Source organism: Aegilops tauschii, chromosome 5 (assembly GCF_002575655.3).
Source record: "Aegilops tauschii subsp. strangulata cultivar AL8/78 chromosome 5, Aet v6.0, whole genome shotgun sequence".
Lineage (NCBI taxonomy): Eukaryota > Viridiplantae > Streptophyta > Magnoliopsida > Poales > Poaceae > Aegilops > Aegilops tauschii.
In genome coordinates, this window is record NC_053039.3 from 153,565,101 (window position 1) to 153,637,189 (window position 72,089).

Here is a 72,089-nt window from a genome sequence, read left to right on the forward strand (position 1 = left end):
AAGCAAGCTTATAGAGCTAGTTCAACTCTAGTGTAAAATTATTTGAACTAGCTTATAGAGCTAGTTCAACTCTAGTGTAAAATTATTTGAACTAGCTTATACAGTGAGTTTTACTCTAGTGTGAAATTATTTTTACAAGTTTATAGAGCTAGTTCAACTCTAGTTTAAAATTATTTGTACTAGGCTATAGCGCTAGTTCAACTCTAGTGTAAAATTATTTGTACTAGGCTGTAGAGCTAGTTCAACTCTAGTGTAAAATTATTTTAACTAGCTTATAGAGCTAGTTCAACTCTAGTGTGAAAATATTTGTACCAGGCTATAGAGCTAGTTCAACTCTAGTGTAAAATTATTATTTGTACTAGGCTATAGACCTAGTTCAACTTTAGTGTAAAATTATTTGAACTAGCTTATAAAGCTAGTTCAACTCTAGTGTAAAATTATTTGTACTAGGCTATAGAACTCGTTCAACTCTAGTCTAAAATTATTTGAACTAGATTATAGAGCTAGTTCAACTCTACTGTAAAATTATTTGAACTAGCTTATAGAGCTAGTTCAACTCTAGTGTAAAATTATTTGTACTAGCCTGTAGAGCAAGTTCAACTCTAGTGTAAAATTATTTGTACAAGTTTATAGAGCTAGTTCAACTATAGTGTAAAATTATTTTAACTAGCTTATAGAGCTAGGTCAACTCTAGTGTAAAATTATTTGAAGTAGCTTATAGAGCTAGTTCAACTCTAGTGTAAAATAATTTGTACAAGCTTATAGAGCTAGTTCAACTCTAGTGTAAAATTATTTGTACTAGCCTATAGAGCTAGTTCAACTCTAGTGTAAAATTATTTGTAAAAGCTTATCGAGCTAGTTCAACTCTAGTGTAAAATTATTTGTACTAGGCTATAGAGCTAGTTCAACTCTAGTGTAAAATTAATTGAACTAGATTATAGAGCTAGTTCAACTCTAGTGTTAAATTATTTGAACTAGCTTATAGAGCTAGTTCAACTCTAGTGTAAAATTATTTGTACTAGCCTATAGAGCAAGGTCAACTCTAGTGTAAAATTATTTGTACTAGACTATAGAGCTAGCTCAACTCTACTGTAAAATTATTTGTACAAACTTATAAAGCTAGTTCAACTCTAGTGTAAAATTATTTGTACTAGCTTATAGAGCTAGTTCAACTCTAGTGTAAAATTATTTGAAGTAGCTTATAGAGCTAGTTCAAGTCTAGTGTAAAATTATTTGTACTAGATTATAGAGCTAGTTCAACTCTACTGTAAAATTATTTGTACAAGCTTATAGTGCTAGTTCAACTCTAGTGTAAAATTATTTGTACTAGGCTATAGAGCTAGTTCAACTCTAGTGTAAAATTATTTGTACAAGCTTATAGAGCTAGTTCAACTCTAGTGTAAAATTATTTGTACTAGATTATAGAGCTAGTTCAACTCTAGTGTAAAATAATTTGTACAAGCTTATAGAGCTAGTTCAACTCTAGTGTAAAATTATTTGTACTAGCCTATAGAGCTAGTTCAACTCTAGTGTAAAATTATTTGTACAAGCTTATAGAGCTAGTTCAACTCTAGTGTAAAATTATTTGTACTAGGCTATAGAGCTAGTTCAACTCTAGTGTAAAATTATTTTAACTAGATTATAGAGCTAGTTCAACTCTAGTGTTAAATTATTTAAACTAGCTTATAGAGCTAGTTCAACTCTAGTGTAAAATTATTTGTACTAGCCTATAGAGCAAGGTCAACTCTAGTGTAAAATTATTTGTACTAGACTATAGAGCTAGCTCAACTCTACTGTAAAATTATTTGTACAAACTTATAAAGCTAGTTCAACTCTAGTGTAAAATTATTTGAACTAGCTTATAGAGCTAGTTCAACTCTAGTGTAAAATTATTTGAAGTAGCTTATAGAGCTACTTCAAGTCTAGTGTAAAATTATTTGTACTAGATTATAGAGCTAGTTCAACTCTAGTGTAGAATTATTAGTACAAGCTTATAGAGCTAGTTCAACTCTAGTGTAAAATTATTTGTACTAGGCTATAGAGCTAGTTCAACTCTAGTGTAAAATTATTTGTACAAGCTTATAGAGCTAGTTCAACTCTAGTGTAAAATTATTTGTACTAGATTATAGAGCTAGTTCAACTCTAGTGTAAAATTATTTGAACTTGTTTATAGAGCTAGTTCAACTCTAGTGTAAAATTATTTGTACTAGCCTATAGAGCAAGGTCAACTCTAGTGTAAAAATTTTTGTACAAACTTATAGAGCTAGTTCAACTCTAGTGTGAAATTATTTGAACTTGCTTATAGAGCTAGTTCAACTCTAGTGTAAAATTATTTGAAGTAGCTTACACAGATAGTTCAACTCTAGTGTAAAATTATTTGTACTAGACTATAGAGCTAGTTCAACTCTAGTGTAAAATTATTTGTACAAGCTTATAGAGCTACTTCAACTCTAGTGTAAAATTATTTGAAGTAGCTTATAGAGCTAGTTCAACTCTAGTGTGGAATTATTTGTACTAGATTATAGAGCTAGTTCAACTCTAATGTAAAATTATTTGTACAAGCTTATAGAGCTAGTTCAACTCTAGTGTAAAATTATTTGTACTAGGCTATAGAGCTAGTTCAACTCTAGTGTAAAATTATTTGAACTAGCTTATAGAGCGAGTTTTACTCTAGTGTGAAATTATTTTTACAAATTTATGGAGCTAGTTCAACTCAAGTGTAAAATTATTTGTACTAGGCTATAGTGCTAGTTCAACCCTAGTGTAAAATTATTTGTACTAGGCTATAGAGCTAGTTCAACTCTAGTGTAAAATTATTTGTACAAGCTTATAGAGCTAGTTCAACTCTAGTGTAAAATTATTTGTACTAGATTATAGAGCTAGTTCAACTCTAGTGTAAAATTATTTGAACTTGTTTATAGAGCTAGTTCAACTCTAGTGTAAAATTATTTGTACTAGCCTATAGAGCAAGGTCAACTCTAGTGTAAAAATTTTTGTACAAACTTATAGAGCTAGTTCAACTCTAGTGTGAAATTATTTGAACTTGCTTATAGAGCTAGTTCAACTCTAGTGTAAAATTATTTGAAGTAGCTTACACAGATAGTTCAACTCTAGTGTAAAATTATTTGTACTAGACTATAGAGCTAGTTCAACTCTAGTGTAAAATTATTTGTACAAGCTTATAGAGCTACTTCAACTCTAGTGTAAAATTATTTGAAGTAGCTTATAGAGCTAGTTCAACTCTAGTGTGGAATTATTTGTACTAGATTATAGAGCTAGTTCAACTCTAATGTAAAATTATTTGTACAAGCTTATAGAGCTAGTTCAACTCTAGTGTAAAATTATTTGTACTAGGCTATAGAGCTAGTTCAACTCTAGTGTAAAATTATTTGAACTAGCTTATAGAGCGAGTTTTACTCTAGTGTGAAATTATTTTTACAAATTTATGGAGCTAGTTCAACTCAAGTGTAAAATTATTTGTACTAGGCTATAGTGCTAGTTCAACCCTAGTGTAAAATTATTTGTACTAGGCTATAGAGCTAGTTCAACTCTAGTGTAAAATCATTTTAACTAGCTTATAGAGCTAGTTCAACTCTAGTGTAAAAATATTTGTACTAGGCTATAGAGCTAGTTCAACTCTAGTGTAAAATTATTATTTGTACTAGGCTATAGAGCTAGTTCAACTCTAGTGTAAAATTATTTGAACTAGCTTATAGAGCTAGTTCAACTCTAGTGTAAAATTATTTGAACTAGCTTATAAAGATAGTTCAACTCTCGTGTAAAATTATTTGCACTAGCTTATATAGATAGTTCAACTCTAGTGTAAAATTATTTGAACTAGCTTATAGAGCTAGTTCAACTCTAGTGTAAAATTATTTTAAGTAGCTTACAGAGCTAGTTCAACTCTAGTGTAAAATTATTTTTACTAGGCTATAGAGCTAGTTCAACTCTAGTGTAAAATTATTTGAACTAGATTATGGAGCTAGTTCAACTCTAGTGTAAAATTATTTGAACTAGCTTATAGAGCTAGTTCAACTCTAGTGTAAAAATATTTGTACTAGCCTATCGAGCAAGTTCAACTCTAGTGTAAACTTATTTGAAGCAAGCATATAGAGCTAGTTCATCTCTAGTGTAAAATTATTTGAACTAGCTTATAGAGCAAGTTCAACTCTAGTGTAAAATTATTTGAAGTATCTTATAGAGCTAGTTCAACTCTAGTGTAAAATTATTTGAAGTAGCTTATAGAGCTAGTTCAACTCTAGTGTAAAATTATTTGTACTAGATTATAGAGCTAGTTCAACTCTAGTGTAAAATTATTTGTACAAGCTTATAGAGCTAGTTCAACTCTAGTGTAAAATTACTTGTACTAGGCTATAGAGCTAGTTCAACTCTAGTGTAAAATTATTTGAACTAGCTTACAGAGCGAGTTTTACTCTAGTGTGAAATTATTTTTACAAGTTTATGGAGCTAGTTCAACTCTAGTGTGAAATTATTTGTACTAGGCTATACAGCTAGTTCAACTCTAGTGTAAAATTATTTGTACTAGTCTATAGAGCTAGTTCAACTCTAGTGTAAGATTATTTGAACTAGCTATAGAGTTAGTTGAACCCTAGTGTAAAATTATTTGTACTAGGCTATAGAGCTAGTTCAACTCTAGTGTAAAATTATTTGTACAAGCTTATCGAGCTAGTTCAACTCTAGTGTAAAATTATTTGTACTAGGCTATAGAGCTAGTTCAACTCTAGTGTAAAATTATTTGAACTAGATTATAGAGCTAGTTCAACTCTAGTGTTAAATTATTTGAACTAGCTTATAGAGCTAGTTCAACTCTAGTGTAAAATTATTTGTACTAGCCTATAGAGCAAGGTCAACTCTAGTGTAAAATTATTTGTACTAGACTATAGAGCTAGCTCAACTCTACTGTAAAATTATTTGTACAAACTTATAAAGCTAGTTCATCTCTAGTGTAAAATTATTTGTACTAGCTTATAGAGCTAGTTCAACTCTAGTGTAAAATTATTTGAAGTAGCTTATAGAGCTAGTTCAAGTCTAGTGTAAAATTATTTGTACTAGATTATAGAGCTAGTTCAACTCTACTGTAAAATTATTTGTACAAGCTTATAGTGCTAGTTCAACTCTAGTGTAAAATTATTTGTACTAGGCTATAGAGCTAGTTCAACTCTAGTGTAAAATTATTTGTACAAGCTTATAGAGCTAGTTCAACTCTAGTGTAAAATTATTTGTACTAGATTATAGAGCTAGTTCAACTCTAGTGTAAAATTATTTGAACTTGATTATAGAGCTAGTTCAACTCTAGTGTAAAATTATTTGTACTAGCCTATAGAGCTAGTTCAACTCTAGTGTAAAATTATTTTGACAAGCTTATAGAGCTAGTTCAACTCTAGTGTAAAATTATTTGTACTAGGCTATAGAGCTAGTTCAACTCTAGTGTAAAATTATTTTAACTAGATTATAGAGCTAGTTCAACTCTAGTGTTAAATTATTTAAACTAGCTTATAGAGCTAGTTCAACTCTAGTGTAAAATTATTTGTACTAGCCTATAGAGCAAGGTCAACTCTAGTGTAAAATTATTTGTACTAGACTATAGAGCTAGCTCAACTCTACTGTAAAATTATTTGTACAAACTTATAAAGCTAGTTCAACTCTAGTGTAAAATTATTTGAACTAGCTTATAGAGCTAGTTCAACTCTAGTGTAAAATTATTTGAAGTAGCTTATAGAGCTACTTCAAGTCTAGTGTAAAATTATTTGTACTAGATTATAGAGCTAGTTCAACTCTAGTGTAAAATTATTTGTACAAGCTTATAGAGCTAGTTAAACTCTAGTGTAAAATTATTTGTACTAGGCTATAGAGCTAGTTCAACTCTAGTGTAAAATCATTTTAACTAGCTTATAGAGCTAGTTCAACTCTAGTGTAAAAATATTTGTACTAGGCTATAGAGCTAGTTCAACTCTAGTGTAAAATTATTATTTGTACTAGGCTATAGAGCTAGTTCAACTCTAGTGTAAAATTATTTGAACTAGCTTATAGAGCTAGTTCAACTCTAGTGTAAAATTATTTGAACTAGCTTATAAAGATAGTTCAACTCTCGTGTAAAATTATTTGAACTAGCTTATATAGATAGTTCAACTCTAGTGTAAAATTATTTGAACTAGCTTATAGAGCTAGTTCAACTCTAGTGCAAAATTATTTTAAGTAGCTTACAGAGCTAGTTCAACTCTATTGTAAAATTATTTTTACTAGGCTATAGAGCTAGTTCAACTCTAGTGTAAAATTATTTGAACTAGATTATGGAGCTAGTTCAACTCTAGTGTAAAATTATTTGAACTAGCTTATAGAGCTAGTTCAACTCTAGTGTAAAAATATTTGTACTAGCCTATCGAGCAAGTTCAACTCTAGTGTAAACTTATTTGAAGCAAGCTTATAGAGCTAGTTCATCTCTAGTGTAAAATTATTTGAACTAGCTTATAGAGCAAGTTCAACTCTAGTGTAAAATTATTTGAAGTAGCTTATAGAGCTAGTTCAACTCTAGTGTAAAATTATTTGAAGTAGCTTATAGAGCTAGTTCAACTCTAGTGTAAAATTATTTGTACTAGATTATAGAGCTAGTTCAACTCTAGTGTAAAATTATTTGTACAAGCTTATAGAGCTAGTTCAACTCTAGTGTAAAATTACTTGTACTAGGCTATAGAGCTAGTTCAACTCTAGTGTAAAATTATTTGAACTAGCTTACAGAGCGAGTTTTACTCTAGTGTGAAATTATTTTTACAAGTTTATGGAGCTAGTTCAACTCTAGTGTGAAATTATTTGTACTAGGCTATACAGCTAGTTCAACTCTAGTGTAAAATTATTTGTACTAGGCTATAGAGCTAGTTCAACTCTAGTGTAAGATTATTTGAACTAGCTATAGAGTTAGTTGAACCCTAGTGTAAAATTATTTGTACTAGGCTATAGAGCTAGTTCAACTCTAGTGTAAAATTATTTGTACAAGCTTATCGAGCTAGTTCAACTCTAGTGTAAAATTATTTGTACTAGGCTATAGAGCTAGTTCAACTCTAGTGTAAAATTATTTGAACTAGATTATAGAGCTAGTTCAACTCTAGTGTTAAATTATTTGAACTAGCTTATAGAGCTAGTTCAACTCTAGTGTAAAATTATTTGTACTAGCCTATAGAGCAAGGTCAACTCTAGTGTAAAATTATTTGTACTAGACTATAGAGCTAGCTCAACTCTACTGTAAAATTGTTTGTACAAACTTATAAAGCTAGTTCAACTCTAGTGTAAAATTATTTGTACTAGCTTATAGAGCTAGTTCAACTCTAGTGTAAAATTATTTGAAGTAGCTTATAGAGCTAGTTCAAGTCTAGTGTAAAATTATTTGTACTAGATTATAGAGCTAGTTCAACTCTACTGTAAAATTATTTGTACAAGCTTATAGTGCTAGTTCAACTCTAGTGTAAAATTATTTGTACTAGGCTATAGAGCTAGTTCAACTCTAGTGTAAAATTATTTGTACAAGCTTATAGAGCTAGTTCAACTCTAGTGTAAAATTATTTGTACTAGATTATAGAGCTAGTTCAACTCTAGTGTAAAATTATTTGAACTTGACTATAGAGCTAGTTCAACTCTAGTGTAAAATAATTTGTACTAGCCTATAGAGCTAGTTCAACTCTAGTGTAAAATTATTTGTACAAGCTTATAGAGCTAGTTCAACTCTAGTGTAAAATTATTTGTACTAGGCTATAGAGCTAGTTCAACTCTAGTGTAAAATTATTTTAACTAGATTATAGAGCTAGTTCAACTCTAGTGTTAAATTATTTAAACTAGCTTATAGAGCTAGTTCAACTCTAGTGTAAAATTATTTGTACTAGCCTATAGAGCAAGGTCAACTCTAGTGTAAAATTATTTGTACTAGACTATAGAGCTAGCTCAACTCTACTGTAAAATTATTTGTACAAACTTATAAAGCTAGTTCAACTCTAGTGTAAAATTATTTGAACTAGCTTATAGAGCTAGTTCAACTCTAGTGTAAAATTATTTGAAGTAGCTTATAGAGCTACTTCAAGTCTAGTGTAAAATTATTTGTACTAGATTATAGAGCTAGTTCAACTCTAGTGTAAAATTATTTGTACAAGCTTATAGAGCTAGTTCAACTCTAGTGTAAAATTATTTGTACTAGGCTATAGAGCTAGTTCAACTCTAGTGTAAAATTATTTGTACAAACTTATAGAGCTAGTTCAACTCTAGTGTAAAATTATTTGTACTAGATTATAGAGCTAGTTCAACTCTAGTGTAAAATTATTTGAACTTGTTTATAGAGCTAGTTCAACTTTAGTGTAAAATTATTTGTACTAGCCTATAGAGCAAGGTCAACTCTAGTGTAAAAAATTTTGTACAAACTTATAGAGCTAGTTCAACTCTAGTGTGAAATTATTTGAACTTGCTTATAGAGCTAGTTCAACTCTAGTGTAAAATTATTTGAAGTAGCTTACACAGATAGTTCAACTCTAGTGTAAAATTATTTGTACTAGACTATAGAGCTAGTTCAACTCTAGTGTAAAATTATTTGTACAAGCTTATAGAGCTACTTCAACTCTAGTGTAAAATTATTTGAAGTAGCTTATAGAGCTAGTTCAACTCTAGTGTGGAATTATTTGTACTAGATTATAGAGCTAGTTCAACTCTAATGTAAAATTATTTGTACAAGCTTATAGAGCTAGTTCAACTCTAGTGTAAAATTATTTGTACTAGGCTATAGAGCTAGTTCAACTCTAGTGTAAAATTATTTGAACTAGCTTATAGAGCGAGTTTTACTCTAGTGTGAAATTATTTTTACAAATTTATGGAGCTAGTTCAACTCAAGTGTAAAATTATTTTTACTAGGCTATAGTGCTAGTTCAACTCTAGTATAAAATTATTTGTACTAGGCTATAGAGCTAGTTCAACTCTAGTGTAAAATCATTTTAACTAGCTTATAGAGCTAGTTCAACTCTAGTGTAAAAATATTTGTACTAGGCTATAGAGCTAGTTCAACTCTAGTGTAAAATTATTATTTGTACTAGGCTATAGAGCTAGTTCAACTCTACTGTAAAATTATTTGAACTAGCTTATAGAGCTAGTTCAACTCTAGTGTAAAATTATTTGAACTAGCTTATAAAGATAGTTCAACTCTCGTGTAAAATTATTTGAACTAGCTTATATAGATAGTTCAACTCTAGTGTAAAATTATTTGAACTAGCTTATAGAGCTAGTTCAACTCTAGTGTAAAATTATTTTAAGTAGCTTACAGAGCTAGTTCAACTCTAGTGTAAAGTTATTTTTACTAGGCTATAGAGCTAGTTCAACTCTAGTGTAAAATTATTTGAACTAGATTATGGAGCTAGTTCAACTCTAGTGTAAAATTATTTGAACTAGCTTATAGAGCTAGTTCAACTCTAGTGTAAAAATATTTGTACTAGCCTATCGAGCAAGTTCAACTCTAGTGTAAACTTATTTGAAGCAAGCTTATAGAGCTAGTTCATCTCTAGTGTAAAATTATTTGAACTAGCTTATAGAGCAAGTTCAACTCTAGTGTAAAATTATTTGAAGTAGCTTATAGAGCAAGTTCAACTCTAGTGTAAAATTATTTGAAGTAGCTTATAGAGCTAGTTCAACTCTAGTGTAAAATTATTTGTACTAGATTATAGAGCTAGTTCAACTCTAGTGTAAAATTATTTGTACAAGCTTATAGAGCTAGTTCAACTCTAGTGTAAAATTACTTGTACTAGGCTATAGAGCTAGTTCAACTCTAGTGTAAAATTATTTGAACTAGCTTACAGAGCGAGTTCAACTCTAGTGTAAAATTATTTGAACTAGCTTACAGAGCGAGTTTTACTCTAGTGTGAAATTATTTTTACAAGTTTATGGAGCTAGTTCAACTCTAGTGTGAAATTATTTGTACTAGACTATAGAGCTAGCTCAACTCTACTGTAAAATTATTTGTACAAACTTATAAAGCTAGTTCAACTCTAGTGTAAAATTATTTGAACTAGCTTATAGAGCTAGTTCAACTCTAGTGTAAAATTATTTGTACTAGGCTATAGAGCTAGTTCAACTCTAGTGTAAAATTATTTGTACAAGCTTATAGAGCTAGTTCAACTCTAGTGTAAAATTACTTGTACTAGGCTATAGAGCTAGTTCAACTCTAGTGTAAGATTATTTGAACTAGCTATAGAGTTAGTTGAACCCTAGTGTAAAATTATTTGTACTAGGCTATAGAGCTAGTTCAACTCTAGTGTAAAATTATTTGAACTAGCTTATAGAGCTAGTTCAACTCTAGTGTAAAATTATTTGTACTAGGCTATAGAGATAGTTCAACTCTAGTGTAAAATTATTTGTACTAGGCTATAGAGCTAGTTCAACTCTAGTGTAAACTCATTTTAACTAGCTTATAGAGCTAGTTCAACTCTAGTGTAAAAATATTTGTACTAGGCTATAGAGCTAGTTCGACTCTAGTGTAAAATTATTATTTGTAATAGGCTATAGAGCTAGTTCAACTCTAGTGTAAAATTATTTGAACTAGCATATAGAGCTAGTTCAACTCTAGTGTAAACTTATTTGAAGCAAGCTTATAGAGCTAGTTCAACTCTAGTGTAAACTCATTTTAGCTAGCTTATAGAGCTAGTTCAACTCTAGTGTAAAAATATTTGTACTAGGCTATAGAGCTAGTTCAACTCTAGTGTAAAATTATTATTTGTAATAGGCTATAGTGCTAGTTCAACTCTAGTGTAAAATTATTTGTACTAGGCTATAGAGCTAGTTCAACTCTAGTGTAAAATTATTTGTACAAGCTTATAGAGCTAGTTCAACTCTAGTGTAAAATTATTTGTACTAGATTATAGAGCTAGTTCAACTCTAGTGTAAAAATATTTGTACTAGCCTATCGAGCAAGTTCAACTCTAGTGTAAACTTATTTGAAGCAAGCTTATAGAGCTAGTTCATCTCTAGTGTAAAATTATTTGAACTAGCTTATAGAGCAAGTTCAACTCTAGTGTAAAATTATTTGAAGTAGCTTATAGAGCTAGTTCAACTCTAGTGTAAAATTATTTGAAGTAGCTTATAGAGCTAGTTCAACTCTAGTGTAAAATTATTTGTACTAGATTATAGAGCTAGTTCAACTCTAGTGTAAAATTATTTGTACAAGCTTATAGAGCTAGTTCAACTCTAGTGTAAAATTACTTGTACTAGGCTATAGAGCTAGTTCAACTCTAGTGTAAAATTATTTGAACTAGCTTACAGAGCGAGTTTTACTCTAGTGTGAAATTATTTTTACAAGTTTATGGAGCTAGTTCAACTCTAGTGTGAAATTATTTGTACTAGGCTATACAGCTAGTTCAACTCTAGTGTAAAATTATTTGTACTAGGCTATAGAGCTAGTTCAACTCTAGTGTAAGATTATTTGAACTAGCTATAGAGTTAGTTGAACCCTAGTGTAAAATTATTTGTACTAGGCTATAGAGCTAGTTCAACTCTAGTGTAAAATTATTTGTACAAGCTTATCGAGCTAGTTCAACTCTAGTGTAAAATTATTTGTACTAGGCTATAGAGCTAGTTCAACTCTAGTGTAAAATTATTTGAACTAGATTATAGAGCTAGTTCAACTCTAGTGTTAAATTATTTGAACTAGCTTATAGAGCTAGTTCAACTCTAGTGTAAAATTATTTGTACTAGCCTATAGAGCAAGGTCAACTCTAGTGTAAAATTATTTGTACTAGACTATAGAGCTAGCTCAACTCTACTGTAAAATTATTTGTACAAACTTATAAAGCTAGTTCAACTCTAGTGTAAAATTATTTGTACTAGCTTATAGAGCTAGTTCAACTCTAGTGTAAAATTATTTGAAGTAGCTTATAGAGCTAGTTCAAGTCTAGTGTAAAATTATTTGTACTAGATTATAGAGCTAGTTCAACTCTACTGTAAAATTATTTGTACAAGCTTATAGTGCTAGTTCAACTCTAGTGTAAAATTATTTGTACTAGGCTATAGAGCTAGTTCAACTCTAGTGTAAAATTATTTGTACAAGCTTATAGAGCTAGTTCAACTCTAGTGTAAAATTATTTGTACTAGATTATAGAGCTAGTTCAACTCTAGTGTAAAATTATTTGAACTTGATTATAGAGCTAGTTCAACTCTAGTGTAAAATTATTTGTACTAGCCTATAGAGCTAGTTCAACTCTAGTGTAAAATTATTTGTACAAGCTTATAGAGCTAGTTCAACTCTAGTGTAAAATTATTTGTACTAGGCTATAGAGCTAGTTCAACTCTAGTGTAAAATTATTTTAACTAGATTATAGAGCTAGTTCAACTCTAGTGTTAAATTATTTAAACTAGCTTATAGAGCTAGTTCAACTCTAGTGTAAAATTATTTGTACTAGCCTATAGAGCAAGGTCAACTCTAGTGTAAAATTATTTGTACTAGACTATAGAGCTAGCTCAACTCTACTGTAAAATTATTTGTACAAACTTATAAAGCTAGTTCAACTCTAGTGTAAAATTATTTGAACTAGCTTATAGAGCTAGTTCAACTCTAGTGTAAAATTATTTGAAGTAGCTTATAGAGCTACTTCAAGTCTAGTGTAAAATTATTTGTACTAGATTATAGAGCTAGTTCAACTCTAGTGTAAAATTATTTGTACAAGCTTATAGAGCTAGTTCAACTCTAGTGTAAAATTATTTGTACTAGGCTATAGAGCTAGTTCAACTCTAGTGTAAAATTATTTGTACAAGCTTATAGAGCTAGTTCAACTCTAGTGTAAAATTATTTGTACTAGATTATAGAGCTAGTTCAACTCTAGTGTAAAATTATTTGAACTTGTTTATAGAGCTAGTTCAACTCTAGTGTAAAATTATTTGTACTAGCCTATAGAGCAAGGTCAACTCTAGTGTAAAAAAATTTGTACAAACTTATAGAGCTAGTTCAACTCTAGTGTGAAATTATTTGAACTTGCTTATAGAGCTAGTTCAACTCTAGTGTAAAATTATTTGAAGTAGCTTACACAGATAGTTCAACTCTAGTGTAAAATTATTTGTACTAGACTATAGAGCTAGTTCAACTCTAGTGTAAAATTATTTGTACAAGCTTATAGAGCTACTTCAACTCTAGTGTAAAATTATTTGAAGTAGCTTATAGAGCTAGTTCAACTCTAGTGTGGAATTATTTGTACTAGATTATAGAGCTAGTTCAACTCTAATGTAAAATTATTTGTACAAGCTTATAGAGCTAGTTCAACTCTAGTGTAAAATTATTTGTACTAGGCTATAGAGCTAGTTCAACTCTAGTGTAAAATTATTTGAACTAGCTTATAGAGCGAGTTTTACTCTAGTGTGAAATTATTTTTACAAATTTATGGAGCTAGTTCAACTCAAGTGTAAAATTATTTGTACTAGGCTATAGTGCTAGTTCAACTCTAGTGTAAAATTATTTGTACTAGGCTATAGAGCTAGTTCAACTCTAGTGTAAAATCATTTTAACTAGCTTATAGAGCTAGTTCAACTCTAGTGTAAAAATATTTGTACTAGGCTATAGAGCTAGTTCAACTCTAGTGTAAAATTATTATTTGTACTAGGCTATAGAGCTAGTTCAACTCTAGTGTAAAATTATTTGAACTAGCTTATAGAGCTAGTTCAACTCTAGTGTAAAATTATTTGAACTAGCTTATAAAGATAGTTCAACTCTCGTGTAAAATTATTTGAACTAGCTTATATAGATAGTTCAACTCTAGTGTAAAATTATTTGAACTAGCTTATAGAGCTAGTTCAACTCTAGTGTAAAATCATTTTAAGTAGCTTACAGAGCTAGTTCAACTCTAGTGTAAAATTATTTTTACTAGGCTATAGAGCTAGTTCAACTCTAGTGTAAAATTATTTGAACTAGATTATGGAGCTAGTTCAACTGTAGTGTAAAATTATTTGAACTAGCTTATAGAGCTAGTTCAACTCTAGTGTAAAAATATTTGTACTAGCCTATCGAGCAAGTTTAACTCTAGTGTAAACTTATTTGAAGCAAGCTTATAGAGCTAGTTCATCTCTAGTGTAAAATTATTTGAACTAGCTTATAGAGCAAGTTCAACTCTAGTGTAAAATTATTTGAAGTAGCTTATAGAGCTAGTTCAACTCTAGTGTAAAATTATTTGAAGTAGCTTATAGAGCTAGTTCAACTCTAGTGTAAAATTATTTGTACTAGATTATAGAGCTAGTTCAACTCTAGTGTAAAATTATTTGTACAAGCTTATAGAGCTAGTTCAACTCTAGTGTAAAATTACTTGTACTAGGCTATAGAGCTAGTTCAACTCTAGTGTAAAATTATTTGAACTAGCTTACAGAGCGAGTTTTACTCTAGTGTGAAATTATTTTTACAAGTTTATGGAGCTAGTTCAACTCTAGTGTGAAATTATTTGTACTAGACTATAGAGCTAGCTCAACTCTACTGTAAAATTATTTGTACAAACTTATAAAGCTAGTTCAACTCTAGTGTAAAATTATTTGAACTAGCTTATAGAGCTAGTTCAACTCTAGTGTAAAATTATTTGAAGTAACTTATAGAGCTAGTTCAACTCTAGTGTAAAATTATTTGTACAAGCTTATAGAGCTAGTTCAACTCTAGTGTAAAATTACTTGTACTAGGCTATAGAGCTAGTTCAACTCTAGTGTAAGATTATTTGAACTAGCTATAGAGTTAGTTGAACCCTAGTGTAAAATTGTTTGTACTAGGCTATAGAGCTAGTTCAACTCTAGTGTAAAATTATTTGAACTAGCTTATAGAGCTAGTTCAACTCTAGTGTAAAATTATTTGTACTAGGCTATAGAGATAGTTCAACTCTAGTGTAAAATTATTTGTACTAGGCTATAGAGCTAGTTCAACTCTAGTGTAAGATTATTTGAACTAGCTATAGAGTTAGTTGAACCCTAGTGTAAAATTATTTGTACTAGGCTATAGAGCTAGTTCAACTCTAGTGTAAAATTATTTGTACAAGCTTATCGAGCTAGTTCAACTCTAGTGTAAAATTATTTGTACTAGGCTATAGAGCTAGTTCAACTCTAGTGTAAAATTATTTGAACTAGATTATAGAGCTAGTTCAACTCTAGTGTTAAATTATTTGAACTAGCTTATAGAGCTAGTTCAACTCTAGTGTAAAATTATTTGTACTAGCCTATAGAGCAAGGTCAACTCTAGTGTAAAATTATTTGTACTAGACTATAGAGCTAGCTCAACTCTACTGTAAAATTATTTGTACAAACTTATAAAGCTAGTTCAACTCTAGTGTAAAATTATTTGTACTAGCTTATAGAGCTAGTTCAACTCTAGTGTAAAATTATTTGAAGTAGCTTATAGAGCTAGTTCAAGTCTAGTGTAAAATTATTTGTACTAGATTATAGAGCTAGTTCAACTCTACTGTAAAATTATTTGTACAAGCTTATAGTGCTAGTTCAACTCTAGTGTAAAATTATTTGTACTAGGCTATAGAGCTAGTTCAACTCTAGTGTAAAATTATTTGTACAAGCTTATAGAGCTAGTTCAACTCTAGTGTAAAATTATTTGTACTAGATTATAGAGCTAGTTCAACTCTAGTGTAAAATTATTTGAACTTGATTATAGAGCTAGTTCAACTCTAGTGTAAAATTATTTGTACTAGCTTATAGAGCTAGTTCAACTCTAGTGTAAAATTATTTGTACAAGCTTATAGAGCTAGTTCAACTCTAGTGTAAAATTATTTGTACTAGGCTATAGAGCTAGTTCAACTCTAGTGTAAAATTATTTTAACTAGATTATAGAGCTAGTTCAACTCTAGTGTTAAATTATTTAAACTAGCTTATAGAGCTAGTTCAACTCTAGTGTAAAATTATTTGTACTAGCCTATAGAGCAAGGTCAACTCTAGTGTAAAATTATTTGTACTAGACTATAGAGCTAGCTCAACTCTACTGTAAAATTATTTGTACAAACTTATAAAGCTAGTTCAACTCTAGTGTAAAATTATTTGAACTAGCTTATAGAGCTAGTTCAACTCTAGTGTAAAATTATTTGAAGTAGCTTATAGAGCTACTTCAAGTCTAGTGTAAAATTATTTGTACTAGATTATAGAGCTAGTTCAACTCTAGTGTAAAATTATTTGTACAAGCTTATAGAGCTAGTTCAACTCTAGTGTAAAATTATTTGTACTAGGCTATAGAGCTAGTTCAACTCTAGTGTAAAATTATTTGTACAAGCTTATAGAGCTAGTTCAACTCTAGTGTAAAATTATTTGTACTAGATTATAGAGCTAGTTCAACTCTAGTGTAAAATTATTTGAACTTGTTTATAGAGCTAGTTCAACTCTAGTGTAAAATTATTTGTACTAGCCTATAGAGCAAGGTCAACTCTAGTGTAAAAAATTTTGTACAAACTTATAGAGCTAGTTCAACTCTAGTGTGAAATTATTTGAACTTGCTTATAGAGCTAGTTCAACTCTAGTGTAAAATTATTTGAAGTAGCTTACACAGATAGTTCAACTCTAGTGTAAAATTATTTGTACTAGACTATAGAGCTAGTTCAACTCTAGTGTAAAATTATTTGTACAAGCTTATAGAGCTACTTCAACTCTAGTGTAAAATTATTTGAAGTAGCTTATAGAGCTAGTTCAACTCTAGTGTGGAATTATTTGTACTAGATTATAGAGCTAGTTCAACTCTAATGTAAAATTATTTGTACAAGCTTATAGAGCTAGTTCAACTCTAGTGTAAAATTATTTGTACTAGGCTATAGAGCTAGTTCAACTCTAGTGTAAAATTATTTGAACTAGCTTATAGAGCGAGTTTTACTCTAGTGTGAAATTATTTTTACAAATTTATGGAGCTAGTTCAACTCAAGTGTAAAATTATTTGTACTAGGCTATAGTGCTAGTTCAACTCTAGTGTAAAATTATTTGTACTAGGCTATAGAGCTAGTTCAACTCTAGTGTAAAATCATTTTAACTAGCTTATAGAGCTAGTTCAACTCTAGTGTAAAAATATTTGTACTAGGCTATAGAGCTAGTTCAACTCTAGTGTAAAATTATTATTTGTACTAGGCTATAGAGCTAGTTCAACTCTAGTGTAAAATTATTTGAACTAGCTTATAGAGCTAGTTCAACTCTAGTGTAAAATTATTTGAACTAGCTTATAAAGATAGTTCAACTCTCGTGTAAAATTATTTGAACTAGCTTATATAGATAGTTCAACTCTAGTGTAAAATTATTTGAACTAGCTTATAGAGCTAGTTCAACTCTAGTGTAAAATCATTTTAAGTAGCTTACAGAGCTAGTTCAACTCTAGTGTAAAATTATTTTTACTAGGCTATAGAGCTAGTTCAACTCTAGTGTAAAATTATTTGAACTAGATTATGGAGCTAGTTCAACTGTAGTGTAAAATTATTTGAACTAGCTTATAGAGCTAGTTCAACTCTAGTGTAAAAATATTTGTACTAGCCTATCGAGCAAGTTCAACTCTAGTGTAAACTTATTTGAAGCAAGCTTATAGAGCTAGTTCATCTCTAGTGTAAAATTATTTGAACTAGCTTATAGAGCAAGTTCAACTCTAGTGTAAAATTATTTGAAGTAGCTTATAGAGCTAGTTCAACTCTAGTGTAAAATTATTTGAAGTAGCTTATAGAGCTAGTTCAACTCTAGTGTAAAATTATTTGTACTAGATTATAGAGCTAGTTCAACTCTAGTGTAAAATTATTTGTACAAGCTTATAGAGCTAGTTCAACTCTAGTGTAAAATTACTTGTACTAGGCTATAGAGCTAGTTCAACTCTAGTGTAAAATTATTTGAACTAGCTTACAGAGCGAGTTTTACTCTAGTGTGAAATTATTTTTACAAGTTTATGGAGCTAGTTCAACTCTAGTGTGAAATTATTTGTACTAGACTATAGAGCTAGCTCAACTCTACTGTAAAATTATTTGTACAAACTTATAAAGCTAGTTCAACTCTAGTGTAAAATTATTTGAACTAGCTTATAGAGCTAGTTCAACTCTAGTGTAAAATTATTTGAAGTAACTTATAGAGCTAGTTCAACTCTAGTGTAAAATTATGTGTACAAGCTTATAGAGCTAGTTCAACTCTAGTGTAAAATTACTTGTACTAGGCTATAGAGCTAGTTCAACTCTAGTGTAAGATTATTTGAACTAGCTATAGAGTTAGTTGAACCCTAGTGTAAAATTGTTTGTACTAGGCTATAGAGCTAGTTCAACTCTAGTGTAAAATTATTTGAACTAGCTTATAGAGCTAGTTCAACTCTAGTGTAAAATTATTTGTACTAGGCTATAGAGATAGTTCAACTCTAGTGTAAAATTATTTGTACTAGGCTATAGAGCTAGTTCAACTCTAGTGTAAACTCATTTTAACTAGCTTATAGAGCTAGTTCAACTCTAGTGTAAAAATATTTGTACTAGGCTATAGAGCTAGTTCAACTCTAGTGTAAAATTATTATTTGTAATAGGCTATAGAGCTAGTTCAACTCTAGTGTAAAATTATTTGAACTAGCATATAGAGCTAGTTCAACTCTAGTGTAAACTTATTTGAAGCAAGCTTATAGAGCTAGTTCAACTCTAGTGTAAACTCATTTTAACTAGCTTATAGAGCTAGTTCAACTCTAGTGTAAAAATATTTGTACTAGGCTATAGAGCTAGTTCAACTCTAGTCTAAAATTATTATTTGTAATAGGCTATAGTGCTAGTTCAACTCTAGTGTAAAATTATTTGTACTAGGCTATAGAGCTAGTTCAACTCTAGTGTAAAATTATTTGTACAAGCTTATAGAGCTAGTTCAACTCTAGTGTAAAATTATTTGTACTAGATTATAGAGCTAGTTCAACTCTAGTGTAAAATTATTTGAACTTGATTATAGAGCTAGTTCACCTCTAGTGTAAAATTATTTGTACTAGCCTATAGAGCTAGTTCAACTCTAGTGTAAAATTATTTGTACAAGCTTATAGAGCTAGTTCAACTCTAGTGTAAAATAATTTGTACTAGGCTATAGAGCTAGTTCAACTCTAGTGTAAAATTATTTTAACTAGATTATAGAGCTAGTTCAACTCTAGTGTTAAATTATTTGAACTAGCTTATAGAGCTAGTTCAACTCTAGTGTAAAATTATTTGTACTAGCCTATAGAGCAAGGTCAACTCTAGTGTAAAATTATTTGTAATAGACTATAGAGCTAGCTCAACTCTACTGTAAAATTATTTGTACAAACTTATAAAGCTAGTTCAACTCTAGTGTAAAATTATTTGAACTAGCTTATAGAGCTAGTTCAACTCTAGTGTAAAATTATTTGAAGTAGCTTATAGAGCTACTTCAAGTCTAGTGTAAAATTATTTGTACTAGATTATAGAGCTAGTTCAACTCTAGTGTAAAATTATTTGTACAAGCTTATAGAGCTAGTTCAACTCTAGTGTAAAATTATTTGTACTAGGCTATAGAGCTAGTTCAACTCTAGTGTAAAATTATTTGTACAAGTTTATAGAGCTAGTTCAACTCTACTGTAAAATTATTTGTACTAGATTATAGAGCTAGTTCAACTCTAGTGTAAAATTATTTGAACTTGTTTATAGAGCTAGTTCAACTCTAGTGTAAAATAATTTGTACTAGCCTATAGAGCAAGGTCAACTCTAGTGTAAAAATTTTTGTACAAACTTATAGAGCTAGCTCAACTCTAGTGTGAAATTATTTGAACTTGCTTATAGAGCTAGATCAACTCTAGTGTAAAGTTATTTGAAGTAGCTTACACAGATAGTTCAACTCTAGTGTAAAATTATTTGTACTAGACTATAGAGCTAGTTCAACTCTAGTGTAAAATTATTTGTACAAGCTTATAGAGCTAATTCAACTCTAGTGTAAAATTATTTGAAGTAGCTTATAGAGCTAGTTCAACTCTAGTGTAAAATTATTTGTACTAGATTATAGAGCTAGTTCAACTCTAATGTAAAATTATTTGTACAAGCTTATAGAGCTAGTTCAACTCTAGTGTAAAATTATTTGTACTAGGCTATAGAGCTAGTTCAACTCTAGTGTAAAATTATTTGAACTAGCTTATAGAGCGAGTTTTACTCTATTGTGAAATTATTTTTACAAGTTTATGGAGCTAGTTCAACTCAAGTGTAAAATTATTTGTACTAGGCTATAGAGCTAGTTCAACTCTAGTGTAAAATTATTTGTACTAGGCTATAGAGCTACTTCAACTCTAGTATAAAATCATTTTAACTAGCTTATAGAGCTAGTTCAACTCTAGTGTAAAAATATTTGTACTAGGCTATAGAGCTAGTTCAACTCTAGTGTAAAATTATTATTTGTACTAGGCTATAAAGCTAGTTCAACTCTAGTGTAAAATTATTAGAACTAGCTTATATAGCTAGTTCAAGTCTAGTGTAAAATTATTTGACCTAGCTTATAAAGATAGTTCAAATCTCGTGTAAAATTATTTGAACTAGCTTATATAGATAGTTCAACTCTAGTGTAAAATTATTTGTACTAGGCTATAGAGCTAGTTCAACTCTAATGTAAAATTATTTGTACAAGCTTATAGAGCTAGTTCAACTCTAGTGTAAAATTATTTGTACTAGGCTATAGAGCTAGTTCAACTCTAGTGTAAAATTATTTGAACTAGCTTATAGAGCGAGTTTTACTCTATTGTGAAATTATTTTTACAAGTTTATGGAGCTAGTTCAACTCAAGTGTAAAATTATTTGTACTAGGCTATAGAGCTAGTTCAACTCTAGTGTAAAATTATTTGTACTAGGCTATAGAGCTACTTCAACTCTAGTGTAAAATCATTTTAACTAGCTTATAGAGCTAGTTCAACTCTAGTGTAAAAATATTTGTACTAGGCTATAGAGCTAGTTCAACTCTAGTGTAAAATTATTATTTGTACTAGGCTATAAAGCTAGTTCAACTCTAGTGTAAAATTATTAGAACTAGCTTATATAGCTAGTTCAAGTCTAGTGTAAAATTATTTGACCTAGCTTATAAAGATAGTTCAAATCTCGTGTAAAATTATTTGAACTAGCTTATATAGATAGTTCAACTCTAGTGTAAAATTATTTGAACTAGCTTATACAGCTAGTTCAACTCTAGTGTAAAATTATTTGTACTAGATTATAGAGCTAGTTCAACTCTAATGTAAAATTATTTGTACAAGCTTATAGAGCTAGTTCAACTCTAGTGTAAAATTATTTGTACTAGGCTATAGAGCTAGTTCAACTCTAGTGTAAAATTATTTGAACTAGCTTATAGAGCGAGTTTTACTCTATTGTGAAATTATTTTTACAAGTTTATGGAGCTAGTTCAACTCAAGTGTAAAATTATTTGTACTAGGCTATAGAGCTAGTTCAACTCTAGTGTAAAATTATTTGTACTAGATTATAGAGCTAGTTCAACTCTAATGTAAAATTATTTGTACAAGCTTATAGAGCTAGTTCAACTCTAGTGTAAAATTATTTGTACTAGGCTATAGAGCTAGTTCAACTCTAGTGTAAAATTATTTGAACTAGCTTATAGAGCGAGTTTTACTCTATTGTGAAATTATTTTTACAAGTTTATGGAGCTAGTTCAACTCAAGTGTAAAATTATTTGTACTAGGCTATAGAGCTAGTTCAACTCTAGTGTAAAATTATTTGTACTAGGCTATAGAGCTACTTCAACTCTAGTGTAAAATCATTTTAACTCGCTTATAGAGCTAGTTCAACTCTAGTGTAAAAATATTTGTACTAGGCTATAGAGCTAGTTCAACTCTAGTGTAAAATTATTATTTGTACTAGGCTATAAAGCTAGTTCAACTCTAGTGTAAAATTATTAGAACTAGCTTATATAGCTAGTTCAAGTCTAGTGTAAAATTATTTGACCTAGCTTATAAAGATAGTTCAAATCTCGTGTAAAATTATTTGAACTAGCTTATATAGATAGTTCAACTCTAGTGTAAAATTATTTGAACTAGCTTATACAGCTAGTTCAACTCTAGTGTAAAATTATTTTAAGTAGCTTACAGAGCTAGTTCAACTCTAGTGTAAAATTATTTTTACTAGGCTATAGAGCTAGTTCAACTCTAGTGTAAAATTATTTGAACTAGATTATAGAGCTAGTTCATCTCTAGTGTAAAATTATTTGAACTAGCTTATAGAGCAAGTTCAACTCTAGTGTAAAATTATTTGAAGTAGCTTATAGAGCTAGTTCAACTCTAGTGTAAAATTATTTGTACTAGATTATAGAGCTAGTTCAACTCTAGTGTAAAATTATTTGTACTAGCCAATAGAGCAAGGTCAACTCTAGTGTAAAATTCTTTGTGCAAGCTTATAGAGCTAGTTCAACTCTGCTGTAAAATTATTTGAACTAGCTTATAGAGCTAGTTCAACTCTAGTGTAAAATTATTTGTACTAGACTATAGAGCTAGTTCAATTCTAGTGTAAAATTATTTGTACAAAGTTATAAAGCTAGTTCAACTCTAGTGTAAAATTATTTGAACTAGATTATAGAGCTAGTTCAACTCTAGTGTAAAATTATTTGTACTAGCCAATAGAGCAAGGTCAACTCTAGTGTAAAATTCTTTGTGCAAGCTTATAGAGCTAGTTTAACTCTAGTGTAAAATTATTTGTACTAGACTATAGAGCTAGTTCAATTCTAGTGTAAAATTATTTGTACAAACTTATAAAGCTAGTTCAACTCTAGTGTAAAATTATTTGAACTAGATTATAGAGCTAGTTCTACTCTAGTGTAAAATTATTTGAACTAGCATATAGAGCTAGTTCAACTCTAGTGTAAAAATATTTGTACTAGCCTATAGAGCAAGTTCAACTCTAGTGTAAAATTATTTGAACAAGCTCATAGAGCTAGTTCAACTCTAGTGTAAAATTATTTGAACTAGCTTATAGAGCTAGTTCAAATCTAGTGTAAAATTATTTGAAGTAACTTATAAAGCTAGTTCAACTCTAGTGTAAAATTATTTGTACTAGATTATAGAGCTAGTTCAACTCTAGTGTAAAATTATTTGTACTAGCCTATAGAGCAAGGTCAACTCTAGTGTAAAATTATTTGTACAAGCTTATAGAGCTAGTTCAACTCTAGTGTGAAATTAGTTGTACTAGCCTATAGAGCAAGGTCAACTCTAGTGTAAAAAATTTTGTACAAGATTATAGAGCTAGTTCAATTCTAGTGTAAAATATTTGAACTAGCTTATAGAGCTAGTTCAACTCTAGTGTAAAATTATTTGAAGTAGCTTACAGAGCTAGTTCAACTCTAGTGTAAAATTATTTGTACTAGATTATAGAGCTAGCTCTACTCTAGTGTAAAATTATTTGTACTAGCCTATAGAGCTAGTTCAACTCTAGTGTAAAATTATTTGTACAAGCTTATAGAGCTAGTTCAACTCTAGTGTAAAATTATTTGTACTAGATTATAGAGCTAGTTCCACTCTAGTGTAAAATTATTTGAACTTGATTATAGAGCTAGTTCACCTCTAGTGTAAAATTATTTGTACTAGCCTATAGAGCTAGTTCAACTCTAGTGTAAAATTATTTGTACAAGCTTATAGAGCTAGTTCAACTCTAGTGTAAAATTATTTGTACTAGGCTATATAGCTAGTTCAACTCTAGTGTAAAATTATTTTAACTAGATTATAGAGCTAGTTCAACTCTAGTGTTAAATTATTTGAACTAGCTTATAGAGCTAGTTCAACTCTAGTGTAAAATTATTTGTACTAGCCTATAGAGCAAGGTCAACTCTAGTGTAAAATTATTTGTACTAGACTATAGAGCTAGTTCAACTCTAGTGTAAAATTATTTTAACTAGATTATAGAGCTAGTTCAACTCTAGTGTTAAATTATTTGAACTAACTTATAGAGCTAGTTCAACTCTAGTGTAAAATTATTTGTACTAGCCTATAGAGCAAGGTCAACTCTAGTGTAAAATTATTTGAAGTAGCTTACAGAGCTAGTTCAACTCTAGTGTAAAATTATTTGAACTAGCTTATAGAGCTAGTTCAACTCTAGTGTAAAATTATTTGTACTAGACTATAGAGCTAGTTCAATTCTAGTGTAAAATTATTTGTACAAACTTATAAAGCTAGTTCAACTCTAGTGTAAAATTATTTGAACTAGATTATAGAGCTAGTTCTACTCTAGTGTAAAATTATTTGAACTAGCATATAGAGCTAGTTCAACTCTAGTGTAAAAATATTTGTACTAGCCTATAGAGCAAGTTCAACTCTATTGTAAAATTATTTGAACAAGCTTATAGAGCTAGTTCAACTCTAGTGTAAAATTATTTGAACTAGCCTATAGAGCTAGTTCAACTCTAGTGTAAAATTATTATTTGTAATAGGCTATAGTGCTAGTTCAACTCTAGTGTAAAATTATTTGTACTAGGCTATAGAGCTAGTTCAACTCTAGTGTAAAATTATTTGTACAAGCTTATAGAGCTAGTTCAACTCTAGTGTAAAATTATTTGTACTAGATTATAGAGCTAGTTCAACTCTAGTGTAAAATTATTTGAACTTGATTATAGAGCTAGTTCACCTCTAGTGTAAAATTATTTGTACTAGCCTATAGAGCTAGTTCAACTCTAGTGTAAAATTATTTGTACAAGCTTATAGAGCTAGTTCAACTCTAGTGTAAAATTATTTGTACGAGGCTATAGAGCTAGTTCAACTCTAGTGTAAAATTATTTTAACTAGATTATAGAGCTAGTTCAACTCTAGTGTTAAATTATTTGAACTAGCTTATAGAGCTAGTTCAACTCTAGTGTAAAATTATTTGTACTAGCCTATAGAGCAAGGTCAACTCTAGTGTAAAATTATTTGTACTAGACTATAGAGCTAGTTCAACTCTAGTGTAAAATTATTTTAACTAGATTATAGAGCTAGTTCAACTCTAGTGTTAAATTATTTGAACTAGCTTATAGAGCTAGTTCAACTCTAGTGTAAAATTATTTGTACTAGCCTATAGAGCAAGTTCAACTCTAGTGTAAAATTATTTGAAGTAGCTTACAGAGCTAGTTCAACTCTAGTGTAAAATTATTTGTACAAGCTTATAGAGCTAGTTCAACTCTAGTGTAAAATTATTTGTACTAGGCTATAGAGCTAGTTCAACTCTAGTGTAAAATTATTTTAACTAGATTATAGAGCTAGTTCAACTCTAGTGTTAAATTATTTGAACTAGCTTATAGAGCTAGTTCAACTCTAGTGTAAAATTATTTGTACTAGCCTATAGAGCAAGGTCAACTCTAGTGTAAAATTATTTGAACTAGATTATAGAGCTAGTTCAACTCTACTGTAAAATTATTTGTACTAGATTATAGAGCTAGTTCAACTCTAGTGTACAATTATTTGAACTTGTTTATAGAGCTAGTTCAACACTAGTGTAAAATTATTTGTACTAGCCTATAGAGCAAGGTCAACTCTAGTGTAAAATTTTTTGTACAAACTTATAGAGCTAGCTCAACTCTAGTGTGAAATTATTTGAACTTGCTTATAGAGCTAGTTCAACTCTAGTGTAAAATTATTTGAAGTAGCTTACACAGATAATTCAACTCTAGTGTAAAATTATTTGTACTAGACTATAGAGCTAGTTCAACTCTAGTGTAAAATTATTTGTACAAGCTTATAGAGCTAGTTCAACTCTAGTGTAAAATTATTTGTACTAGGCTATAGAGCTAGTTCAACTCTAGTGTAAAATTATTTGAACTAGCTTATAGAGCGAGTTTTACTCTAGTGTGAAATTATTTTTACAAATTTATGGAGCTAGTTCAACTCAAGTGTAAAATTATTTGTACTACGCTATAGAGCTAGTTCAACTCTAGTGTAAAATTATTTGTACTAGGCTATAGAGCTAGTTCAACTCTAGTGTAAAATCATTTTAACTAGCTTATAGAGCTGGTTCAACTCTAGTGTAAAAATATTTGTACTAGGCTATAGAGCTAGTTCAACTCTAGTGTAAAATTATTATTTGTACTAGGCTATAGAGCTAGTTCAACTCTAGTGTAAAATTATTTGAACTAGCTTATAGAGCTAGTTCAACTCTAGTGTAAAATTATTTGAACTAGCTTATAAAGATAGTTCAACTCTCGTGTAAAATTATTTGAACTAGCTTATATAGATAGTTCAACTCTAGTGTAAAATTATTTGAACTAGCTTATAGAGCTAGTTCATCTCTAGTGTAAAATTATTTTAAGTAGCTTACAGAGCTAGTTCAACTCTAGTGTAAAATTATTTTTACTAGGCTATAGAGCTAGTTCAACTCTAGTGTAAAATTATTTGAACTAGATTATAGAGCTAGTTCATCTCTAGTGTAAAATTATTTGAACTAGCTTATAGAGCAAGTTCAACTCTAGTGTAAAATTATTTGAAGTAGCTTATAGAGCTAGTTCAATTCTAGTGTAAAATTATTTGTACTAGATTATAGAGCTAGTTCAACTCTAGTGTAAAATTATTTGTACTAGCCAATAGAGCAAGGTCAACTCTAGTGTAAAATTCTTTGTGCAAGCTTATAGAGCTAGTTCAACTCTGCTGTAAAATTATTTGAACTAGCTTATAGAGCTAGTTCAATTCTAGTGTAAAATTATTTGTACTAGACTATAGAGCTAGTTCAATTCTAGTGTAAAATTAATTGTACAAACTTATAAAGCTAGTTCAACTCTAGTGTAAAATTATTTGAACTAGATTATAGAGCTAGTTCTACTCTAGTGTAAAATTATTTGAACTAGCATATAGAGCTAGTTCAACTCTAGTGTAAAAATATTTTTACTAGCCTATAGAGCAAGTTCAACTCTATTGTAAAATTATTTGAACAAGCTTATAGAGCTAGTTCAACTCTAGTGTAAAATTATTTGTACTAGGCTATAGAGCTAGTTCAAATCTAGTGTAAAATTATTTGAAGTAACTTATAAAGCTAGTTCAACTCTAGTGTAAAATTATTTGTACTAGATTATAGAGCTAGTTCAACTCTAGTCTAAAATTATTTGTACTAGCCTATACAGCAAGGTCAACTCTAGTGTAAAATTCTTTGTGCAAGCTTATAGAGCTAGTTCAACTCTGCTGTAAAATTATTTGAACTAGCTTATAGAGCTAGTTCAACTCTAGTGTAAAATTATTTGTACTAGACTATAGAGCTAGTTCAATTCTAGTGTAAAATTATTTGTACAAACTTATAAAGCTAGTTCAACTCTAGTGTAAAATTATTTGAACTAGATTATAGAGCTAGTTCTACTCTAGTGTAAAATTATTTGAACTAGCATATAGAGCTAGTTCAACTCTAGTGTAAAAATATTTGTACTAGCCTATAGAGCAAGTTCAACTCTATTGTAAAATTATTTGAACAAGCTTATAGAGCTAGTTCAACTCTAGTGTAAAATTATTTGAACTAGCCTATAGAGCTAGTTCAAATCTAGTGTAAAATTATTTGAAGTAACTTATAAAGCTAGTTCAACTCTAGTGTAAAATTATTTATACTAGATTATAGAGCTAGTTCAACTCTAGTGTAAAATTATTTGTACTAGCCTATACAGCAAGGTCAACTCTAGTGTAAAATTATTTGTACAAGCTTATAGAGCTAGTTCAACTCTAGTGTGAAATTAGTTGTACTAGCCTATAGAGCAAGGTCAACTCTAGTGTAAAAAATTTTGTACAAGCTTATAGAGCTAGTTCAACTCTAATGTAAAATATTTGAACTAGCTTATAGAGCTAGTTCAACTCTAGTGTAAAATTATTGGAAGTAGCTTACAGAGCTAGTTCAACTCTAGTGTAAAATTATTTGTACTAGATTATAGAGCTAGCTCTACTCTAGTGTAAAATTATTTGTACTAGCCTATAGAGCAAGGTCAACTCTAGTGTAAAATTATTTGTACAAGCTTATAGAGCTAGTTCAACTCTATTGTAAAATTATTTGTACTAGTTTATAGAGCTAGTTCAACTCTAGTGTAAAATGTTTTGTACTAGGCTATAGAGCTAGTTCAACTCTAGTGTAAAATTATTTGTAGAAGCTTATAGAGCTACTTCAAATCTAGTGTAAAAATATTTGAACTAGCTTATAGAGCGAGTTCAACTATAGTGTAAAATTATTTGAACAAGCTTATAGAGCTAGTTCAACTCTAGTGTAGAAATATTTGTACTAGCCTATAGAGCAAGTTCAACTCTAGTGTAAAATTATTTGTACTAGGCTATAGAGCTAGTTCAACTCTAGTGTAAAATTATTTGTACTAGGCTATAGAGCTAGTTCAACTCTAGTGTAAAATTATTTGTACAAGCTTATAGAGCTAGTTCAACTCTACTGTAAAATTATTTGTACTAGATTATAGAGCTAGTTCAACTCTAGTGTACAATTATTTGAACTTGTTTATAGAGCTAGTTCAACACTAGTGTAAAATTATTTGTACTAGCCTATAGAGCAAGGTCAACTCTAGTGTAAAAATTTTTGTACAAACTTATAGAGCTAGCTCAACTCTAGTGTGAAATTATTTGAACTTGCTTATAGAGCTAGTTCAACTCTAGTGTAAAATTATTTGAAGTAGCTTACACATATAATTCAACTCTAGTGTAAAATTATTTGTACTAGACTATAGAGCTAGTTCAACTCTAGTGTAAAATTATTTGTACAAGCTTATAGAGCTACTTCAACTCTAGTGTAAAATTATTTGAAGTAGCTTATAGAGCTAGTTCAACTCTAGTGTAAAATTATTTGTACTAGATTATAGAGCTAGTTCAACTCTAATGTAAAATTATTTGTACAAGCTTATAGAGCTAGTTCAACTCTAGTGTAAAATTATTTGTACTAGGCTATAGAGCTAGTTCAACTCTAGTGTAAAATTATTTGAACTAGCTTATAGAGCGAGTTTTACTCTAGTGTGAAATTATTTTTACAAATTTATGGAGCTAGTTCAACTCAAGTGTAAAATTATTTGTACTACGCTATAGAGCTAGTTCAACTCTAGTGTAAAATTATTTGTACTAGGCTATAGAGCTAGTTCAACTCTATTGTAAAATCATTTTAACTAGCTTATAGAGCTGGTTCAACTCTAGTGTAAAAATATTTGTACTAGGCTATAGAGCTAGTTCAACTCTAGTGTAAAATTATTTGTAGAAGCTTATAGAGCTACTTCAAATCTAGTGTAAAAATATTTGAACTAGCTTATAGAGCGAGTTCAACTATAGTGTAAAATTATTTGAACAAGCTTATAGAGCTAGTTCAACTCTAGTGTAGAAATATTTGTACTAGCCTATAGAGCAAGTTCAACTCTAGTGTAAAATTATTTGTACTAGGCTATAGAGCTAGTTCAACTCTAGTGTAAAATTATTTGTACTAGGCTATAGAGCTAGTTCAACTCTAGTGTAAAATTATTTGTACAAGCTTATAGAGCTAGTTCAACTCTACTGTAAAATTATTTGTACTAGATTATAGAGCTAGTTCAACTCTAGTGTACAATTATTTGAACTTGTTTATAGAGCTAGTTCAACACTAGTGTAAAATTATTTGTACTAGCCTATAGAGCAAGGTCAACTCTAGTGTAAAATTTTTTGTACAAACTTATAGAGCTAGCTCAACTCTAGTGTGAAATTATTTGAACTTGCTTATAGAGCTAGTTCAACTCTAGTGTAAAATTATTTGAAGTAGCTTACACAGATAATTCAACTCTAGTGTAAAATTATTTGTACTAGACTATAGAGCTAGTTCAACTCTAGTGTAAAATTATTTGTACAAGCTTATAGAGCTACTTCAACTCTAGTGTAAAATTATTTGAAGTAGCTTATAGAGCTAGTTCAACTCTAGTGTAAAATTATTTGTACTAGATTATAGAGCTAGTTCAACTCTAATGTAAAATTATTTGTACAAGCTTATAGAGCTAGTTCAACTCTAGTGTAAAATTATTTGTACTAGGCTATAGAGCTAGTTCAACTCTAGTGTAAAATTATTTGAACTAGCTTATAGAGCGAGTTTTACTCTAGTGTGAAATTATTTTTACAAATTTATGGAGCTAGTTCAACTCAAGTGTAAAATTATTTGTACTACGCTATAGAGCTAGTTCAACTCTAGTGTAAAATTATTTGTACTAGGCTATAGAGCTAGTTCAACTCTAGTGTAAAATCATTTTAACTAGCTTATAGAGCTGGTTCAACTCTAGTGTAAAAATATTTGTACTAGGCTATAGAGCTAGTTCAACTCTAGTGTAAAATTATTATTTGTACTAGGCTATAGAGCTAGTTCAACTCTAGTGTAAAATTATTTGAACTAGCTTATAGAGCTAGTTCAACTCTAGTGTAAAATTATTTGAACTAGCTTATAAAGATAGTTCAACTCTCGTGTAAAATTATTTGAACTAGCTTATATAGATAGTTCAACTCTAGTGTAAAATTATTTGAACTAGCTTATAGAGCTAGTTCATCTCTAGTGTAAAATTATTTTAAGTAGCTTACAGAGCTAGTTCAACTCTAGTGTAAAATTATTTTTACTAGGCTATAGAGCTAGTTCAACTCTAGTGTAAAATTATTTGAACTAGATTATAGAGCTAGTTCATCTCTAGTGTAAAATTATTTGAACTAGCTTATAGAGCAAGTTCAACTCTAGTGTAAAATTATTTGAAGTAGCTTATAGAGCTAGTTCAACTCTAGTGTAAAATTATTTGTACTAGCCAATAGAGCAAGGTCAACTCTAGTGTAAAATTCTTTGTGCAAGCTTATAGAGCTAGTTCAACTCTGCTGTAAAATTATTTGAACTAGCTTATAGAGCTAGTTCAACTCTAGTGTAAAATTATTTGTACTAGACTATAGAGCTAGTTCAATTCTAGTGTAAAATTAATTGTACAAACTTATAAAGCTAGTTCAACTCTAGTGTAAAATTATTTGAACTAGATTATAGAGCTAGTTCTACTCTAGTGTAAAATTATTTGAACTAGCATATAGAGCTAGTTCAACTATAGTGTAAAAATATTTGTACTAGCCTATAGAGCAAGTTCAACTCTATTGTAAAATTATTTGAACAAGCTTATAGAGCTAGTTCAACTCTAGTGTAAAATTATTTGAACTAGCCTATGGAGCTAGTTCAAATCTAGTGTAAAATTATTTGAAGTAACTTATAAAGCTAGTTCAACTCTAGTGTAAAATTATTTATACTAGATTATAGAGCTAGTTCAACTCTAGTGTAAAATTATTTGTACTAGCCTATACAGCAAGGTCAACTCTAGTGTAAAATTATTTGTACAAGCTTATAGAGCTAGTTCAACTCTAGTGTGAAATTAGTTGTACTAGCCTATAGAGCAAGGTCAACTCTAGTGTAAAAAATTTTGTACAAGCTCATAGAGCTAGTTCAACTCTAATGTAAAATATTTGAACTAGCTTATAGAGCTAGTTCAACTCTAGTGTAAAATTATTGGAAGTAGCTTACAGAGCTAGTTCAACTCTAGTGTAAAATTATTTGTACTAGATTATAGAGCTAGCTCTACTCTAGTGTAAAATTATTTGTACTAGCCTATAGAGCAAGGTCAACTCTAGTGTAAAATTATTTGTACAAGCTTATAGAGCTAGTTCAACTCTATTGTAAAATTATTTGTACTAGTTTATAGAGCTAGTTCAACTCTAGTGTAAAATGTTTTGTACTAGGCTATAGAGCTAGTTCAACTCTAGTGTAAAATTATTTGTAGAAGCTTATAGAGCTACTTCAAATCTAGTGTAAAAATATTTGAACTAGCTTATAGAGCGAGTTCAACTATAGTGTAAAATTATTTGAACAAGCTTATAGAGCTAGTTCAACTCTAGTGTAGAAATATTTGTACTAGCCTATAGAGCAAGTTCAACTCTAGTGTAAAATTATTTGAACAAGCTTATAGAGCTAGTTCAACTCTAGTGTAAAATTATTTGAACTAGCTTATAGAGCTAGTTCAACTCTAGTGTAAAATTATTTGAAGTAACTTATAGAGCTAGTTCAACTCTAGTGTAAAATTATTTGTACTAGATTATAGAGCTAGTTCAACTCTAGTGTAAATTTTTTTGTACTAGCCTATAGAGCAAGGTCAACTCTAGTGTAGAATTATTTGTACAAGCATATAGAGCTAGTTCAACTCTAGTGTGAAATTATTTCTACTAGCCTATAGAGCAAGGTCAACTCTAGTGTAAAAAAATTTGTACAAGCTTATAGAGCTAGTTCAACTCTAGTGATAAATTATTTGTACAAACTTATAGATCTAGTTCAACTCTAGTGTAAAATTATTTGAACCAGCTTATAGAGCGAGTTTTACTCTAGTGTGAAATTATTTTTACAAGTTTATAGAGCTAGTTCAACTCTAGTGTAAAATTATTTGTACTAGGCTATAGAGCTAGTTCAACTCTAGTGTAAAATTATTTGAAGTAACTTATAGAGCTAGTTCAAATCTAGTGTAAAATTATTTGAAGTAACTTATAAAGCTAGTTCAACTCTAGTGTAAAATTATTTGTACTAGATTATAGAGCTAGTTCAACCCTAGTGTAAAAATATTTGTACTAGCCTATAGAGCAAGGTCAACTCTAGTGTAAAATTATTTGTACAAGCTTATAGAGCTAGTTCAATTCTAGTGTGAAATTATTTGTACTAGCCTATAGAGCAAGGTTAACTCTAGTGTAAATTTTTTTGTACAAGCTTATAGAGCTAGTTCAGCTCTAGTGTAAAATTATTTAAACTAGCTTATAGAGCTAGTTCAACTCTAGTGTAAAATTATTTTAAGTAGCTTACAGAACTAGTTCAACTCTAGTGTAAAATTATTTGTACTAGGCTATAGAGCTAGTTCAACTCTAGTGTAAAATTATTATTTGTAATAGGCTATAGTGCTAGTTCAACTCTAGTGTAAAATTATTTGTACTAGGCTATAGAGCTAGTTCAACTCTAGTGTAAAATTATTTGTACAAGCTTATAGAGCTAGTTCAACTCTAGTGTAAAATTATTTGTACTAGATTATAGAGCTAGTTCAACTCTAGTGTAAAATTATTTGAACTTGATTATAAAGCTAGATCACCTCTAGTGTAAAATTATTTGTACTAGCCTATAGAGCTAGTTCAACTCTAGTGTAAAATTATTTGTACAAGCTTATAGAGCTAGTTCAACTCTAGTGTAAAATTATTTGTACTAGGCTATAGAGCTAGTTCAACTCTAGTGTAAAATTATTTTAACTAGATTATAGAGCTAGTTCAACTCTAGTGTTAAATTATTTGAACTAGCTTATAGAGCTAGTTCAACTCCAGTGTAAAATTATTTGTACTAGCCTATAGAGCAAGGTCAACTCTAGTGTAAAATTATTTGTACTAGACTATAGAGCTAGCTCAACTCTACTGTAAAATTATTTGTACAAACTTATAAAGCTAGTTCAACTCTAGTGTAAAATTATTTGAACTAGCTTATAGAGCTAGTTCAACTCTAGTGTAAAATTATTTGAAGTAGCTTATAGAGCTAGTTCAAGTCTAGTGTAAAATTATTTGTACTAGATTATAGAGCTAGTTCAACTCTAGTGTAAAATTATTTGTACAAGCTTATAGAGCTAGTTCAACTCTAGTGTAAAATTATTTGTACTAGGCTATAGAGCTAGTTCAACTCTAGTGTAAAATTATTTGTACAAGCTTATAGAGCTAGTTCAACTCTACTGTAAAATTATTTGTACTAGATTATAGAGCTAGTTCTACTCTAGTGTAAAATTATTTGAACTTGTTTATAGAGTTAGTTCAACTCTAGTGTAAAATTATTTGTACTAGCCTATAGAGCAAGGTCAACTCTAGTGTAAAAATTTTTGTACAAACTTATAGAGCTAGCTCAACTCTAGTGTGAAATTATTTGAACTTGCTTATAGAGCTAGTTCAACTCTAGTGTAAAATTATTTGAAGTAGCTTACACAGATAGTTCAACTCTAGTGTAAAATTATTTGTACTAGACTATAGAGCTAGTTCAACTCTAGTGTAAAATTATTTGTACAAGCTTATAGAGCTACTTCAACTCTAGTGTAAAATTATTTGAAGTAGCTTATAGAGCTAGTTCAACTCTAGTGTAAAATTATTTGTACTAGATTATAGAGCTAGTTCAACTCTAATGTAAAATTATTTGTACAAGCTTATAGAGCTAGTTCAACTCTAGTGTAAAATTATTTGTACTAGGCTATAGAGCTAGTTCAACTCCAGTGTAAAATTATTTGAACTAGCTTATAGAGCGAGTTTTACTCTAGTGTGAAATTATTTTTACAAGTTTATGGAGCTAGTTCAACTCAAGTGTAAAATTATTTGTACTAGGCTATAGAGCTAGTTCAACTCTAGTGTAAAATTATTTGTACTAGGCTATAGAGCTAGTTCAACTCTAGTGTAAAATCATTTTAACTAGCTTATAGAGCTAGTTCAACTCTAGTGTAAAATTATTTGAAGTAGCTTATAGAGCTAGTTCAACTCTAGTGTAAAATTATTTGTACTCGATTATAGAGCTAGTTCAACTCTAGTGTAAAATAATTTGTACAAGCTTATAGAGCTAGTTCAACTCTAGTGTAAAATTATTTGTACTAGCCTATAGAGCTAGTTCAACTCAAGTGTAAAATTATTTGTACAAGCTTATAGAGCTAGTTCAACTCTAGTGTAAAAATATTTGTACTAGGCTATAGAGCTAGTTCAACTCTAGTGTAAAATTATTATTTGTACTAGGCTATAGAGCTAGTTCAACTCTAGTGTAAAATTATTTGTACTAGCTTATATAGATAGTTCAACTCTAGTGTAAAATTATTTGAACTAGCTTATAGAGCTAGTTCAACTCTAGTGTAAAACTATTTTAAGTAGCTTACAGAGCTAGTTAAACTCTAGTGTAAAATTATTTTTACTAGGCTATAGAGCTAGTTCAACTCTAGTGTAAAATTATTTGAACTAGATTATAGAGCTAGTTCATCTCTAGTGTAAAATTATTTGAACTAGCTTATAGAGCAAGTTCAACTCTAGTGTAAAATTATTTGAAGTAGCTTATAGAGCAACTTTTACTCTAGTGTGAAATTATTTTTACAAGTTTATGGAGCTAGTTCAACTCAAGTGTAAAATTATTTGTACTAGGCTATAGAGCTAGTTCAACTCTAGTGTAAAATTATTTGTACTAGGCTATAGAGCTAGTTTAACTCTAGTGTAAAATCATTTTAACTAGCTTATAGAGCTAGTTCAACTCTAGTGTAAAAATATTTGTACTAGGCTATAGAGCTAGTTCAACTCTAGTGTAAAATTATTATTTGTACTAGGCTATAGAGCTAGTTCAACTCTAGTGTAAAATTATTTGTACTAGCTTATATAGATAGTTCAACTCTAGTGTAAAATTATTTGAACTAGCTTATAGAGCTAGTTCAACTCTAGTGTAAAACTATTTTAAGTAGCTTACAGAGCTAGTTAAACTCTAGTGTAAAATTATTTTTACTAGGCTATAGAGCTAGTTCAACTCTAGTGTAAAATTATTTGAACTAGATTATAGAGCTAGTTCATCTCTAGTGTAAAATTATTTGAACTAGCTTATAGAGCAAGTTCAACTCTAGTGTAAAATTATTTGAAGTAGCTTATAGAGCTAGTTCAACTCTAGTGTAAAATTATTTGTACTAGATTATAGAGCTAGTTCAACTCTAGTGTAAAATTATTTGTACTAGCCAATAGAGCAAGGTCAACTCTAGTGTAAAATTCTTTGTGCAAGCTTATAGAGCTAGTTCAACTCTGCTGTAAAATTATTTGAACTAGCTTATAGAGCTAGTTCAACTCTACTGTAAAATTATTTGTACTAGACTATAGAGCTAGTTCAATTCTAGTGTAAAATTATTTGTACTAGGCTATAGAGCTAGTTCAACTCTAGTGTAAAATCATTTTAACTAGCTTATAGAGCTAGTTCAACTCTAGTGTAAAAATATTTGTACTAGGCTATAGAGCTAGTTCAACTCTAGTGTAAAATTATTATTTGTACTAGGCTATAGAGCTAGTTCAACTCTAGTGTAAAATTATTTGAACTAGCTTATAGAGCTAGTTCAACTCTAGTGTAAAATTATTTGAACTAGCTTATAAAGATAGTTCAACTCTCGTGTAAAATTATTTGAACTAGCTTATATAGATAGTTCAACTCTAGTGTAAAATTATTTGAACTAGCTTATAGAGCTAGTTCAACTCTAGTGTAAAATTATTTTAAGTAGCTTACAGAGCTAGTTCAACTCTAGTGTAAAATTATTTTTACTAGGCTATAGAGCTAGTTCAACTCTAGTGTAAAATTATTTGAACTAGATTATAGAGCTAGTTCATCTCTAGTGTAAAATTATTTGAACTAGCTTATAGAGCAAGTTCAACTCTAGTGTAAAATTATTTGAAGTAGCTTATAGAGCTAGTTCAACTCTAGTGTAAAATTATTTGTACTAGATTATAGAGCTAGTTCAACTCTAGTGTAAAATTATTTGTACTAGCCAATAGAGCAAGGTCAACTCTAGTGTAAAATTCTTTGTGCAAGCTTATAGAGCTAGTTCAACTCTGCTGTAAAATTATTTGAACTAGCTTATAGAGCTAGTTCAACTCTAGTGTAAAATTATTTGTACTAGACTATAGAGCTAGTTCAATTCTAGTGTAAAATTATTTGTACAAACTTATAAAGCTAGTTCAACTCTAGTGTAAAATTATTTGAACTAGATTATAGAGCTAGTTCTACTCTAGTGTAAAATTATTTGAACTAGCATATAGAGCTAGTTCAACTCTAGTGTAAAAATATTTGTACTAGCCTATAGAGCAATTTCAACTCTAGTGTAAAATTATTTGAACAAGCTTATAGAGCTAGTTCAACTCTAGTGTAAAATTATTTGAACTAGCTTATAGAGCTAGTTCAAATCTAGTGTAAAATTATTTGAAGTAACTTATAAAGCTAGTTCAACTGTAGTGTAAAATTATTTGTACTAGATTATAGAGCTAGTTCAACTCTAGTGTAAAGTTATTTGTACTAGGCTATAGAGCTAGTTCAACTCCAGTGTAAAATTATTTGAACTAGCTTATAGAGCGAGTTTTACTCTAGTGTGAAATTATTTTTACAAGTTTATGGAGCTAGTTCAACTCAAGTGTAAAATTATTTGTACTAGGCTATAGAGCTAGTTCAACTCTAGTGTAAAATTATTTGTACTAGGCTATAGAGCTAGTTCAACTCTAGTGTAAAATCATTTTAACTAGCTTATAGAGCTAGTTCAACTCTAGTGTAAAATTATTTGAAGTAGCTTATAGAGCTAGTTCAACTCTAGTGTAAAATTATTTGTACTCGATTATAGAGCTAGTTCAACTCTAGTGTAAAATTATTTGTACTCGATTATAGAGCTAGTTCAACTCTAGTGTAAAATTATTTGTACAAGCGTATAGAGCTAATTCAACTCTAGTGTGAAATTAGTTGTACTAGCCTATAGAGCAAGGTCAACTCTAGTGTAAAAATTTTTGTACAAGCTTATAGAGCTAGTTCAACTCTAGTGTAAAATATTTGAACTAGCTTATAGAGCTAGTTCAACTCTAGTGTAAAATTATTTGAAGTAGCTTACAGAGCTAGTTCAACTCTAGTGTAAAATTATTTGTACTAGATTATAGAGCTAGCTCTACTCTAGTGTAAAATTATTTGTACTAGCCTATAGAGCAAGGTCAACTCTAGTGTAAAATTATTTGTACAAGCTTATAGAGCTAGTTCAACTCTATTGTAAAATTATTTGCACTAGTTTATAGAGCTAGTTCAACTCTAGTGTAAAATGTTTTGTACTAGGCTATAGAGCTAGTTCAACTCTAGTGTAAAATTATTTGTAGAAGCTTATAGAGCTACTTCAAATCTAGTGTAAAATTATTTGAACTAGCTTATAGAGCGAGTTCAACTATAGTGTCAAATTATTTGAACAAGCTTATAGAGCTAGTTCAACTCTAGTGTAGAAATATTTGTACTAGCCTATAGAGCAAGTTCAACTCTAGTGTAAAATTATTTGAACAAGCTTATAGAGCTAGTTCAACTCTAGTGTAAAATTATTTGAACTAGCTTATAGAGCTAGTTCAACTCTAGTGTAAAATTATTTGAAGTAACTTATAGAGCTAGTTCAACTCTAGTGTAAAATTATTTGTACTAGATTATAGAGCTAGTTCAACTCTAGTGTAAATTTTTTTGTACTAGCCTATAGAGCAAGGTCAACTCTAGTGTAGAATTATTTGTACAAGCATATAGAGCTAGTTCAACTCTAGTGTGAAATTATTTCTACTAGCCTATAGAGCAAGGTCATCTCTAGTGTAAAAAAATTTGTACAAGCTTATAGAGCTAGTTCAACTCTAGTGATAAATTATTTGTACAAACTTATAGAGCTAGTTCAACTCTAGTGTAAAATTATTTGAACCAGCTTATAGAGCGAGTTTTACTCTAGTGTGAAATTATTTTTACAAGTTTATAGAGCTAGTTCAACTCTAGTGTAAAATTATTTGTACTAGGCTATAGAGCTAGTTCAACTCTAGTGTAAAATTATTTGTACTAGGCTATAGAGCTAGTTCAACTCTAGTGTAAAATTATTTTAACTAGCTTATAGAGCTAGTTCAACCCTAGTGTAAAAATATTTGTACTAGCCTATAGAGCAAGGTCAACTCTAGTGTAAAATTATTTGTACAAGCATATAGAGCTAGTTCAACTGTAGTGTGAAATTATTTGTACTAGCCTATAGAGCAAGGTCAACTCTAGTGTAAATTTTTTTGTACAAGCTTATAGAGCTAGTTCAGCTCTAGTGTAAAATTATTTAAACTAGCTTATAGAGCTAGTTCAACTCTAGTGTAAAATTATTTGAAGTAGCTTACAGAGCTAGTTCAACTCTAGTGTAAAATTATTTGTACTAGATTATAGAGCTAGCTCAACTCTAGTGTAAAATTATTTGTACTAGCCTATAGAGCAAGGTCAACTCTAGTGTAAAATTATTTGTACAAGCTTATAGAGCTAGTTCAACTCTATTGTAAAATTATTTGTACTAGTTTATAGAGCTAGTTCAACTCTAGTGTAAAATGTTTTGTACTAGGCTATAGAGCTAGTTCAACTCTAGTGTAAAATTATTCGTAGAAGCTTATAGAGCTAGTTCAACTATAGTGTAAAATTATTTGAACAAGCTTATAGAGCTAGTTCAACTCTAGTGTAAAAATATTTGTACTAGCCTATAGAGCAAGTTCAACTGTAGTGTAAAATTATATGAACAAGCTTATAGAGCTAGTTCAACTCTAGTGTAAAATTATTTGAACTAGCTTATAGAGCTAGTTCAACTCTAGTGTAAAATTATTTGAAGTAACTTATAGAGCTAGTTGAACTCTAGTGTACAATTATTTGTACTAGATTATAGAGCTAGTTCAACTCTAGTGTAAATTTTTTTGTACTAGCCTATAGAGCAAGGTCAACTCTAGTGTAAAATTGTTTGTACAAGCATATAGAGCTAGTTCAACTCTAGTGTGAAATTATTTGTACTAGCCTATACAGCAAGGTCAACTCTAGTGTAAAAAAATTTGTACAAGCTTATAGAGCTAGTTCAACTCTAGTGATAACTTATTTGTACAAACTTATAGAGCTAGTTCAACTCTAGTGTAAAATTATTTGAACCAGCTTATAGAGCGAGTTTTACTCTAGTGTGAAATTATTTTTACAAGTTTATAGAGCTAGTTCAACTCTAGTGTAAAATTATTTGTACTAGGCTATAGAGCTAGTTCAACTCTAGTGTAAAATTATTTGTACTAGGCTATAGAGCTAGTTCAACTCTAGTGTAAAATTTATTTAACTAGCTTATAGAGCTAGTTCAACCCTAGTGTAAAAATATTTGTACTAGCCTATAGAGCAAGTTCAACTCTAGTGTAAAATTATTTGAACAAGCTTATAGAGCTAGTCCAACTCTAGTGTAAAATTATTCCAACTAGCTGATGGAGCTAGTTCAACTCTAGTGTAAAATTATTTGAACTAGATTATAGAGCTAGTTCAACTCTAGTGTAAAATTACTTGAACTAGCTTATGGAGCTAGTTCAACTCCAGTGTAAAAATATTTGTACTAGCCTATAGAACAAGTTCAACTCTAGTGTAAAATTATTTGAACAAGCTTATAGAGCTAGTTCAACTCTAGTGTAAAATTATTTGAACTAGATTATAGAGCTAGTTCAACTCTAGTGTAAAATTATTTGAACTAGCTTATAGAGCTAGTTCAACTCCAGTGTAAAAATATTTGTACTAGCCTATAGAACAAGTTCAACTCTAGTGTAAAATTATTTGAACAAGCTTATAGAGCTAGTTCAACTCTAGTGTAAAATTACTTGAACTAGCTAATAGAGCTAGTTCAACTCTAGTGTAAAATTATTTGAAGTAACTTATAGAGCTAGTTCAACTCTAGTGTAAAATTATTTGTACTAGATTATAGAGCTAGTTCAACTCTAGTGTAAAATTATTTGTACTAGCCTATAGAGCAAGGCCAACTCTAGTGTAAAATTATTTGTGCAACCTTATAGAGCTAGTTCAACTCTACTGTAAAATTATTTGAACTAGCTTATAGAGCTAGTTCAACTCTAGTGTAAAATTATTTGTAATAGACTATAGAGCTAGTTCAATTCTAGTGTAAAATTATTTGTACAAACTTATAAAGCTAGTTCAACCATAGTGTAAAATTATTTGGACTAGATTATAGAGCTAGTTCAACTCTAGTGTAAAATTATTTGAACTAGCTAATAGAGCTAGTTCAACTCTAGTGTAAAAATATTTGTACAAGCCTATAGAGCAAGTTCAACTCTAGTGTAAAATTATTTGAAGTAGCTTACAGAGCTAGTTCAACTCTAGTGTAAAATTATTTGTACTAGATTATAGAGCTAGCTCAACTCTAGTGTAAAATTATTTGTACTAGCCTATAGAGCAAGGTCAACTCTAGTGTAAAATTATTTGTACAAGCTTATAGAGCTAGTTCAACTCTATTGTAAAATTATTTGTACTAGTTTATAGAGCTAGTTCAACTCTAGTGTAAAATGTTTTGTACTAGGCTATAGAGCTAGTTCAACTCTAGTGTAAAATTATTTGTAGAAGCTTATAGAGCTAGTTCAACTATAGTGTAAAATTATTCGAACTAGCTGATGGAGCTAGTTCAACTCTAGTGTAAAATTATTTGAACTAGATTATAGAGCTAGTTCAACTCTAGTGTAAAATTACTTGAACTAGCTTATGGAGCTAGTTCAACTCCAGTGTAAAAATATTTGTACTAGCCTATAGAACAAGTTCAACTCTAGTGTAAAATTATTTGAACAAGCTTATAGAGCTAGTTCAACTCTAGTGTAAAATTATTTGAACTAGCTTATAGAGCTAGTTCAACTCTAGTGTAAAATTATTTGAACTAGCTTATAGAGCTAGTTCAACTCCAGTGTAAAATTATTCGAACTAGCTGATGGAGCTAGTTCAACTCTAGTGTAAAATTATTTGAACTAGATTATAGAGCTAGTTCAACTCTAGTGTAAAATTATTTGAACTAGCTTATAGATCTAGTTCAACTCCAGTGTAAAAATATTTGTACTAGCCTATAGAACAAGTTCAACTCTAGTGTAAAATTATTTGAACAAGCTTATAGAGCTAGTTCAACTCTAGTGTAAAATTATTTGAACTAGCTTATAGAGCTAGTTCAAATCTAGTGTAAAATTATTTGAAGTAACTTATAGAGCTAGTTCAACTCTAGTGTAAAATTATTTGAACTAGATTATAGAGCTAGTTCAACTCTAGTGTAAAGTTACTTGAACTAGCTTATGGAGCTAGTTCAACTCCAGTGTAAAAATATTTGTACTAGCCTATAGAACAAGTTCAACTCTAGTGTAAAATTATTTGAACAAGCTTATAGAGCTAGTTCAACTCTAGTGTAAAATTATTTGAACTAGCTTATAGAGCTAGTTCAACTCTAGTGTAAAATTATTTGAACTAGCTTATAGAGCTAGTTCAACTCCAGTGTAAAATTATTCGAACTAGCTGATGGAGCTAGTTCAACTCTAGTGTAAAATTATTTGAACTAGATTATAGAGCTAGTTCAACTCTAGTGTAAAATTATTTGAACTAGCTTATAGATCTAGTTCAACTCCAGTGTAAAAATATTTGTACTAGCCTATAGAACAAGTTCAACTCTAGTGTAAAATTATTTGAACAAGCTTATAGAGCTAGTTCAACTCTAGTGTAAAATTATTTGAACTAGCTTATAGAGCTAGTTCAAATCTAGTGTAAAATTATTTGAAGTAACTTATAGAGCTAGTTCAACTCTAGTGTAAAATTATTTGTACTAGATTATAGAGCTAGTTCAACTCTAGTGTAAAATTATTTGTACTAGCCTATAGAGCAAGGCCAACTCTAGTGTAAAATTATTGGTGCAACCTTATAGAGCTAGTTCAACTCTACTGTAAAATTATTTGAACTAGCTTATAGAGCAAGTTCAACTCTAGTGTAAAAATATTTGTACAAGCCTATAGAGCAAGTTCAACTGTAGTGTAAAATTATTTGAACAAGCTTATAGAGCTAGTTCAACTCTAGTGTAAAATTATTTGAACTAGCTTATAAAGCTAGTTCAACCCTAGTGTAAAAATATTTGTACTAGCCTATAGAGCAAGTTCAACTCTAGTGTAAAATTATTTGAACAAGCTTATAGAGCTAGTCCAACTCTAGTGTAAAATTATTCGAACTAGGTGATGGAGCTAGTTCAACTCTAGTGTAAAATTATTTGAACTAGATTATAGAGCTAGTTCAACTCTAGTGTAAAATTATTTGAACTAGCTTATAGAGCTAGTTCAACTCCAGTGTAAAAATATTTGTACTAGCCTATAGAACAAGTTCAACTCTAGTGTAAAATTATTTGAACAAGCTTATAGAGCTAGTTCAACTCTAGTGTAAAATTATTTGAAATAGATTATAAAGCTAGTTCAACTCTAGTGTAAAATTATTTGAACTAGCTTATAGAGCTAGTTCAACTCCAGTGTAAAAATATTTGTACTAGCCTATAGAACAAGTTCAACTCTAGTGTAAAATTATTTGAACAAGCTTATAGAGCTAGTTCAACTCTAGTGTAAAATTATTTGAACTAGTTTATAGAGCTAGTTCAACTCTAGTGTAAAATTATTTGAAGTAACTTATAGAGCTAGTTCAACTCTAGTGTAAAATTATTTGTACTAGATTATAGAGCTAGTTCAACTCTAGTGTAAAATTATTTGTACTAGCCTATAGAGCAAGGCCAACTCTAGTGTAAAATTATGTGTGCAATCTTATAGAGCTAGTTCAACTCTACTGTAAAATTATTTGAACTAGCTTATAGAGCTAGTTCAACTCTAGTGTAAAATTATTTGTAATAGACTATAGAGCTAGTTCAATTCTAGTGTAAAATTATTTGTACAAACTTATAAAGCTAGTTCAACCATAGTGTAAAATTATTTGAACTAGATTATAGAGCTAGTTCAACTCTAGTGTAAAATTATTTGAACTAGCTAATAGAGCTAGTTCAACTCTAGTGTCAAAATATTTGTACTAGCCTATAGAGCAAGTTCAACTCTAGTGTAAAATTATTTGAACAAGCTTATAGAGCTAGTTCAACTCTAGTAAAATTATTTGAACTAGCTTATAGAGCTAGTTCAAATCTAGTGTAAAATTATTTGAAGTAGCTTATAGAGCTAGTTCAACTCTAGTGTAAAATTATTTGTACAAGCATATAGAGCTAGTTCAACTCTAGTGTGAAATTATTTGTACTAGCCTATAGAGCAAGGTCAACTCTAGTGTAAAAAAATTTGTACAAGCTTATAGAGCTAGTTCAACTCTAGTGATAACTTATTTGTACAAACTTATAGAGCTAGTTCAACTCTAGTGTAAAATTATTTGAACCAGCTTATATAGCGAGTTTTACTCTAGTGTGAAATTATTTTTACAAGTTTATAGAGCTAGTTCAACTCTAGTGTAAAATTATTTGTACTAGGCTATAGAGCTAGTTCAACTCTAGTGTAAAATTATTTGTACTAGGCTATAGAGCTAGTTCAACTCTAGTGTAAAATTATTTTAACTAGCTTATAGAGCTAGTTCAACCCTAGTGTAAAAATATTTGTACTAGCCTATAGAGCAAGTTCAACTCTAGTGTAAAATTATTTGAACAAGCTTATAGAGCTAGTCCAACTCTAGTGTAAAATTATTCGAACTAGCTGATGGAGCTAGTTCAACTCTAGTGTAAAATTATTTGAACTAGATTATAGAGCTAGTTCAACTCTAGTGTAAAATTATTTGAACTAGCTTATAGATCTAGTTCAACTCCAGTGTAAAAATATTTGTACTAGCCTATAGAACAAGTTCAACTCTAGTGTAAAATTATTTGAACAAGCTTATAGAGCTAGTTCAACTCTAGTGTAAAACTATTTGAACTAGCTTATAGAGCTAGTTCAAATCTAGTGTAAAATTATTTGAAGTAACTTATAGAGCTAGTTCAACTCTAGTGTAAAATTATTTGTACTAGATTATAGAGCTAGTTCAACTCTAGTGTAAAATTATTTGTACTAGCCTATAGAGCAAGGCCAACTCTAGTGCAAAATTATTTGTGCAAGCTTATAGAGCTAGTTCAACTCTACTGTAAAATTATTTGTACTAGTTTATAGAGCTAGTTCAACTCTAGTGTAAAATGTTTTGTACTAGGCTATAGAGCTAGTTCAACTCTAGTGTAAAATTATTTGTACAAGCTTATAGCGCTACTTCAAATCTAGTGTAAAATTATTTGAACTAGCTTATAGAGCGAGTTCAACTATAGTGTAAAATTATTTGAACAAGCTTATAGAGCTAGTTCAACTCTAGTGTAAAAATATTTGTACTAGCCTATAGAGCAAGTTCAACTCTAGTGTAAAATTGTTTGAACAAGCTTATAGAGCTAGTTCAACTCTAGTGTAAAATTATTTGAACTAGCTTATAGAGCTAGTTCAACTCTAGTGTAAAATTATTTGAAGTAACTTATTGAGCTAGTTCAACTCTAGTGTGAAATTATTTGTACTAGATTATAGAGCTAGTTCAACTCTAGTGTAAATTTTTTTGTACTAGCCTATAGAGCAAGGTCAACTCTAGTGTAAAATTATTTGTACAAGCTTATAGAGCTAGTTCAACTCTAGTGTGAAATTATTTGTACTAGCCTATTGAGCAAGGTCAACTCTAGTGTAAATTTTTTTGTACAAGCTTATAAAGCTAGTTCAACTCTAGTGTAAAATTATTTAAACTAGCTTATAGAGCTAGGTCAACTCTAGTGTAAAATTATTTGAAGTAGCTTACAGAGCTAGTTCAACTCTAGTGTAAAATTATTTGTACTAGATTATAGAGCTAGCTCTACTCTAGTGTAAAATTACTAGCCTATAGAGCAACGTCAACTCTAGTGTAAAATTATTTGTACAAGCTTATAGAGCTAGTTCAACTCTATTGTAAAATTATTTGTACTAGTTTATAGAGCTAGTTCAACTCTAGTGTAAAATGTTTTGAACTAGGCTATAGAGCTAGTTTAACTCTAGTGTAAAATTATTTGTACAAGCTTATAGAGCTACTTCAAATCTAGTGTAAAATTCTTTGAACTAGCTTATAGAGCGAGTTCAACCATAGTGTAAAATTATTTGAACAAGCTTATAGAGCTAGTTCAACTCTAGTGTAAAATATTTGTACTAGCCTATAGAGCAAGTTCAACTCTAGTGTAAAATTATTTGAACAAGCTTATAGAGCTAGTTCAACTCTAGTGTAAAATTATTTGAACTAGCTTATAGAGCTAGTTCAACTCTAGTGTAAAATTATTTGAAGTAACTTATAGATCTAGTTCAACTCTAGTGTAAAATTATTTGTACTAGATTATAGAGCTAGTTCAACTCTAGTGTAAATTTTTTTGTACTAGCCTATAGAGCAAGGTCAACTCTAGTGTAAAATTATTTGTACAAGCTTATAGAGCTAGTTCAACTCTACTGTGAAATTATTTGTACTAGCCTATAGAGCAAGGTCAAATCTAGTGTAAAATTTTTTGTACAAGCTTATAGAGCTAGTTCAACTCTAGTGTAAAATTATTTGAACTAGCTTATAGAGCTAGTTCAACTCCAGTGTAAAAATATTTGTACTAGCCTATAGAACAAGTTCAACTCTAGTGTAAAATTATTTGAACAAGCTTATAGAGCTAGTTCAACTCTAGTGTAAAATTATTTGAACTAGCTTATAGAGCTAGTTCAACTCTAGTGTAAAATTATTTGAAGTAACTTATAGAGCTAGTTCAACTCTAGTGTAAAATTATTTGTACTAGATTATAGAGCTAGTTCAACTCTAGTGTAAAATTATTTGTACTAGCCTATAGAGCAAGGCCAACTCTAGTGTAAAATTATTTGTGCAATCTTATAGAGCTAGTTCAACTCTACTGTAAAATTATTTGAACTAGCTTATAGAGCTAGTTCAACTCTAGTGTAAAATTATTTGTAATAGACTATAGAGCTAGTTCAATTCTAGTGTAAAATTATTTGTACAAACTTATAAAGCTAGTTCAACCATAGTGTAAAATTATTTGAACTAGATTATAGAGCTAGTTCAACTCTAGTGTAAAATTATTTGAACTAGCTAATAGAGCTAGTTCAACTCTAGTGTCAAAATATTTGTACTAGCCTATAGAGCAAGTTCAACTCTAGTGTAAAATTATTTGAACAAGCTTATAGAGCTAGTTCAACTCTAGTAAAATTATTTGAACTAGCTTATAGAGCTAGTTCAAATCTAGTGTAAAATTATTTGAAGTAGCTTATAGAGCTAGTTCAACTCTAGTGTAAAATTATTTGTACAAGCATATAGAGCTAGTTCAACTCTAGTGTGAAATTATTTGTACTAGCCTATAGAGCAAGGTCAACTCTAGTGTAAAAAAATTTGTACAAGCTTATAGAGCTAGTTCAACTCTAGTGATAACTTATTTGTACAAACTTATAGAGCTAGTTCAACTCTAGTGTAAAATTATTTGAGCCAGCTTATAGAGCGAGTTTTACTCTAGTGTGAAATTATTTTTACAAGTTTATAGAGCTAGTTCAACTCTAGTGTAAAATTATTTGTACTAGGCTATAGAGCTAGTTCAACTCTAGTGTAAAATTATTTTAACTAGCTTATAGAGCTAGTTCAACCCTAGTGTAAAAATATTTGTACTAGCCTATAGAGCAAGTTCAACTCTAGTGTAAAATTATTTGAACAAGCTTATAGAGCTAGTCCAACTCTAGTGTAAAATTATTCGAACTAGCTGATGGAGCTAGTTCAACTCTAGTGTAAAATTATTTGAACTAGATTATAGAGCTAGTTCAACTCTAGTGTAAAATTATTTGAACTAGCTTATAGATCTAGTTCAACTCCAGTGTAAAAATATTTGTACTAGCCTATAGAACTAGTTCAACTCTAGTGTAAAATTATTTGAACAAGCTTATAGAGCTAGTTCAACTCTAGTGTAAAAATATTTGAACTAGCTTATAGAGCTAGTTCAAATCTAGTGTAACATTATTTGAAGTAACTTATAGAGCTAGTTCAACTCTAGTGTAAAATTATTTGTACTAGATTATAGAGCTAGTTCAACTCTAGTGTAAAATTATTTGTACTAGCCTATAGAGCAAGGCCAACTCTAGTGCAAAATTATTTGTGCAAGCTTATAGAGCTAGTTCAACTCTACTGTATAATTATTTGTACTAGTTTATAGAGCTAGTTCAACTCTAGTGTAAAACGTTTTGTACTAGGCTATAGAGCTAGTTCAACTCTAGTGTAAAATTATTTGTACAAGCTTATAGAGCTACTTCAAATCTAGTGTAAAATTATTTGAACTAGCTTATAAAGCGAGTTCAACTATAGTGTAAAATTATTTGAACAAGCTTATAGAGCTAGTTCAACTCTAGTGTAAAAATATTTGTACTAGCCTATAGAGCAAGTTCAACTCTAGTGTAAAATTGTTTGAACAAGCTTATAGAGCTAGTTCAACTCTAGTGTAAAATTATTTGAACTAGCTTATAGAGCTAGTTCAACTCTAGTGTAAAATTATTTGAAGTAACTTATTGAGCTAGTTCAACTCTAGTGTGAAATTATTTGTACTAGATTATAGAGCTAGTTCAACTCTAGTGTAATTTTTTTTGTACTAGCCTATAGAGCAAGGTCAACTCTAGTGTAAAATTATTTGTACAAGCTTATAGAGCTAGTTCAACTCTAGTGTGAAATTATTTGTACTAGCCTATAGAGCAAGGTCAACTCTAGTGTAAAATTATTTGTACAAGCTTATAAAGCTAGTTCAACTCTACTGTAAAATTATTTAAACTAGCTTATAGAGCTAGTTCAACTCTAGTGTAAAATTATTTGAAGTAGCTTACAGAGATAGTTCAACTCTAGTGTAAAATTACTAGCCTATAGAGCAAGGTCAACTCTAGTGTAAAATTATTTGTACAAGCTTATAGAGCTAGTTCAACTCTATTGTAAAATTATTTGTACTAGTTTATAGAGCTAGTTCAACTCTAGTGTAAAATGTTTTTTACTAGGCTATAGAGCTAGTTTAACTCTAGTGTAAAATTATTTGTACAAGCTTATAGAGCTACTTCAAATCTAGTGTAAAATTCTTTGAACTAGCTTATAGAGCGAGTTCAACCATAGTGTAAAATTATTTGAACAAGCTTATAGAGCTAGTTCAACTCTAGTGTAAAATATTTGTACTAGCCTATAGAGCAAGTTCAACTCTAGTGTAAAATTATTTGAACAAGCTTATAGAGCTAGTTCAACTCTAGTGTAAAATTATTTGAACTAGCTTATAGAGCTAGTTCAACTCTAGTGTAAAATTATTTGAAGTAACTTATAGAGCTAGTTCAACTCTAGTGTAAAATTATTTGTACTAGATTACAGAGCTAGTTCAACTCTAGTGTAAATTTTTTTGTACTAGCCTATAGAGCAAGGTCAACTCTACTGTAAAATTATTTGTACAAGCTTATAGAGCTAGTTCAACTCTACTGTGAAATTATTTGTACTAGCCTATAGAGCAAGGTCAAATCTAGTGTAAAATTTTTTGTACAAGCTTATAGAGCTAGTTCAACTCTAATGATAAATTATTTGTACAAACTTATAGAGCTAGTTCAACTCTAGTGTAAAATTATTTGAACCAGCTTATAGAGCGAGTTTTACTCTAGTGTGAAATTATTTTTACAAGTTTATAGAGCTAGTTCAACTCTAGTGTGAAATTATTTGAACTTGTTTATAGAGCTAGTTCAACTCTAGTGTAAAATTATTTGAACTTGTTTATAGAGCTAGTTCAACTCTAGTGTAAAATTATTTGTACTAGCCTATAGAGCAAGGTCAACTCTAGTGTAAAAAAATTTGTACAAGCTTATAGAGCTAGTTCAACTCTAGTGATAACTTATTTGTACAAACTTATAGAGCTAGTTCAACTCTAGTGTAAAATTATTTGAGCCAGCTTATAGAGCGAGTTTTACTCTAGTGTGAAATTATTTTTACAAGTTTATAGAGCTAGTTCAACTCTAGTGTAAAATTATTTGTACTAGGCTATAGAGCTAGTTCAACTCTAGTGTAAAATTATTTTAACTAGCTTATAGAGCTAGTTCAACCCTAGTGTAAAAATATTTGTACTAGCCTATAGAGCAAGTTCAACTCTAGTGTAAAATTATTTGAACAAGCTTATAGAGCTAGTCCAACTCTAGTGTAAAATTATTCGAACTAGCTGATGGAGCTAGTTCAACTCTAGTGTAAAATTATTTGAACTAGATTATAGAGCTAGTTCAACTCTAGTGTAAAATTATTTGAACTAGCTTATAGATCTAGTTCAACTCCAGTGTAAAAATATTTGTACTAGCCTATAGAACTAGTTCAACTCTAGTGTAAAATTATTTGAACAAGCTTATAGAGCTAGTTCAACTCTAGTGTAAAAATATTTGAACTAGCTTATAGAGCTAGTTCAAATCTAGTGTAACATTATTTGAAGTAACTTATAGAGCTAGTTCAACTCTAGTGTAAAATTATTTGTACTAGATTATAGAGCTAGTTCAACTCTAGTGTAAAATTATTTGTACTAGCCTATAGAGCAAGGCCAACTCTAGTGCAAAATTATTTGTGCAAGCTTATAGAGCTAGTTCAACTCTACTGTATAATTATTTGTACTAGTTTATAGAGCTAGTTCAACTCTAGTGTAAAACGTTTTGTACTAGGCTATAGAGCTAGTTCAACTCTAGTGTAAAATTATTTGTACAAGCTTATAGAGCTACTTCAAATCTAGTGTAAAATTATTTGAACTAGCTTATAAAGCGAGTTCAACTATAGTGTAAAATTATTTGAACAAGCTTATAGAGCTAGTTCAACTCTAGTGTAAAAATATTTGTACTAGCCTATAGAGCAAGTTCAACTCTAGTGTAAAATTGTTTGAACAAGCTTATAGAGCTAGTTCAACTCTAGTGTAAAATTATTTGAACTAGCTTATAGAGCTAGTTCAACTCTAGTGTAAAATTATTTGAAGTAACTTATTGAGCTAGTTCAACTCTAGTGTGAAATTATTTGTACTAGATTATAGAGCTAGTTCAACTCTAGTGTAATTTTTTTTGTACTAGCCTATAGAGCAAGGTCAACTCTAGTGTAAAATTATTTGTACAAGCTTATAGAGCTAGTTCAACTCTAGTGTGAAATTATTTGTACTAGCCTATAGAGCAAGGTCAACTCTAGTGTAAAATTATTTGTACAAGCTTATAAAGCTAGTTCAACTCTACTGTAAAATTATTTAAACTAGCTTATAGAGCTAGTTCAACTCTAGTGTAAAATTATTTGAAGTAGCTTACAGAGATAGTTCAACTCTAGTGTAAAATTACTAGCCTATAGAGCAAGGTCAACTCTAGTGTAAAATTATTTGTACAAGCTTATAGAGCTAGTTCAACTCTATTGTAAAATTATTTGTACTAGTTTATAGAGCTAGTTCAACTCTAGTGTAAAATGTTTTTTACTAGGCTATAGAGCTAGTTTAACTCTAGTGTAAAATTATTTGTACAAGCTTATAGAGCTACTTCAAATCTAGTGTAAAATTCTTTGAACTAGCTTATAGAGCGAGTTCAACCATAGTGTAAAATTATTTGAACAAGCTTATAGAGCTAGTTCAACTCTAGTGTAAAATATTTGTACTAGCCTATAGAGCAAGTTCAACTCTAGTGTAAAATTATTTGAACAAGCTTATAGAGCTAGTTCAACTCTAGTGTAAAATTATTTGAACTAGCTTATAGAGCTAGTTCAACTCTAGTGTAAAATTATTTGAAGTAACTTATAGAGCTAGTTCAACTCTAGTGTAAAATTATTTGTACTAGATTACAGAGCTAGTTCAACTCTAGTGTAAATTTTTTTGTACTAGCCTATAGAGCAAGGTCAACTCTACTGTAAAATTATTTGTACAAGCTTATAGAGCTAGTTCAACTCTACTGTGAAATTATTTGTACTAGCCTATAGAGCAAGGTCAAATCTAGTGTAAAATTTTTTGTACAAGCTTATAGAGCTAGTTCAACTCTAATGATAAATTATTTGTACAAACTTATAGAGCTAGTTCAACTCTAGTGTAAAATTATTTGAACCAGCTTATAGAGCGAGTTTTACTCTAGTGTGAAATTATTTTTACAAGTTTATAGAGCTAGTTCAACTCTAGTGTGAAATTATTTGAACTTGTTTATAGAGCTAGTTCAACTCTAGTGTAAAATTATTTGAACTTGTTTATAGAGCTAGTTCAACTCTAGTGTAAAATTATTTGTACTAGCCTATAGAGCAAGGTCAACTCTAGTGTAAAATTTTTTGTACAAACTTATAGAGCTAGTTCAACTCTAGTGTGAAATTATTTGAACTTGCTTATAGAGCTAGTTCAACTCTAGTGTAAAATTATTTGAAGTAGCTTACAGAGATAGTTCAACTCTGGTGTAAAATTATTTGTACTAGACTATAGAGCTAGTTCAACTCTAGTGTAAAATTATTTGTACAAGCTTATAGAGCTACTTCAACTCTAGTGTAAAATTATTTGTACTAGGCTATAGAGCTAGTTCAACTCTAGTGTAAAATTATTTGTACTAGATTATAGAGCTAGTTCAACTATAGTGTAAAATTATTTGTACAAGCTTATAGAGCTACTTCAACTCTAGTGTAAAATTATTTGTACTAGGATATAGAGCTAGTTCAACTCTAGTGTAAAATTATTTGAACTAGCTTATAGAGCGAGTTTTACTCTAGTGTGAAATTATTTTTACAAGTTTATGGAGCTAGTTCAGCTCAAGTGTAAAATTATTTGTACTAGGCTATAGAGCTAGTTCAACTCTAGTGTAAAATTATATGTACTAGGCTATAGAGCTAGTTCAACTCTAGTGTAAAATCATTTTAACTAGCTTATAGAGCTAGTTCAACTCTAGTGTAAAAATATTTGTACTAGGCTATAGAGCTAGTTCAACTCTAGTGTAAAATTATTATTTGTACTAGGCTATAGAGCTAGTTCAACTCTAGTGTAAAATTATTTGAACTAGCTTATAGAGCTAGTTCAACTCTAGTGTAAAATTATTTGAACTAGCTTATAAAGATAGTTCAACTCTCGTGTAAAATTATTTGAACTAGCTTATATAGATAGTTCAACTCTAGTGTAAAATTATTTGAAGTAGCTTACAGAGCTAGTTCAACTGTAGTGTAAAATTATTTGTACTAGATTATAGAGCTAGCTCAACTCTAGTGTAAAATTATTTGTACTAGCCTATAGAGCAAGGTCAACTCTAGTGTAAAATTATTTGTACAAGCTTATAGAGCTAGTTCAACTCTATTGTAAAATTATTTGTACTAGTTTATAGAGCTAGTTCAACTCTAGTGTAAAATGTTTTGTACTAGGCTATAGAGCTAGTTCAACTCTAGTGTAAAATTATTTGTAGAAGCTTACAGAGCTACTTCAAATCTAGTGTAAAATTATTTGAACTAGCTTATAGAGCTAGTTCAACTATAGTGTAAAATTATTTCAACAAGCTTATAGAGCTAGTTCAACTCTAGTGTAAAAATATTTGTACTGGCCTATAGAGCAAGTTCAACTGTAGTGTAAAATTATTTGAACAAGCTTATAGAGCTAGTTCAACTCTAGTGTAAAATTATTTGAACTAGCTTATAGAGCAAGTTCAACTCTAGTGTAAAATTATTTGAAGTAACTTATAGAGCTAGTTCAACTCTAGTGTACAATTATTTGTACTAGATTATAGAGCTAGTTCAACTCTAGTGTAAATTTTTTTGTACTAGCCTATAGAGCAAGGTCAACTCTAGTGTAAAATTATTTGTACTAGCCTATAGAGCAAGGTCAACTCTAGTGTAAAATTTTTTGTACAAACTTATAGAGCTAGTTCAACTCTAGTGTGAAATTATTTGAACTTGCTTATAGAGCTAGTTCAACTCTAGTGTAAAATTATTTGAAGTAGCTTACAGAGATAGTTCAACTCTGGTGTAAAATTATTTGTACTAGACTATAGAGCTAGTTCAACTCTAGTGTAAAATTATTTGTACAAGCTTATAGAGCTACTTCAACTCTAGTGTAAAATTATTTGTACTAGGCTATAGAGCTAGTTCAACTCTAGTGTAAAATTATTTGTACTAGATTATAGAGCTAGTTCAACTATAGTGTAAAATTATTTGTACAAGCTTATAGAGCTACTTCAACTCTAGTGTAAAATTATTTGTACTAGGATATAGAGCTAGTTCAACTCTAGTGTAAAATTATTTGAACTAGCTTATAGAGCGAGTTTTACTCTAGTGTGAAATTATTTTTACAAGTTTATGGAGCTAGTTCAGCTCAAGTGTAAAATTATTTGTACTAGGCTATAGAGCTAGTTCAACTCTAGTGTAAAATTATATGTACTAGGCTATAGAGCTAGTTCAACTCTAGTGTAAAATCATTTTAACTAGCTTATAGAGCTAGTTCAACTCTAGTGTAAAAATATTTGTACTAGGCTATAGAGCTAGTTCAACTCTAGTGTAAAATTATTATTTGTACTAGGCTATAGAGCTAGTTCAACTCTAGTGTAAAATTATTTGAACTAGCTTATAGAGCTAGTTCAACTCTAGTGTAAAATTATTTGAACTAGCTTATAAAGATAGTTCAACTCTCGTGTAAAATTATTTGAACTAGCTTATATAGATAGTTCAACTCTAGTGTAAAATTATTTGAAGTAGCTTACAGAGCTAGTTCAACTGTAGTGTAAAATTATTTGTACTAGATTATAGAGCTAGCTCAACTCTAGTGTAAAATTATTTGTACTAGCCTATAGAGCAAGGTCAACTCTAGTGTAAAATTATTTGTACAAGCTTATAGAGCTAGTTCAACTCTATTGTAAAATTATTTGTACTAGTTTATAGAGCTAGTTCAACTCTAGTGTAAAATGTTTTGTACTAGGCTATAGAGCTAGTTCAACTCTAGTGTAAAATTATTTGTAGAAGCTTACAGAGCTACTTCAAATCTAGTGTAAAATTATTTGAACTAGCTTATAGAGCTAGTTCAACTATAGTGTAAAATTATTTCAACAAGCTTATAGAGCTAGTTCAACTCTAGTGTAAAAATATTTGTACTGGCCTATAGAGCAAGTTCAACTGTAGTGTAAAATTATTTGAACAAGCTTATAGAGCTAGTTCAACTCTAGTGTAAAATTATTTGAACTAGCTTATAGAGCAAGTTCAACTCTAGTGTAAAATTATTTGAAGTAACTTATAGAGCTAGTTCAACTCTAGTGTACAATTATTTGTACTAGATTATAGAGCTAGTTCAACTCTAGTGTAAATTTTTTTGTACTAGCCTATAGAGCAAGGTCAACTCTAGTGTAAAATTATTTGTACAAGCATATAGAGCTAGTTCAACTCTAGTGTGAAATTATTTGTACTAGCCTATAGAGCAAGGTCAACTCTAGTGTAAAAAAATTTGTACAAGCTTATAGAGCTAGTTCAACTCTAGTGATAACTTATTTGTACAAACTTATAGAGCTAGTTCAACTCTAGTGTAAAATTATTTGAACCAGCTTATAGAGCGAGTTTTACTCTAGTGTGAAATTATTTTTACAAGTTTATAGAGCTAGTTCAACTCTAGTGTAAAATTATTTGTACTAGGCTATAGAGCTAGTTCAACTCTAGTGTAAAATTATTTGTACTAGGCTATAGAGCTAGTATAACTCTAGTGTAAAATTATTTTAACTAGCTTAAAGAGCTAGTTCAACCCTAGTGTAAAAATATTTGTACTAGCCTATAGAGCAAGTTCAACTCTAGTGTAAAATTATTTGAACAAGCTTATAGAGCTAATCCAACTCTAGTGTAAAATTATTCGAACTAGCTGATGGAGCTAGTTCAACTCTAGTGTAAAATTATTTGAACTAGATTATAGAGGTAGTTCAACTCTAGTGTAAAATTATTTGAACTAGCTTATAGAGCTAGTTCAACTCCAGTGTAAAAATATTTGTACTAGCCTATAGAACAAGTTCAACTCTAGTGTAAAATTATTTGAACAAGCTTATAGAGCTAGTTCAACTCTAGTGTAAAATTATTTGAACTAGCTTATAGAGCAAGTTCAACTCTAGTGTAAAATTATTTGAAGTAACTTATAGAGCTAGTTCAACTCTAGTGTACAATTATTTGTACTAGATTACAGAGCTAGTTCAACTCTAGTGTAAATTTTTTTGTACTAGCCTATAGAGCAAGGTCAACTCTAGTGTAAAATTATTTGTACAAGCATATAGAGCTAGTTCAACTCTAGTGTGAAATTATTTGTACTAGCCTATAGAGCAAGGTCAACTCTAGTGTAAAAAAATTTGTACAAGCTTATAGAGCTGGTTCAACTCTAGTGATAACTTATTTGTACAAACTTATAGAGCTAGTTCAACTCTAGTGTAAAATTATTTGAACCAGCTTATAGAGCGAGTTTTACTCTAGTGTGAAATTATTTTTACATGTTTATAGAGCTAGTTCAACTCTAGTGTAAAATTATTTGTACTAGGCTATAGAGCTAGTTCAACTCTAGTGTAAAATTATTTGTACTAGGCTATAGAGCTAGTTCAACTCTAGTGTAAAATTATTTTAACTAGCTTATAGAGTTAGTTCAACCCTAGTGTAAAAATATTTGTACTAGCCTATAGAGCAAGTTCAACTCTAGTGTAAAATTATTTGAACAAGCTTATAGAGCTAGTCCAACTCTAGTGTAAAATTATTCGAACTAGCTGATGGAGCTAGTTCAACTCTAGTGTAAAATTATTTGAACTAGATTATAGAGCTAGTTCAACTCTAGTGTAAAATTATTTGAACTAGCTTATAGAGCTAGTTCAACTCCAGTGTAAAAATATTTGTACTAGCCTATAGAACAAGTTCAACTCTAGTGTAAAATTATTTGAACAAGCTTATAGAGCTAGTTCAACTCTAGTGTAAAATTATTTGAACTAGCTTATAGAGCTAGTTCAACTCTAGTGTAAAATTGTTTGAAGTAACTTATAGAGCTAGTTCAACTCTAGTGTAAAATTATTTGTACTAGATTATAGAGCTAGTTCAACTCTAGTGTAAAATTATTTGTACTAGCCTATAGAGCAAGGCCAACTCTAGTGTAAAATTATTTGTGCAACCTTATAGAGCTAGTTCAACTCTACTGTAAAATTATTCGAACTAGCTTATAGAGCTAGTTCAACTCCAGTGTAAAATTATTTGTACTAGACTATAGAGCTAGTTCAATTCTAGTGTAAAATTATTTGTACAAACTTATAAAGCTAGTTCAACTATAGTGTAAAATTATTTGAACTAGATTATAGAGCTAGTTCAACTCTAGTGTAAAATTATTTGAACTAGCTTATAGAGCTAGTTCAACTCTAGGGTAAAAATATTTGTACTAGCCTATAGAGCAAGTTCAACTCTAGTGTAAAATTATTTGAACAAGCTTATAGAGCTAGTTCAACTCTAGTGTAAAATTATTTGAACTAGCTTATAGAGCTAGTTCAAATCTAGTGTAAAGATATTTGAAGTAACTTATAGAGCTAGTTCAACTCTAGTGTAAAATTATTTGTAATAGATTATAGAGCTAGTTCAACTCTAGTGTAAAATTATTTGTACTAGCCTATAGAGCAAGGTCAACTCTAGTGTAAAATTATTTGTACAAGCTTATAGAGCTAGTTCAACTCTAGTGTGAAATTATTTGTACTAGCCTATAGAGCAAGGTCAACTCTAGTGTAAAATTTTTTGTACAAGCTTATAGAGCTAGTTCAACTCTAGTGTAAAATTATTTAAACTAGCTTATAGAGCTAGTTCAACTCTAGTGTAAAATTATTTGAAGTAGCTTACAGAGCTAGTTCAACTCTAGTGTAAAATTATTTGTACTAGATTATAGAGCTAGCTCAACTCTAGTGTAAAATTATTTGTACTAGCCTATAGAGCAAGGTCAACTCTAGTGTAAAATTATTTGTACAAGCTTATAGAGCAAGTTCAACTCTATTGTAAAATTATTTGTACTAGTTTATAGAGCTAGTTCAACTCTAGTGTAAAATGTTTTGTACTAGGCTATAGAGCTAGTTCAACTCTAGTGTAAAATTATTTGTACAAGCTTATATAGCTACTTCAAATCTAGTGTAAAATTATTTGAACTAGCTTATAGAGCGAGTTCAACTATAGTGTAAAATTATTTGAACAAGCTTATAGAGCTAGTTCAACTCTAGTGTAAAAATATTTGTACTAGCCTATAGAGCAAGTTCAACTCTAGTGTAAAATTATTTGAACAAGCTTATAGAGCTAGTTCAACTCTAGTGTAAAATTATTTGAACTAGCTTATAGAGCTAGTTCAACTCTAGTGTAAAATTATTTGAAGTAACTTATAGAGCTAGTTCAACTCTAGTGTGAAATTATTTGTACTAGATTATAGAGCTAGTTCAACTCTAGTGTAATTTTTTTGTACTAGCCTATAGAGCAAGGTCAACTCTAGTGTAAAATTATTTGTACAAGCTTATAGAGCAAGGTCAACTCTAGTGTAAAATTATTTGTACTAGATTATAGAGCTAGTTCAACTCTAGTGAAACATTATTTGTACTAGCCTATAGAGTAAGGTCAACTCTAGTGTAAAATTATTTGTACAAGCTTATAGAGCTAGTTCAACTCTAGTGTGAAATTATTTGTACTAGCCTATAGAGCAAGGTCAACTCTAGTGTAAATTTTTTTGTAAAAGCTTATAGAGCTAGTTCAACTCTAGTGTAAAATTATTTAAACTAGCTTATAGAGCTAGTTCAACTCTAGTGTAAAATTATTTGAAGTAGCTTACAGAGCTAGTTCAACTCTAGTGTAAAATTATTTGTACTCGATTACAGAGCTAGCTCAACTCTAGTGTAAAATTATTTGTACTAGCCTATAGAGCAAGGTCAACTCTAGTGTAAAATTATTTGTACAAGCTTATAGAGCTAGTTCAACTCTAGTGTTAAATTATTTGAACTAGCTTATAGAGCTAGTTCAACTCTAGTGTAAAATTATTTGAAGTAACTTATAGAGCTAGTTCAACTCTAGTGTGAAATTATTTGTACTAGATTATAGAGCTAGGTCAACTCTAGTGTAAATTTTTTTGTACTAGCCTATAGAGCAAGGTCAACTCTAGTGTAAAATTATTTGTACAAGCTTATAGAGCTAGTTCAACTCTAGTGTGAAATTATTTGTACTAGCCTATAGAGCAAGGTCAACTCTAGTGTAAAAAATTTTGTACAAGCTTATAAAGCTAGTTCAACTCTAGTGTAAAATTATTTAAACTAGCTTATAGAGCTAGTTCAACTCTAGTGTAAAATTATTTGAAGTAGCTTACAGAGCTAGTTCAACTCTAGTGTAAAATTATTTGTACTAGATTATAGAGCTAGCTCTACTCTAGTGTAAAATTACTAGCCTATAGAGCAAGGTCAACTCTAGTGTAAAATTATTTGTACAAGCTTATAGAGCTAGTTCAACTCTATTGTAAAATTATTTGTACTAGTTTATAGAGCTAGTTCAACTCTAGTGTAAAATGTTTTGTACTAGGCTATAGAGCTAGTTTAACTCTAGTGTAAAATTATTTGTACAAGCTTATAGAGCTACTTCAAATCTAGTGTAAAATTATTTGAACTAGCTTATAGAGCGAGTTCAACTATAGTGTAAAATTATTTGAACAAGCTTATAGAGCTAGTTCAACTCTAGTGTAAAAATATTTGTACTAGCCAATAGAGCAAGTTCAACTCTAGTGTAAAATTATTTGAACAAGCTTATAGAGCTAGTTCAACTCTAGTGTAAAATTATTTGAACTAGCTTATAGAGCTAGTTCAACTCTAGTGTAAAATTATTTAGAGTATCTAGTGTAAAATTATTTGAAGTAACTTATAGAGCTAGTTCAACTCTAGTGTAAAATTATTTGTACTAGATTATAGAGCTAGTTCAACTCTAGTGTAAAATTATTTGTACTAGATTATAGAGCTAGTTCAACTCTAGTGTAAAATTATTTGTACTAGGCTATAGAGCTAGTTCAACTCTAGTGTAAAATTATTTGTACTAGGCTATAGAGCTAGTTCAACTCTAGTGTAAAATTATTTTAACTAGCTTATAGAGTTAGTTCAACCCTAGTGTAAAAATATTTGTACTAGCCTATAGAGCAAGTTCAACTCTAGTGTAAAATTATTTGAACAAGCTTATAGAGCTAGTCCAACTCTAGTGTAAAATTATTCGAACTAGCTGATGGAGCTAGTTCAACTCTAGTGTAAAATTATTTGAACTAGATTATAGAGCTAGTTCAACTCTAGTGTAAAATTATTTGAACTAGCTTATAGAGCTAGTTCAACTCCAGTGTAAAAATATTTGTACTAGCCTATAGAACAAGTTCAACTCTAGTGTAAAATTATTTGAACAAGCTTATAGAGCTAGTTCAACTCTAGTGTAAAATTATTTGAACTAGCTTATAGAGCTAGTTCAACTCTAGTGTAAAATTGTTTGAAGTAACTTATAGAGCTAGTTCAACTCTAGTGTAAAATTATTTGTACTAGATTATAGAGCTAGTTCAACTCTAGTGTAAAATTATTTGTACTAGCCTATAGAGCAAGGCCAACTCTAGTGTAAAATTATTTGTGCAACCTTATAGAGCTAGTTCAACTCTACTGTAAAATTATTCGAACTAGCTTATAGAGCTAGTTCAACTCCAGTGTAAAATTATTTGTACTAGACTATAGAGCTAGTTCAATTCTAGTGTAAAATTATTTGTACAAACTTATAAAGCTAGTTCAACTATAGTGTAAAATTATTTGAACTAGATTATAGAGCTAGTTCAACTCTAGTGTAAAATTATTTGAACTAGCTTATAGAGCTAGTTCAACTCTAGGGTAAAAATATTTGTACTAGCCTATAGAGCAAGTTCAACTCTAGTGTAAAATTATTTGAACAAGCTTATAGAGCTAGTTCAACTCTAGTGTAAAATTATTTGAACTAGCTTATAGAGCTAGTTCAAATCTAGTGTAAAGATATTTGAAGTAACTTATAGAGCTAGTTCAACTCTAGTGTAAAATTATTTGTAATAGATTATAGAGCTAGTTCAACTCTAGTGTAAAATTATTTGTACTAGCCTATAGAGCAAGGTCAACTCTAGTGTAAAATTATTTGTACAAGCTTATAGAGCTAGTTCAACTCTAGTGTGAAATTATTTGTACTAGCCTATAGAGCAAGGTCAACTCTAGTGTAAAATTTTTTGTACAAGCTTATAGAGCTAGTTCAACTCTAGTGTAAAATTATTTAAACTAGCTTATAGAGCTAGTTCAACTCTAGTGTAAAATTATTTGAAGTAGCTTACAGAGCTAGTTCAACTCTAGTGTAAAATTATTTGTACTAGATTATAGAGCTAGCTCAACTCTAGTGTAAAATTATTTGTACTAGCCTATAGAGCAAGGTCAACTCTAGTGTAAAATTATTTGTACAAGCTTATAGAGCAAGTTCAACTCTATTGTAAAATTATTTGTACTAGTTTATAGAGCTAGTTCAACTCTAGTGTAAAATGTTTTGTACTAGGCTATAGAGCTAGTTCAACTCTAGTGTAAAATTATTTGTACAAGCTTATATAGCTACTTCAAATCTAGTGTAAAATTATTTGAACTAGCTTATAGAGCGAGTTCAACTATAGTGTAAAATTATTTGAACAAGCTTATAGAGCTAGTTCAACTCTAGTGTAAAAATATTTGTACTAGCCTATAGAGCAAGTTCAACTCTAGTGTAAAATTATTTGAACAAGCTTATAGAGCTAGTTCAACTCTAGTGTAAAATTATTTGAACTAGCTTATAGAGCTAGTTCAACTCTAGTGTAAAATTATTTGAAGTAACTTATAGAGCTAGTTCAACTCTAGTGTGAACTTATTTGTACTAGATTATAGAGCTAGTTCAACTCTAGTGTAATTTTTTTGTACTAGCCTATAGAGCAAGGTCAACTCTAGTGTAAAATTATTTGTACAAGCTTATAGAGCAAGGTCAACTCTAGTGTAAAATTATTTGTACTAGATTATAGAGCTAGTTCAACTCTAGTGAAACATTATTTGTACTAGCCTATAGAGTAAGGTCAACTCTAGTGTAAAATTATTTGTACAAGCTTATAGAGCTAGTTCAACTCTAGTGTGAAATTATTTGTACTAGCCTATAGAGCAAGGTCAACTCTAGTGTAAATTTTTTTGTAAAAGCTTATAGAGCTAGTTCAACTCTAGTGTAAAATTATTTAAACTAGCTTATAGAGCTAGTTCAACTCTAGTGTAAAATTATTTGAAGTAGCTTACAGAGCTAGTTCAACTCTAGTGTAAAATTATTTGTACTCGATTACAGAGCTAGCTCAACTCTAGTGTAAAATTATTTGTACTAGCCTATAGAGCAAGGTCAACTCTAGTGTAAAATTATTTGTACAAGCTTATAGAGCTAGTTCAACTCTAGTGTTAAATTATTTGAACTAGCTTATAGAGCTAGTTCAACTCTAGTGTAAAATTATTTGAAGTAACTTATAGAGCTAGTTCAACTCTAGTGTGAAATTATTTGTACTAGATTATAGAGCTAGGTCAACTCTAGTGTAAATTTTTTTGTACTAGCCTATAGAGCAAGGTCAACTCTAGTGTAAAATTATTTGTACAAGCTTATAGAGCTAGTTCAACTCTAGTGTGAAATTATTTGTACTAGCCTATAGAGCAAGGTCAACTCTAGTGTAAAAAATTTTGTACAAGCTTATAAAGCTAGTTCAACTCTAGTGTAAAATTATTTAAACTAGCTTATAGAGCTAGTTCAACTCTAGTGTAAAATTATTTGAAGTAGCTTACAGAGCTAGTTCAACTCTAGTGTAAAATTATTTGTACTAGATTATAGAGCTAGCTCTACTCTAGTGTAAAATTACTAGCCTATAGAGCAAGGTCAACTCTAGTGTAAAATTATTTGTACAAGCTTATAGAGCTAGTTCAACTCTATTGTAAAATTATTTGTACTAGTTTATAGAGCTAGTTCAACTCTAGTGTAAAATGTTTTGTACTAGGCTATAGAGCTAGTTTAACTCTAGTGTAAAATTATTTGTACAAGCTTATAGAGCTACTTCAAATCTAGTGTAAAATTATTTGAACTAGCTTATAGAGCGAGTTCAACTATAGTGTAAAATTATTTGAACAAGCTTATAGAGCTAGTTCAACTCTAGTGTAAAAATATTTGTACTAGCCAATAGAGCAAGTTCAACTCTAGTGTAAAATTATTTGAACAAGCTTATAGAGCTAGTTCAACTCTAGTGTAAAATTATTTGAACTAGCTTATAGAGCTAGTTCAACTCTAGTGTAAAATTATTTAGAGTATCTAGTGTAAAATTATTTGAAGTAACTTATAGAGCTAGTTCAACTCTAGTGTAAAATTATTTGTACTAGATTATAGAGCTAGTTCAACTCTAGTGTAAATTTTTTTGTACTAGCCTATAGAGCAAGGTCAACTCTAGTGTAAAATTATTTGTACAAGCTTATAGAGCTAGTTCAACTCTAGTGTGAAATTATTTGTACTAGCCTATAGAGCAAGGTCAACTCTAGTGTAAAAAAATTTGTACAAGCTTATAGAGCTAGTTCAACTCTAATGATAAATTATTTGTACAAACTTATAGAGCTAGTTCAACTCTAGTGTAAAATTATTTGAACCAGCTTATAGAGCGAGTTTTACTCTAGTGTGTAATTATTTTTACAAGTTTATAGAGCTAGTTCAACTCTAGTGTAAAATTATTTGAACTTGTTTATAGAGCTAGTTCAACTCTAGTGTAAAATTATTTAGAGTATCTAGTGTAAAATTATTTGAAGTAACTTATAGAGCTAGTTCAACTCTAGTGTAAAATTATTTGTACTAGATTATAGAGCTAGTTCAACTCTAGTGTAAATTTTTTTGTACTAGCCTATAGAGCAAGGTCAACTCTAGTGTAAAATTATTTGTACAAGCTTATAGAGCTAGTTCAACTCTAGTGTGAAATTATTTGTACTAGCCTATAGAGCAAGGTCAACTCTAGTGTAAAAAAATTTGTACAAGCTTATAGAGCTAGTTCAACTCTAATGATAAATTATTTGTACAAACTTATAGAGCTAGTTCAACTCTAGTGTAAAATTATTTGAACCAGCTTATAGAGCGAGTTTTACTCTAGTGTGTAATTATTTTTACAAGTTTATAGAGCTAGTTCAACTCTAGTCTAAAATTATTTGAACTTGTTTATAGAGCTAGTTCAACTCCAGTGTAAAAATATTTGTACTAGCCTATAGAACAAGTTCAACTCTAGTGTAAAATTATTTGAACAAGCTTATAGAGCTAGTTCAACTCTAGTGTAAAATTATTTGAACTAGCTTATAGAGCTAGTTCAACTCTAGTGTAAAATTATTTGAAGTAACTTAGAGAGCTAGTTCAACTCTAGTGTAAAATTATTTGTACTAGATTATAGAGCTAGTTCAACTCTAGTGTAAAATTATTTTTACTAGCCTATAGAGCAAGGCCAACTGTAGTGTAAAATTATTTGTGCAACCTTATAGAGCTAGTTCAACTCTACTGTAAAATTATTTGAACTAGCTTATAGAGCTAGTTCAACTCCAGTGTAAAATTATTTGTACTAGACTATAGAGCTAGTTCAATTCTAGTGTAAAATTATTTGTACAAACTTATAAAGCTAGTTCAACTATAGTGTAAAATTATTTGAACTAGATTATAGAGCTAGTTCAACTCTAGTGTAAAATTATTTGAACTAGCTTATAGAGCTAGTTCAACTCTAGTGTAAAAATATTCGTACTAGCCTATAGAGCAAGTTCAACTCTAGTGTAAAATTATTTGAACAAGCTTATAGAGCTAGTTCAACTCTAGTGTAAAATTATTTGAACTAGCTTATAGAGCTAGTTCAAATCTAGTGTAAAATTATTTGAAGTAACTTATAGAGCTAGTTCAACTCTAGTGTAAAATTATTTGTACTAGATTATAGAGCTAGTTCAACTCTAGTGTAAAATTATTTGTACTAGCCTATAGAGCAAGGTCAACTCTAGTGTAACATTATTTGTACAAGCTTATAGAGCTAGTTCAACTCTAGTGTGAAATTATTTGTACTAGCCTATAGAGCAAGGTCAACTCTAGTGTAAAATTTTTTGTACAAGCTTATAGATCTAGTTCAACTCTAGTGTAAAATTATTTAAACTAGCTTATAGAGCTAGTTCAACTCTATTGTAAAATTATTTGAAGTAGCTTACAGAGCTAGCTCAACTCTAGTGTAAAATTATTTGTACTAGCCTACAGAGCTAGGTCAACTCTAGTGTAAATTTATTTGAAGAAGCTTATAGAGCTAGTTCAACTCTAGTGTAAAATTATTTGAACTAGATTATAGAGCTAGTTGAACTCTAGTGTAAAATTATTTGAACAAGCTTATAGAGCTAGTTCAACTCTAGTGTAAAAATATTTGTACTAGCCTATAGAGCAAGTTCAACTCTAGTGTAAAATTATTTGAACAAGCTTATAGAGCTAGTTCAACTCTAGTGTAAAAATATTTGTACTAGCCTATAGAGCAAGTTCAACTCTAGTGTAAAATTATTTGAACAAGCTTATAGAGCTAGTTCAACTCTAGTGTAAAATTATTTGAACTAGCTTATAGAGCTAGTTCAACTCTAGTGTAAAATTATTTGAAGTAACTTATAGAGCTAGTTCAACTCTAGTGTAAAATTATTTGTACTAGATTATAGAGCTAGTTCAACTCTAGTGTAAAATTATTTGTACTAGCCTATAGAGCAAGGCCAACTCTAGTGTAAAACTATTTGTGCTACCTTATAGAGCTAGTTCAACTCTACTGTAAAATTATTTGAACTAGCTTATAGAGCTAGTTCAACTCCAGTGTAAAATTATTTGTACTAGACTATAGAGCTAGTTCAATTCTAGTGTAAAATTATTTGTACAAACTTATAAAGCTAGTTCAACTATAGTGTAAAATTATTTGAACTAGATTATAGAGCTAGTTCAACTCTAGTGTAAAATTATTTGAACTAGCTTATAGAGCTAGTTCAACTCTAGTGTAAAAATATTCGTACTAGCCTATAGAGCAAGTTCAACTCTAGTGTAAAATTATTTGAACAAGCTTATAGAGCTAGTTCAACTCAAGTGTAAAATTATTTGAACTAGCTTATAGAGCTAGTTCAAATCTAGTGTAAAATTATTTGAAGTAACTTATAGAGCTAGTTCAACTCTAGTGTAAAATTATTTGTACTAGATTATAGAGCTAGTTCAACTCTAATGTAAAATTATTTGTACTAGCCTATAGAGCAAGGTCAACTCTAGTGTAAAATTATTTGTACAAGCTTATAGAGCTAGTTCAACTCTAGTGTGAAATTATTTGTACTAGCCTATAGAGCAAGGTCAACTCTAGTGTAAATTTTTTTGTACAAGCTTATAGAGCTAGTTCAACTCTAGTGTAAAATTATTTAAACTAGCTTATAGAGCTAGTTCAACTCTAGTGTAAAATTATTTGAAGTAGCTTACAGAGCTAGCTCAACTCTAGTGTAAAATTATTTGTACTAGCCTACAGAGCTAGGTCAACTCTAGTGTAAAATTATTTCAAGAAGCTTATAGAGCTAGTTCAACTCTAGTGTAAAATTATTTGAACTAGATTATAGAGCTAGTTGAACTCTAGTGTAAAATTATTTGAACAAGCATATAGAGCTAGTTCAACTCTAGTGTAAAAATATTTGTACTAGCCTATAGAGCAAGTTCAACTCTAGTGTAAAATTATTTGAACAAGCTTATAGAGCTAGTTCAACTCTAGTGTAAAATTATTTGAACTAGCTTATAGAGCTAGTTCAACTCTAGTGTAAAATTATTTGAAGTAACTTATAGAGCTAGTTCAACTCTAGTGTGAAATTATTTGTACTAGATTATAGAGCTAGTTCAACTCTAGTGTAAATTTTTTTGTACTAGCCTATAGAGCAAGGTCAACTCTAGTGTAAAATTATTTGTACAAGCTTATAGAGCTAGTTCAACTCTAGTGTGAAATTATTTGTACTAGCCTATAGAGCAAGGTCAACTCTAGTGTAAATTTTTTTGTACAAGCTTATAAAGCTAGTTCAACTCTAGTGTAAAATTTTTTAAACTAGCTTATAGAGCTAGTTCAACTCTAGTGTAAAATTATTTGAAGTAGCTTACAGAGCTAGTTCAACTCTAGTGTAAAATTATTTGTACTAGATTATAGAGCTAGCTCTACTCTAGTGTAAAATTACTAGCCTATAGAGCAAGGTCAACTCTAGTGTAAAATTATTTGTACAAGCTTATAGAGCTAGTTCAACTCTATTGTAAAATTATTTGTACTAGTTTATAGAGCTAGTTCAACTCTAGTGTAAAATGTTTTGTACTAGGCTATAGAGCTAGTTTAACTCTAGTGTAAAATTATTTGTACAAGCTTATAGAGCTTCTTCAAATCTAGTGTAAAATTATTTGAACTAGCTTATAGAGCGAGTTCAACTATAGTGTAAAATTATTTGAACAAGCTTATACAGCTAGTTCAACTCTAGTGTAAAAATATTTGTACTAGCCTATAGAGCAAGTTCAACTCTAGTGTAAAATTATTTGAACAAGCTTATAGAGCTAGTTCAACTCTAGTGTAAAATTATTTGAACTAGCTTATAGAGCTAGTTCAACTCTAGTGTAAAATTATGTGAAGTAACTTATAGAGCTAGTTCAACTCTAGTGTAAAATTATTTGTACTAGATTATAGAGCTAGTTCAACTCTAGTGTAAATTTTTTTGTACTAGCGTATAGAGCAAGGTCAACTGTAGTGTAAAATTATTTGTACAAGCTTAAAGAGCTAGTTCAACTCTAGTGTGAAATTATTTGTACTAGCCTATAGAGCAAGGTCAACTCTAGTGTAAAAATTTTTGTACAAGCTTATAGAGCTAGTTCAACTCTAATGATAAATTATTTGTACAAACTTATAGAGCTAGTTCAACTCTAGTGTAAAATTATTTGAACCAGCTTATAGAGCGAGTTTTACTCTAGTGTGAAATTATTTTTACAAGTTTATAGAGCTAGTTCAACTCTAGTGTAAAATTATTTGAACTTGTTTATAGAGCTAGTTCAACTCTAGTGTAAAATTATTTGAACTGGTTTATAGAGCTAGTTCAACTCTAGTGTAAAATTATTTGTACTAGCCGATAGAGCAAGGTCAACTCGAGTGTAAAATTTTTTGTACAAACTTATAGAGCTAGTTCAACTCTGGTGTGAAATTATTTGAACTTGCTTATAGAGCTAGTTCAACTCCAGTGTAATATTATTTGAAGTAGCTTACAGAGATAGTTCAACTCTAGTGTAAAATTATTTGTACTAGGCTATAGAGCTAGTTCAACTCTAGTGTAAAAATATTTGAACAAGCTTATAGAGCTAGTTCAACTCAAGTGTAAAATTATTTGAACTAGCTTATAGAGCTAGTTCAAATCTAGTGTAAAATTATTTGAAGTAACTTATAGAGCTAGTTCAACTCTAGTGTAAAATTATTTGTACTAGATTATAGAGCTAGTTCAACTCTAGTGTAAAATTATTTGTACTAGCCTATAGAGCAAGGTCAACTCTAGTGTAAAATTATTTGTACAAGATTATAGAGCTAGTTCAACTCTAGTGTGAAATTATTTGTACTAGCCTATAGAGCAAGGTCAACTCTAGTGTAAAAATATTCGTACTAGCCTATAGAGCAAGTTCAACTCTAGTGTAAAATTATTTGAACAAGCTTATAGAGCTAGTTCAACTCAAGTGTAAAATTATTTGAACTAGCTTATAGAGCTAGTTCAAATCTAGTGTAAAATTATTTGAAGTAACTTATAGAGCTAGTTCAACTCTAGTGTAAAATTATTTGTACTAGATTATAGAGCTAGTTCAACTCTAGTGTAAAATTATTTGTACTAGCCTATAGAGCAAGGTCAACTCTAGTGTAAAATTATTTGTACAAGCTTATAGAGCTAGTTCAACTCTAGTGTGAAATTATTTGTACTAGCCTATAGAGCAAGGTCAACTCTAGTGTAAAATTTTTTGTACAAGCTTATAGAGCTAGTTCAACTCTAGTGTAAAATTATTTAAACTAGCTTATAGAGCTAGTTCAACTCTAGTGTAAAATTATTTGAAGTAGCTTACAGAGCTAGCTCAACTCTAGTGTAAAATTATTTGTACTAGCCTACAGAGCTAGGTCAACTCTAGTGTAAAATTATTTCAAGAAGCTTATAGAGCTAGTTCAACTCTAGTGTAAAATTATTTGAACTAGATTATAGAGCTAGTTGAACTCTAGTGTAAAATTATTTGAACAAGCATATAGAGCTAGTTCAACTCTAGTGTAAAAATATTTGTACTAGCCTATAGAGCAAGTTCAACTCTAGTGTAAAATTATTTGAACAAGCTTATAGAGCTAGTTCAACTCTAGTGTAAAATTATTTGAACTAGCTTATAGAGCTAGTTCAACTCCAGTGTAATATTATTTGAAGTAGCTTACAGAGATAGTTCAACTCTAGTGTAAAATTATTTGTACTAGACTATAGAGCTAGTTCAACTCTAGTGTAAAATTATTTGTACAAGCTTATAGAGCTACTTCAACTCTAGTGTAAAATTATTTGAAGTAGCTTATAGAGCTAGTTCAACTCTAGTGTAAAATTATTTGTACTAGATTATAGTGCTAGTTCAACTCTAGTGTAAAATTATTTGTACAAGCTTATAGAGCTAGTTCAACTGTAGTGTAAAATTATTTGTACTAGGCTATAGAGCTAGTTCAACTCTAGTGTAAAATTATTTGAACTAGCTTATAGAGCGAGTTTTACTCTAGTGTGAAATTATTTTTACAAGTTTATGGAGCTAGTTCCACTCAAGTGTAAAATTATTTGTACTAGGCTATAGAGCTAGTTCAACTCTAGTGTAAAATTATTTGTACTAGGCTATAGAGCTAGTTCAACTCTAGTGTAAAATCATTTTAACTAGCTTATAGAGCTAGTTCAACTCTAGTGTAAAAATATTTGTACTAGGCTATAGAGCTAGTTCAACTCTAGTGTAAAAATATTTGAACAAGCTTATAGAGCTAGTTCAACTCAAGTGTAAAATTATTTGAACTAGCTTATAGAGCTAGTTCAAATCTAGTGTAAAATTATTTGAAGTAACTTATAGAGCTAGTTCAACTCTAGTGTAAAATTATTTGTACTAGATTATAGAGCTAGTTCAACTCTAGTGTAAAATTATTTGTACTAGCCTATAGAGCAAGGTCAACTCTAGTGTAAAATTATTTGTACAAGCTTATAGTGCTAGTTCAACTCTAGTGTGAAATTATTTGTACTAGCCTATAGAGCAAGGTCAACTCTAGTGTAAAAATATTCGTACTAGCCTATAGAGCAAGTTCAACTCTAGTGTAAAATTATTTGAACAAGCTTATAGAGCTAGTTCAACTCAAGTGTAAAATTATTTGAACTAGCTTATAGAGCTAGTTCAAATCTAGTGTAAAATTATTTGAAGTAACTTATAGAGCTAGTTCAACTCTAGTGTAAAATTATTTGTACTAGATTATAGAGCTAGTTCAACTCTAGTGTAAAATTATTTGTACTAGCCTATAGAGCAAGGTCAACTCTAGTGTAAAATTATTTGTACAAGCTTATAGAGCTAGTTCAACTCTAGTGTGAAATTATTTGTACTAGCCTATAGAGCAAGGTCAACTCTAGTGTAAAATTTTTTGTACAAGCTTATAGAGCTAGTTCAACTCTAGTGTAATATTATTTAAACTAGCTTATAGAGCTAGTTCAACTCTAGTGTAAAATTATTTGAAGTAGCTTACAGAGCTAGTTCAACTCTAGTGTAAAAATATTTGAACAAGCTTATAGAGCTAGTTCAACTCAAGTGTAAAATTATTTGAACTAGCTTATAGAGCTAGTTCAAATCTAGTGTAAAATTATTTGAAGTAACTTATAGAGCTAGTTCAACTCTAGTGTAAAATTATTTGTACTAGATTATAGAGCTAGTTCAACTCTAGTGTAAAATTATTTGTACTAGCCTATAGAGCAAGGTCAACTCTAGTGTAAAATTATTTGTACAAGCTTATAGAGCTAGTTCAACTCTAGTGTGAAATTATTTGTACTAGCCTATAGAGCAAGGTCAACTCTAGTGTAAAAATTTTTGTACAAGCTTATAGAGCTAGTTCAACTCTAGTGTAAAATTATTTAAACTACCTTATAGAGCTAGTTCAACTCTAGTGTAAAATTATTTGAAGTAGCTTACAGAGCTAGCTCAACTCTAGTGTAAAATTATTTGTACTAGCCTACAGAGCTAGGTCAACTCTAGTGTAAAATTATTTCAAGAAGCTTATAGAGCTAGTTCAACTCTAGTGTAAAATTATTTGAACTAGATTATAGAGCTAGTTGAACTCTAGTGTAAAATTATTTGAACAAGCATATAGAGCTAGTTCAACTCTAGTGTAAAAATATTTGTACTAGCCTATAGAGCAAGTTCAACTCTAGTGTAAAATTATTTGAACAAGCTTATAGAGCTAGTTCAACTCTAGTGTAAAATTATTTGAACTAGCTTATAGAGCTAGTTCAACTCTAGTGTAAAATTATTTGAAGTAACTTATAGAGCTAGTTCAACTCTAGTGTGAAATTATTTGTACTAGATTATAGAGCTAGTTCAACTCTATTGTAAAATTTTTTGTACTAGCCTATAGAGCAAGGTCAACTCTAGTGTAAAATTATTTGTACAAGCTTATAGAGCTAGTTCAACTCTAGTGTGAAATTATTTGTACTAGCCTATAGAGCAAGGTCAACTCTAGTGTAAATTTTTTTGTACAAGCTTATAAAGCTAGTTCAACTCTAGTGTAAAATTATTTAAACTAGCTTATAGAGCTAGTTCAACTCTAGTGTAAAATTATTTGAAGTAGCTTACAGAGCTAGTTCAACTCTAGTGTAAAATTATTTGTACTAGATTATAGAGCTAGCTCTACTCTAGTGTAAAATTACTAGCCTATAGAGCAAGGTCAACTCTAGTGTAAAATTATTTGTACAAGCTTATAGAGCTAGTTCAACTCTATTGTAAAATTATTTGTACTAGTTTATAGAGCTAGTTCAACTCTAGTGTAAAATGTTTTGTACTAGGCTATAGAGCTAGTTTAACTCTAGTGTAAAATTATTTGTACAAGCTTATAGAGCTTCTTCAAATCTAGTGTAAAATTATTTGAACTAGCTTATAGAGCGAGTTCAACTATAGTGTAAAATTATTTGAACAAGCTTATACAGCTAGTTCAACTCTAGTGTAAAAATATTTGTACTAGCCTATAGAGCAAGTTCAACTCTAGTGTAAAATTATTTGAACAAGCTTATAGAGCTAGTTCAACTCTAGTGTAAAATTATTTGAACTAGCTTATAGAGCTAGTTCAACTCCAGTGTAATATTATTTGAAGTAGCTTACAGAGATAGTTCAACTCTAGTGTAAAATTATTTGTACTAGACTATAGAGCTAGTTCAACTCTAGTGTAAAATTATTTGTACAAGCTTATAGAGCTACTTCAACTCTAGTGTAAAATTATTTGAAGTAGCTTATAGAGCTAGT